This window comes from Hyposmocoma kahamanoa, unplaced genomic scaffold, assembly GCF_003589595.1.
Source record: "Hyposmocoma kahamanoa isolate Upper Pololo Valley unplaced genomic scaffold, ASM358959v1 80, whole genome shotgun sequence".
Lineage (NCBI taxonomy): Eukaryota > Metazoa > Arthropoda > Insecta > Lepidoptera > Cosmopterigidae > Hyposmocoma > Hyposmocoma kahamanoa.
This window is the reverse complement of record NW_020654051.1, coordinates 10,547,675-10,619,763: the sequence shown is the minus strand read 5'-3', so window position 1 is coordinate 10,619,763 and position 72,089 is coordinate 10,547,675. Positions and strand designations below refer to the sequence as shown.

Genomic DNA, 72,089 nt, shown 5'->3' with positions numbered 1-72,089 from the left:
CTAGTGTACCTTTCGTATAAGGTTCGTCCTCCTAAGCCAAAGCCCAAAATTCTAATGCAAAGAAATTTTGCCAATATTGACATTACCAGACTGCGTGGGGATGCCAGTGCCATGGACTGGTCAGTTATTGAACAGGCCGATTCAGTTGATGAACAGTTGCAACTTTTTAATTCCTCGCTCATTCAACTGTATGATATCCATGCTCCTGTTCGTCCTGTGCGCGTCAAGCACCTTCCTGCTCCTTGGCTCGATGATGTTATCCGCAAGCATATGGGCATCAAAAACCGGGCTAAAATAGTGTTTAGAGCCGACCCGTCTGATGCCAATCGGGAAAAATATCATCAAGTTCGAAACCGCTGTAACACTATTATTAGAGATGCACAACGTCGTCATGTACATAAATCCGTTGAAAACGGGGGCCCAGCGAAGGTCTGGAGGTTTTTGAAATCTTTGGGTATTGGAAAAGTTCCTAATAGCAAAACTTCTATTGACGTTGACCTTAATCTCCTTAATACTCACTTCTCCTCTTCTTCTTCTATTGATAACAAGGTTAAGTCAGATACTCTGCAATTTCTTTCTGAATTGCCATTACCTAATATTCCTTCTTTTGAACTCAGCCAGTTCACTGTTGATGATGTCAAGAGGAACATTCTCTCCATCTCATCGAATGCCGTTGGTTGTGATAGCATTAGTCGTAATATGATCATTCCGCTCATTGATATCCTCACTCCTGTCATAACCAAAATCCTTAATACATCCATTTCCACTGGTGCCTTTCCATCTGCTTGGAAAGATGCCCACATCATTCCTCTTCCAAAGAAAACGAATCCCACTTCCCTTTCTGAATATCGCCCTATTTCCATTCTCCCTTTCCTCTCCAAGGTCCTTGAAAAGCTTGTCCATCATCAACTCACCCTTTTCCTTACTCGTCACAATCTTTTTAATCCTTTACAATCCGGTTTCCGCTCTGGACATAGTACGACTACTGCTCTTGTCAAAATCTCTGATGACATTCGACTGGGAATGGAGAATCATCAACTCACCGTCCTTACTCTGTTGGACTTCAGCAGTGCCTTCAACACCGTTGATTTCGACTTGTTGCTTGCGCTGTTTGATTCTCTTGGCATTTCTCCGGCAGTGACTGGCTGGTTCCGCAGTTACCTGTATGGGCGGCGGCAGCGCATTCGTTGCGAGGATTCATTCTCTTCGTGGTGTAATGTTGTTGCTGGTGTACCGCAGGGCGGCGTATTATCCCCTCTTCTATTTTCTATTTTTATTAACTCCATCACTTCTTCACTTTCTTCTTCTTACCATCTCTATGCAGATGATCTCCAAATATATACACAGGCCCCTCTAACCAACTTACGTGACGCAATTTGTGCCACGAATATAGATCTTGAGAGGATTCTCACCTGGAGTCAATCATTTGGTCTCAGTGTCAACCCTTCCAAAACACAATGTATAATCATTGGCAGCCCCTGGTTCCTAACGCGTATTAATCCTTCCTTACTGCCACCTATCACGTTTGATAGCGTTCAAATCCCACTCAGTGCCACCGTTAGGAACCTTGGGGTTATTTTCGATAAGTGCTTATCGTGGAGGCCTCATGTCACGGAGTTAAGTAGGAGGGTGTTTGCTGCGCATGGGTCTCTTCGGTGTTTAGGTAATTATCTTCCCATTCCGACGAAAATCAGTTTAGCGCAATCACTCCTTTTGCCTATTCTGGACTATGCAGATGCGTGCTATCCTGATTTGTCTGAATGTCTCCTCGGCAAACTAGAACGGCTGCAGAATCTTTGCATTAGGTTCATTTTTGGGTTACGTAAATTTGACCACGTCTCCGATTTTCGCTCGAAACTTAGATGGTTACCCATTCGTCGTCGTAGAGATCTCCGCGTTTTATCCCTACTGTACATTGTCCTTTTTAATCCAACTTCTCCTGCTTATCTTAAGAATTGTTTTGAATATCATAGCAGTACTCTCCCTCGCACCTTGCGCTCTTCTTCTACTCTTTCTCTGAACTGTCCTATCCATTCCTCAAAATACTTTTCCAACTCCTTCACTATTAGGAGCATCAAGCTGTGGAATGACCTGCCTGAGTCGATCAGACGAGCAAAGACTATTGAGTCATTTAAAATCCTAGTTAAGGCTCATTACCTTAAATTATAAATTCTACTCTGCTGTCTTATTTATTGGTTTTTTTTACTTTTATTTTTATTTTTTTTTATTTTCCTCTTCTGTGGTGATTATATATTTATTCGTATGTATTATATTAGTATTTAAGTATTTATGTAATCTATATGTTAGTAGATATTTATTATTTATTTCATTCATATATTATGATGTTTAATAATAATATCATATTTATTGCGCCCTCTATTATTATTATTACTACTTTTAGTTTATCCTTTCACCCCAAGGTTGCCTGGCAGAGATTGCTATTTAGCAATAAGGCCGCCTGTTGTACACTGTATTTTTGATTGTTCTGTATTTTTGCTTGTTTATTGTGCAATAAAGAATATATTGATTAATTCAAGGTACCTTCAGGTATACTGATTATTGGACAGTTGTAGATAGGTACTTGATCAATGCAAGGGTCAGTGGAAAAGAGATCCAGTCTTGTCGAGAGTCTATGATTAGTCGTTTGGATTTGACACTTCGGCTGTCTCTGATTGGGGTGGTGCCAAAATTATAAAATGGAACGCTCTAAAACGCAGGCGTTTCTGTTCTCCACAAAACGGAGTCCCTTTGACCTGACTTTGGAGTCAGGAGTAACAGTTGGCTGTTTGTGATATATCCATACCGATAGCCGACCATCGCCAGCAACTTGGAATGAACCTGTAGTCCAGTCTGAACTTCGGCAGATGCACAGAATCCATGGCCAAAAATGCAACCAGGAACCTTGACATCCTTTCCAAGACGAGGTGTTACTTCACACCGCGACAGTTGCTTCAAAAAAGCTGTACCAAACAAACATCTGGTCGTGTATAGAGCACTGTTGCCACCTGTGTGATAGTTCTGTTGAATACCAACTAGCCACCTTGGATTCTGTTGAAAAGCCTGCTAAGAGAATAGGTGGCTCGGATTTGTTGCTATGCCGCTCGCGCACCTCCCTCGCATACCTCGCTCATCCCTCGCTATCCCAAAAGTTACCCGTCTCCGTCTCGAGGACGTTATCGCTGTCCTATAGTTAAGTATCCAAGTTCCTAGCATTTAATTAACGTTTATTTATCATTATTAATTAGGATACAATTATTTTATGAGTAACAAACTTACTTTTTAATAGTTTATAGACAAAACCGAGAATTCCGAAAAACCCGGTTTTTACTTAGCTGATAACCGGGTTCTAAAATGGACTGTTATTCGGTTTTTTCGGTTAACCGGGTAACCGGTTTCCATGCCCTAGTCGTGTCCGTCATCTTGGACTCAGAAATAAATGCTATAATCATAATGAACACCCCCAAATACTTTGAAAACGATACCCAACTTGCCATTATTTGAAAAGTCGTGTCCGCCATCTTGGATTTAGAAATAAGTACCTTATTCGTAAAGAGCACCCCCGAATACCCCAAAAATGATACCCATATTGCATTTATTTGAAAAGTCATGTCCGTCTTCTTGGACTCAGACATAATTGCTATACTCGTAATGAACACTCCCAAATACCTCGAACGCGATATCCAACTTGCCATTATTTGAAAAGTCGTGCCCGCCATCTTGGATTTAGGAATAAATGCCATTTTCATAATGATTTCCACTGAAAATAAATTTTTGGAAATTCTTGTCCACCATCTTGGATTTAGAAATTAATTAATAATTCGTAATAAGCGCTCCCAAAACACTTCGAAAACGATACCTGTAATTATTGATTTCATTTGACAATCAGAAGACGGAAGTAATACCATATTCGAATAGATAATGAGTAAAAGCAAGCAGTTGTTATTTTAGTCGCGACGCGTCATAAAGGTCCGCCATTTTGCTTTTAAAAAATATTAGCAAAACATGATTTCATTACCTAAAATTCCAAACAATATAAAATTATTTGATTCGCCTTTCTTCTGTATGCGGAAAGTGATGAAATTTAAGATTTTTATTTATGCGGGATGATGTCTCTAACAGCACATGTAGTACCATTTCCCACTCAACAAATCACTAAGTATTTAAGGGAAATGCCGCAACCATGAATGGCGAGTCTCGAGCGAGTTTATGGCAGCTCGGGCATGCACCTGCCCTTCCCTCGCCACGCACACCCCGTACAACTGCTCTGTCTAGACGTATCCGTTGGCCGACTTTAGGAATTGGTTCGACTGTGGTCAACCCAACAAACGAATTAAAAAAAACACGTAGTGAAATCCTGCGGTATGACATAATGTGTAGACGAAAGCGGTATTTCGCGAGAGTTCAAAGGCGATGTCCCACTGTATCTTCTATGGTTTTGGTTTCTCCACACTGTCGCAGTTACAGTTAGAACAAACAATTTACATCACGAAACGAATTTGGTCTCTTTCTTTAACCGGGTACTACTTACTCATCCTAACCATTGTCTTCTAATACGTCATTCAACTGCCTCCGTGGCCGAACGGTTACCATGCCGGACTGCCACGCAGAGGTCCCAGGTTCGATTCCCGGGCCGGGAGAAATATTTGTATGGCCTACATTTATTTCTCTCGTGAGTTTGGGTGTAATTTGTGGTTGTCTATGTGTGTGTCCATGGCACCCGCGACACAGGGTTTCCCTAGTGCGGGGCCATGTTGAGTGTGTCCGTTATTATTATTATTAAAGAGAGGCACTGCTAAACGCTAATGTAAATACTTAAGGTATAATTTCAAACAAACAATAATAATGTAGTCTAAAACAAAGAATAGAACGAATAGAACGAAAAGAACGAAAGTACGAAATATCAAACGAAGGTGTTTGACACTATTTGTTAGATAGGTTTACAGATTGTTGTTGAAACCGGGCCTAAATTTAATTTTCCTCTAGCAAATCACAACTGTCATCAGTCCAGCTGTCTAGTCTAGTACATCATGTCCCATTACATCTTCCTCATTTAAATCTTCACAATCGCTGACGATTACTTTTTTTTGTTATCTATGCAGGTATAATGGAGGCAACTGCCTCCGTGGCCGAAAGGGTGCCATGCCGGACTACCACCCAGAGGTCCCAGGTTCGATTCCCGGGCCGGGAGAAATATTTGTATGGTCTACATTTATTTCTTTCGTGAGTTTGGGTGTAATTTGTGGTTGTCTATATGTGTGTAAATGGCACCCGCGACACAGGGTTTCCCTAGTGCGGGGCTATGTTGAGTGTGTGCGTTATTATTATTATTATAATAAATACTTACAAGTCCTTCAACTAACATCCGATGTCTTGTGAGTTACTATTAATTAACTAACAATACGTATATTTATTCCAAGGAATTGCTTAATAGCAAAACGAAAGTTTAGAATTATGTCAGGTGACAACCCTAACACACAAACTTTGGAAACCCATAACTTCTGGATCCTGTAAGATTTGTGCTTCAGATTTTCAGGAAGTGTTCTTAAATAGCATATTCATAATTTAGTGTTAAAATTGAATCCCAATACATTGAAATAAATCCATGAAATTAAAGTAATGATAGTATATTCAATTGCTTGTAACTTTGTGTTAAATACCTATAAACTGTTCATGTTTTGATTACAATGTGCCTCATTTAAGGTATTATACAAATACAATGAGAAATGGAATAAAAAGCGAGTATATTTAAAGATATAACGATTTCTATGATTTTTATGGAAATCATAGAAAATAATTTAGATTCTTCGTTAATATAAAAAGTTGACACACTGGAGTTCGACTCTCGGTTTCAGGATGACTTTCTGTATCGAATAGGCGAATAAACTTGTCCGTTTTTCGGGTCAAAATGCACAATGTGGAGCGCTATTACATTTATTAGTGTTTAGTTTATATATTCCAATTCCAATTGTTTGCTTTGTTATATAAATGTAGTCCCAGAAAGGCGTATTATTGTTATTACAATAAATTGCCATCGTGGTGAAAGGATATTGCCAATCGGCGTAACGTTCTCTCCAATTGTTGCCCAGGGTGCGTCAGACGTACAAGTATTGTGTCAAATCATACAATGTGTATGTATCGTGCTGTAAAATATTAACAGAATAACAATTTTGTCTTTCTTCTTCTTTCTATCTTATTTTAGAGAGTTAAAAACTATGTATTCCTAAACGCTTTACATAGCAGAGGCTTCTAAAATGAAGTCCCTTTAGGTATATCATAGGTATTCATTATCATTTTTATGTTTACTCTGACTTTCATCATTGTTAAATACTGATTATACTAGTATAGTATCATATTATCTGTGCTGATTATTATTCCAGCAAAGCAACGATGGAGAATCCTCATTCCAATTTCTACAATAATTTTCGTATGGAACTGGGCTCTCTAAATGTAGTATTTTTCACGATGATTCTACATACTTAGGAAGGGAAGATCGTGGTGGCTGCTTTCGGGTGCTTCATGGTGGCTGGTTACTTCATTTTCATCTCATTGTCATTGAAATCGGTTCACAAATGTCGGAGTAATCGCGTAATATAAGTACATACAAAAAATACAGTCGAATTGAGAACCCCCTCCTTTTTTAAAGTCGATTAAAAACATTATTATTTCACTACAATATTGATTACATGATTGTTTTTATCACAAACGTTCTTTTTAACTACATTTTAGACTTTTTCTTATTATTGTCCAATAAATTGTCTCTTTATTATAACTGAGTTTAGGTACTAAATACGGAACTCCTTTCTAGAATTGGAAAAGAGCACAGAAGCTGGTACATTTAAAATTAAAAATGTTATCTTTGTTCTATTTTGTCTATTTTTGTCCAAATTTTAACCTTGACTTTTGATAGAAAGTTTTTTTTGGAATACGATAAAACATTAACAAATGTATAATAAATATTTGTTATAATAGAGGTGCGTTATTATAACAAGTTCATTTACAAATTGGTTGTAAATAAACAGAGGTTACAAATTTCAGCATGGCCCAACCTCCAGCTGTAAGTAAATAGTGTTTTTGGATACTGACTTTTGACCCGCATATTTGGCCTTTGAAAATACCATGTAGTGTTTAAAAAAAATCTTAGTTTTTTAGATGCCTACCTATGGAGGAAACATTGGTAATTGTATATAAATTGAATTCAGTTTATTTCATTTCTGTGTTAAAAATTCATCATACCTAAACACTAGAGAATAACCTCAGTACAGAGTACTAAAAGAAACGACCTCAAAAGTTCGTGGAATTACGTCTATTTGCCAAGGTTTATTGAAATCGGTTACCGGAAGGTGCGCGAAACCGAATTCATGCCGTAGTTTGCCACCCTTAGAGGTGCAATATTTTCTTTAAATTTAAGTGGAACCAATACTAAGGTAGGGGAAATGTATGGAGGAAAAAAGATGATCCTTGGACGTAAGATGATCCTTTTCAATTGTAGCGAAACTAGTAAGGTCATCTAGATATTTTCTTCGGTAAGTAATGGCGATGTGAGTGACGAGTTCATTATTGTGGAAAAAAATAAAAATTGTGTGAGTTTGATCTAAGGTAAAGTTGATTAAAAGCTTAGGCAACTTCCATTCTAAGCAATCAAGTGCTAAGATTTTTGTGTTGGTGGCTTTGTATAATGCTCTATTTACTTTTTTAGTGGCGTGGTAACAGTAGACAGCATACAGGTTATTTTGCCGAACTAAAAATGAAAATAAGTAAATTGGGGCAAGATGATTATGGTTTTGGTGTACGAGATGACCCGTGGGGATCATCTTGTACTGTATATATTGTTAACGGACTATTTTTATTTGTATGTTTTTCTGAGTACTGAAACGCCTTAATTAAATAGCTTGCAATACGAATACAATAGAAGAAGACTGGATTTCGTTTACGTGATCGATCTCGATTAATAACAAATATAAATGCTTTTTCTTGCTTTTAGACCAGGCCGCGTAAATGTAAAAAAAAACCATTCATGGTGGGTGGTCGGAAAACTATGATCTATAGAACTAGAGGCGTAAAAAGCAGGACGTCACATAGATCGGCAAGTAAATAGTTCGCAGTAGGTACGCGTCATGTCATTAAAAAGGCGGGCTAAAGGTAAAAATAAAGGGTCTGTCAGTTCAATGAAATATTTAGGTAAAAAAAAAACTGTTTTCATCAGATGTGTTAAACAGGAAATCGAGCTCGTAAAGTACATTAAAGATACGGAGACGAGGATGGATATCAACTTGCCATAAAAAACAATATCGCATCGTGATACGATGATAAAAAAAAGTTTGATTGATAATTGAAATGAATAGACAAGCCATTTGGTACTTTTTTTAATCAACATGTTATTGAATATCGTCAGAAAAATCTTGTTGAAATTATTCCGTGTGCATCGCGACGTAACTGTTACGTAAACTGGTACTCCTCCCGCACCGCGCAGTTACTTCAGGAACCGATTCTGATGTAGGCCTTATTATAGATATATGCAAAGACTGTACAAACACAAAGAAAAATTCCTTCCATCGGACTGGACACGAACACATATCTGTTTTCCTAATCGGAGCTACCGATATTAATTACTAAACTGAGATTAGTTACCTAAAATCGCACCCTCAGCGTAATAAACCTCATCTGCAAAATCACAACTTTTCAGGAGAGACTAAAGCTTCAAAGAACGAAATAGTCGTTTTATTTTTTATGCTTAACACATTCGCGCGAGCTAAGTTACATGCCGCCCTAAACATTTGTTATGCTCTGGCCATACAGAGGCGGACGCGGGTGTCTTCCGGGCGCAGGAATTTTCGTAACGTACGAGATCATATGAACCCTGCTACACAGAAACCCGCGAAGGCCGCGCGCCGGTGCCGCGTTGTGCGGGTCGACGCTATGAACAAACAGGTGGACCGGATGCGGAGCGGACCCGGGGTAAACGCAGGGTGGGTCCGGGCGTGCGAGTTGTACTCCATTCAGTTCTATGCAACCGTCCACACAGAGCGGTAGCAGCGGGCACGGTCCGGGAGTGGAGCTCTAGCGGGTCTTTTCCGGGCTTTGTCGTTGTATTTTTTTACAACACTTAAGTGTGTTTATCGAGTTCTTAGGTTTTCGCGATTGTTACACATATGAAATGAAATTATTTCTCCGGTTTTAAATTGCGTGTATTTGTTTTTTCAAACAAACCGACGTTTCGGGCCCTTTACAGGTCCCTTTACAGTCAACCGTGACCATGGGATATGTAAAGGGCCCGAAACATCGGTCTGTTTGAAAAAACAAGTATACTAGTTCCAATATGAATTCGACCGATTTTTTGTGTTGCTTCCGTGACGCTAATAAAAGCAGAAAATGTTCTTGATCATTATCCGGTAGCGGTGTGTTTATTCTTTAAAATCTGTAGTGAAAATGAAACGTGGCCGCTTTTGGTACGTACTGGCCGCTTTCGAACTGCTATTCCGCCGCGAGCTTCGTTTGGGACTGCTGTGTGGCACGCCCCGATACGCATTCGCTTCCCGCAGGTCCGCCCCCGGACCGCTTTTCTCGCTGTACCGCCTCTGTGTGGCCTGAGCTTAAGGAATGTAAAGCAACGTACTACTACGTCGTATAATTTCTTTTATTTCGTCGAAGAACGTAAGTGAACGCTATTTGGCTATACAAAATCTTAATAATATAATAATATAATAAATCATTTATTTGGACATTTATGGCCCACTTGTTAGTAATACAAAAAGATACAGAACATTTAAACTTAAAGCTATTGTTAGTAGGTACAATTTACGGGACAATACATTGACAAACACAAGAACACGTACATGCAACTTACCGCTCGAGGCGCCGATAACCTCATGATCTCACCAGAACCTGGAAAAAATGTTGAAGCATCGGCGCATCAAGCTTAGCCGCAAACATTTTCAGAATGCTGTTAGGACTAGAACGCAGCCTCGAGAGTAGTGACGCCTTTTTGTTTCGCATCACAGCAAAAAAGTCGTCTACTCCCGCTAGAGCAAACATCGAGGATGCGCTACAATGCCGTGGTAGTCCCATCAGCATTCTGAAACCGTTATTATATTGAACACGCAGGGCGCTGAGTGCCTTCTGCGTATAGTTCACCCACAGACCACCCGTGTAGAAGGATTGACAGTAAACCTTGAATAATGTAATTTTGGCTTCCTCACTACAACTGGCAAATCTGTGTGCCAACATGTTACATCTGGCAGCCAACGCCCTACGTTCTCGATCAATATCAATTTGATCTTTGAGATCACCCGTCAGGTAATGTCCTAGATATTTAAATTTATCTACCCTTTTCAGGGGCAACCCGTTCAGACTTATCTTTGGTTCGTAGGACATTCCCTTACCAGGGACCCCAAAGATCAAGAACTTTACGTACTTTAGTTTCACCACTGGCCACAGCTGACGCTTGGGACAAAATTGTCACTATGCTTTTATAAAGCTCATCCAGCACCTGCTTATGCGCCTGTTCACAGCACCTACCTGCATCACAGGTAGTGAAAGAATCTGGATATTGGACCTCTTTCAAATTCTTATTACATAATTCATGATATCTATTGATCTGATCATTTGATCTATGACCCCAAAGCACCATGTTACGCGTTACATTTGTCAATTCCAGCTTTTGTGGTATTATGTTTAAATTACATTCCACTATTAGAGGCCTATGATCAGACCAATAGACACCATAAGCCACGCTTACATTGGTAATAGTACTCCACGTCGTTTGCGTTACCAAGCAGTGATCCAACCAACTCAAACTACCATTCTGTTTACTTTCAAAAGTGTGAGTGTCAGAATTTATTTTTAATATTGTAGTGTCTGCGCAAACCCACGATAACTCCACACAAAAATTACTGAGTTCGTTCCAAAACAAGGTGCCTGGATGCGCGTTATAATCGCCCAGCATATAAAAAGCCTCTACGTCATTGTTTTCAGCTAATGCACCTAGTTCGCTCAAACAATTCGTGAACTCGGAAAGGTTTCTACTCTTATCAGTAGGCATATACACACTACATATAATAATACATGTATCATTTGACAAAGTTGCTCTTAAAGCCGTCAAGCGATCACTGGTACAACTTAATACGGAAATAGACTTGAAAGTGCCTTTTTTCCAGAGGATAGCCACACCTCCGTAAGACCGTCCTACTAGCGGGCCCTCAGACAGATCGACCGCTGACTTACCCGTGTACTCAAAATCGTTACTAATAGTACTGAGTAAAGGTATATCATACGGAAGTAGCCAGGTTTCCTGAAGCGCGACCACATCCGCGTTTTTGCATATTTCCCTAATATCCCCCAGGGACCTCTTGACGCCTTGACAATTAAACGACACAAACCGAGCCTTGTATTGTGAGCTTATACTACTACTAATTGTATCACTATCCATTAATATTGGCTTTTTTACTCGTTAACGTGGACAAATTATCCTGTCTTTTAAAAATTACAAACTTCCTAAAACATATCGCACCCTTAGTAATATAAGGGCACAATCCAAAAAAAGTAGATTTTTGGGAAATCGCGTATAGATTCTGGATTCCTACATTACACCTATTTTTTCAAATAACATGCTTATTATTTAAGTTATAAATATGGAATTTGGCAGATTTGTTCTTTGATAAATGTATTATAAATAGCAATAAAAAAAAATAATATAAATAAATTCCATAAGTTTCAAGCAAGTTAAAAAAACACTTTCAAGTTAGACCCATATAGTACAAAAAATATAACAGAAATATGGAGCTATATAAGTTTGATCCCATTTATTATTTAAGTCCCTATCAATTCCCAAATTTCCCAAAAATCTACTTTTTTTGGATTGTGCCCTTATATTACTAAGGGTGCGATATTCCCTCGGGCCATATATTGTCACTTAAAAACATACGCAACTTACATATGTTTGGGCACCAACAATTTAAAACAATTATAGTCCCGTTTACGTTTAAATGTAAGTTTTTGTAGCACAACTATTTCACTCGTTTTAAGCCGTATATATTCCACTATATCAGCCTCACTTGTGTCTTTAGATACATTCGAAATAAACAGCGGCATTTCCGCGCGAGGAGCCGCTTTAAACTTACAGCTGGGCTCATTATTGGCTTTTCCCATTGAACTCATAAATCTGGATCCAAACGATTTCTTTTTACGCACGACAGTAGTCCATTCATTATCTTTATCCCCTACCTCATGTTCTCGATCCGCAGTGTTGAATGTTTTATCCGACCGCTTGCAGTCATTTTGTGATTCATCAGTGAGTATAGAACTCGTAGTAGCGGTCCGTACTACACAGCCGTTCTCGACCGGTTTCTTGCCGCTCGCTCTCTCGACGGGCCTTCTCTCACTTGACTCGCTACTTAGTTGCACTGCACAGGCGGTTTTTGCACCAATCCACTTTCTGCCATCCCAATAGTGGCGGTGGTGGAGAGGGGTCTGTGTTCGCGCTCGCTATTTACTTGTTTTTGTAAACTATTATCTACAGCGCGGCATGTCTCTAAAGGCGAGTTTCGCTCCGAAGAATGCGTCAGCTGATGTGGGTATGTTGCGCTTGTGTTTACAACGGTCTCCGGTTTATTTAACTGAAATTGTTCATTTAAATCAGAGAAATGCTCAAGCCCCATAGGCCCACTATCACAATTAAAATCGAAATCACGACCAATGGGTGTACAGGCATCCCGTTTTCTAGTATTTACATATGTCCTAGATTCAAGCGAAGGACGGCGTAATTCCAACCTCGATGATTCTACCAATTCATTCAAATGTTCTCGAGTAACAAATTTACTGTACATACCTTGAATTTCCTTTTGTAGTAGCTGAATATCTCGTAACAGTCTTGTAACATCCAAGTGATCAAAGGTCACCGGGGGCAATCGATGTGAATCTTTAGCTACGAAGATCGGAATTTTTTCAGGATCTGTCGCATCAGCCTTTTTATACAGGGCAAAAATATCACGTAAATCGTTATTAGACTTGTCAGTTCTCCTTTTCTTCATTTGCGTCGATTGTAACGATTCAAAAAGCAGTTTCTTAGCAATAAATATTTCTTCTTCCGAAAACGAAGTCTCACATAATCTGGCTAAAGTGTCCTCGTCCATAATTGAAATTTTATTTTGCACAAACGCAAGCACTTCATTTATCACTATATTACATAAATTACACTTCACAATATTTGAACTATTTGAAGTCACAATTCTCGTTTATGTTCGTGTATTATACGCATTACCCATCAGCAGAAAAGAATAAAAGCTAATTGTATAATTTGACACTTTTAAACGGTATTTTAGTAGCAGTAGAGTTCCTTGCGAAAGAGTTCATCCAGTGTTAATAGTGACGTCATTGCTCTACAACATTTATCAAAATATTGAGTCTCTAGGTAGTATCGAGTGTAATGTAGTTCGTAGGGGAAGTCAGCTCAAAGCGGCCAAAGCAAGCAAAGCAGCTGTGCTCGATTGCTCAGTCATTTCAAATGTTATAGATTCCTTTATACAAGGCTGCATAGCCTACTACCCCGCCCTCCCCAGGGCAGTCGCTTGGCACCTGTAGGAACTCGCGCGCACACACTTGTGCCGAAAATCTTAATTAGTCCGTTTTGAAAAATAATGGGACGTAAGTTCATTTAGTTAGTTAGTAAACCTCACTTTCTTTGTATATTATTGCTACGAATATATTGTTTTACATCTATCTGGTAGTGTTTTTGTAATATTTGTTAGAAGGTATAGATACATTAATAGGTTTCAATTTTGTTTTAAAATAAAATCGTGAAGAAGGCAAAGTGACTCGTATAGAGCGGTTACCTAGCCGCTATATGAGTATGAAATGTATAAATAGCAAAGTTGTTTCTTGTAAATAGCGAAGAATTGTAAACGAAAGACAACACAGGCATCGTGAAACGAGGTGTCAATGGCGTGTGCTATAAAAGAATTCAAAGAAAATAAGGCTTCTAAAAATCCACAAAAGCAGCAAACCTTGTTTTATATATTCTGTTGATGTTTTTGTACGAGTACATTTTTTGTTGATAAATAGATATCCAAATTATTTATTACGAACGGTATTTTACCGTCTCTCCGCGATATGCCTACATACCACTTTCACGTTACAAAATTACATTAAATACTTCGTCAATTAGTGTCAAGGTCGTAACTAATATCTATTATCTTACTAGTTTGAATTTAGCTTAAAGTTAAGGTAACCGGTTTGAACTGACTTCCCCAATTACTTTTGTGAATTTCATTTTTGACGTATGATCACAACATGTGAATTTATTATACCAATGTACGAGATGCTGGCTTACATTTATTTCTCAAATTATAGGGATACCTGTCTAACCAACCATATCCAGTGAACGAAGTGAACTCGGCTGGACCATATCCAAATTACCCACAGTATCCAGCATACTCTGTCGCACCTCCTGGGTACCCAGTGTACGGGCCGCAAACCCGCATTAGGCGAGATAACAACACACAGACCAATTTATTCCGAGATCCATATACACGCAGAGCGTTCATTATGAAAGTAATTAAACTAAATCTGTTATAGTTTTAATTATTAATACAAAGATCGAACACTCAGAAAAAATTTCTACTATCCGCCCGGATTCGAACCGACGTCTTCTATCATACCGTGCAGTGCAGTGCTGTTATAGTTTCTTCACTCATCTTCACTCGCTGTGACAACAACCACAAATAAAACAACTGCTAGTAGTATTATGTTTAATTTTTTAAAGTCAAAATATGTCTCAAAACTTATGAACACACGAGAATTGTAGGGATTAGAGAGTTTACGATGAGTACATCAGCACTGACAAAAACCCTGTTTTTTTTTTCAATGCCTAAAAAAACAAAAGCGGTGACTTTTCCTTCCTTCCCGCCTCATTTTGTGTCATACACAACACTCTTAAACATATATTGTTACCGTCAATTAAGCACATTATGATACCATTACTCTCATCTTGTATACCTACTTGTGTTCTTATAAAGGACACTTGTGTAATGTATTTACAAATAACACTGTTTTATACAAAACTATCTTGCTGTACGTTTCATTCAGTGACTTATCTATCAATTTGTGCAAAAATATCACACCTACGTACTACCTCTACAAGACTGTTGTATCACTCTACAATCATTACTACGACTAAAACTGGTCCAGTTAATGTTCGATTGGAAATTGAAACTTCTCAAGATATTCCAAGTAATTAATACGAGTACTTACTGTATAATTAATTATTAATGATCGCCTTGTGGAATATAAAGTAATACTTTGAGTGCTGTGCGCAAGTTGTCGTGATATTTTTAGTTTGAATAATAACTTAATATGAATACTATTGTGGATGTTCAGGGTTTTAAAATTACAAATAACAAGTTTATTGTGAAAGAAATTGCTGTTACACGCGGTAATCAGGTGCATTTCTTTTTAATTAAAGCTCCATTTATTTTTTCCAACCTGATACTTCAGAATAGCGAGAAGTGGCAACGTACAGACGACTTAACTACTTCACGAGGCTTCGAAGACTCAGCTACAAATTCAATTTACAATAATATCAGCGATATGGTGGAGTGCACGATCTGCAACATCTTAGTGAAAAATTTCATTTTAATGTAACACACATAAATATAATCCATTTCGAATACATCACACTTTGCCAAACGTTACTTTGATTGAAACTGCATTTGGATAAAGAATTTACACATATAGAATCACGGCTTTAGCTGATCAAAATAAACTTGAGACGGTAGAAACATTTTGTCGACCCCCTAAAAGATGATATAACATCTTTAATTCGTGACAGTGTCATGCATATCAAAACCTTTAAAATCAATTTTATTTTAAAAGCGAACTTTGTTCAAGCTTCAAAAGAATTGTTAAATGTTTTCGATTTTCAAACACAAAATTATATAATGAATGAATCTGATAACATTAGTCTGTTTCTCGAAAATTTAAAGGAAACTTTAATTCTGAGAGTAAGTGAATTTGAGAGAAAAGATAGTGGGTGGAGTATTAAGGACATTATTAGTTTAGATATAAATATTAACAAATTTAATCCGCTTCACGGATCATCTTTTATAGAATTAGGACATGATATAAGGTCAAACAAAGCTGTAATCAATGTAAAAAATGCAGATAACCAATGTTTAAAATGGGCTTTACCTCGGCGTATATGTAACTGCCTAAATTCAACATGAATATAAAATAAAATGTAATGGAGTATCATTTCCAGCAAAGTTGACAGATATCATGGAGTATCATTTCCAGCAAAGTTGAAAGATATCAAGAAAGTAGAGTAAATAAATAATTTAAGTATAAACGTTTTTGGTTTAGAATACAATTCTGAGACTAAGGGCACGTTCAAATTAGCCGCTGTTAGCCACGCTGCAGCAGCACCGCGCTATTGTCACTTTTCATACAATTTCTAGTGCTGCAACCGCGCGACAGTCTCGCTGCAATCACGCTGCAGTCACGCTGCGGTCACGCTCGGTTGCAGTCACGGTTAGTGCGGTGTACATGTTCATTTTTCAAATTAACTACGGTGGACCAAAATCGAGTTGAAGAATTTATAGAGAACGCAAAACAACGCCCTGCAATACGGGCTATGAGTTCCGCCAGTTATTCTAATCGACTCGAAAAAAAAGACATATGAAAATTTATGTCTATGTATGTATATCATTATCGACAATTTTGAAACTAAAACTGAAAAAAAATCTGAAAAAAAACAAGCAGGTGAGTCGTTTTTAACACCTATATGAGAAGTGTGTGCCCCAAAAACTGGGTAAAAGTTACATTTCTTCGTCAGAATTCGTGTAACTGAGTCGAAAGATAAAACATCACTAAAAATTTGGTCGCACTTCAGCAGCGCGACGATTGCACGGCCGCCGCGCGGTTGCAGCGCGACTGTTGCGCGGCTGCAGCACTGCTACAGCACGTCTAACAGCGGCTAATTTGAATGCGCCCAAAGCTCATGTTGTGATTAGACCATTATATTTTACAAAGGGCCCTAAATCCATTCAGATCAATTTATTTATATTACTAATGGGGGTAATGTACACATTTGCCAAATAAAAAATTTGTATCGATTGGAAACCAGACAGGTCACATCACGAAGTGGTGCAATCCATATTTGTGATGGTTGTTTGTTATATTTTCCAATAAATGCAGCACTTTGTGGACATAAAACAAATGATTATACCCATATTCGTACTACAGCGGCGAAAATTGTGCTAATACTTTTATGAATAGACTATATGAAAGTCTTAAAGTTATTTGTAGAACAGTTTTCAAACGTGTCCTCTCCACTTACAGACACAGACAAAAAATCTATACAAGAAGCTACTGTATGTCATAAATGTGAGAAAGATATGTCTTACTATTCTGATCTTTATCTCAAAACAGATGTGTTGCTTTTAAGTGACATAATTGTAAATTTTCCGAAATGTCTGTTTAACAACGTATCATTTGGATCCTGCGCATTATTATACTGCTCGAGGATTGAGCAGAGATACTATGCTTAAGTTTACTCAAATAGAATTGGAGTTATTAAACGACTTTGATATGATAGCTTTTATAAAATCTGGTATAAGAGGTGGTGTGGCACAGTGTAGTAATCGCTATGCAAAAGCCATAATCCTTAAATGGAGGATTTCAAAACTGAGGAACCTATTTCGTATTTAGCCTATTTTGATGCTAATAATTTATATGGGTGGGCGATGTCTTAATATTTACCTCTATGTGATGATTTTCAATGGGAAAACTGATGTGAATTTTAATGTACCAACTACTTCAGATGTTGGATATAGATTAGAAGTACACCTTGATTATCCCGATAATCTACACGACTCTCATTCTGACTTTGCATTACATTCTGAAAATATTCCAGTTGGTGAAACTAAACAATGTAAGTTAGTTCCTAACTTGAATGATAAAAAGAAGTATATACTACGTCATATAATACATTACAGAAATCTTTTATAATGAGTACTTAAAGATGGAATTGAAACTTAGCAAAGTACACAGAATTTTGAAATTCAAATAATGTCCCCGGTTAAAGAAGTATATTGAATTAAATACTTCTATGCGGACATTAGCTACCTTCGATTTTGCAAAAGGTTTCTACAAATTAATGAATAATTCTATTTTCGGTAAAACTATGGAGAATATTGATTATTAAGGGTTAATGTTAAACTTTAGCAGTTTCACTGGAATGATCGAGGTAAAATCAAAGGTGTTTATTTGAACAAAACTAAACTGTTCTACAATAAACCTATTTATTTGGGTTTTAGTATATTAGATATATCTAAAACTTATGATTATGAAACTACTTATTATTATTAAACGTATGATTTCCATTGACATTATATTATTGAATTTACGCTATATTGTTTTACAAACATATTTTATTGTAACAACATGAATTTTTATGTTAAATAAGTTAAATTTGTCATTAACTAATAATGGAAATTAGAATAAATTAAAACATATTATTTAGTACTGCAGTCTTTTGTCGGTTTTGGATTTTTTCATCAGAGGGAATACTGGATCCCAAACTGGTGGTACGGAGAAACCGTCCTCCCTGTTGAAATTAAGATATTTTTTAATTTCAATTACCTCACTCAGCATCCTGGGTAGGTAACAGACTTCTTTTGCAAGGACCTGGGGTTTGTAAAACTTCAATGAGTGTTTAGGTTTATCCATGTCAAGCTCGCAGACTGCAGACTTGTTTACGCGAAGGTGTTTGATATCAGCTATATGTTCTTTGACGCGGGTACAAATACTTCGCTTCGTTCGTCCAATATAAGAGAGACCGCACTCACAGTCAAGCTTGTAAAGTCCTGCATCCTGTATGGGGATGTTACATTTCACGGGTCTCAGGAACAGAGAAATTTTCCTCAGGGGTTTAAAATAGGTCTTGATCGATGCACGCCTGAGGACTCTTCCGATCTTGCCTGTAACACCTCTTCACGTAAGGTAAAATGGAAGGTCTTCCCTCGACTTTTGGTGATTTCACACGGTGCCTGCGGCAGTGGTGTGGAATGTTCAACTTATTCGCATGTAGGACTTGATTTATAAGCTGAAGTTCCCCTGCCAGATGATTACTGTCGCAGACACCATGTGCTCTCTGAAACAAAGATTTGCCTACGGTAGCTACCTGGCTAGGATGGTTATGGGAATTACCATTGAGGTTCGTATCCGTTACTTTAGTTTTCTTAGATGTTTTAATTAAAAGAAATCCTAATAACATCTTAGGCCATACTGTATTTCGAAAGAAAACCCATACGTTGTATGGTTTTGTAGTGTAAGTAGATATGATTATTATTGTATACAGATATTTATGTGAATGAGGGTGGTGGCAGTTTTTGTACAGGCTGTCACTTACAGGCCGTTGAACTGCTACTGCGTGTCTCATTGTTCCCTGTCCTAAGAAATACCTCAGTAGCGACAGGCTAATAAAAATCGTATTTACGCGTGTTAATGAAGTGAAAAATAAAAAGAAATAAAAATAAAAATGTCAATCGGCAAGTTAAGTGTGTAGGGTGAGCCTACACTAAATGATAATTGATGAATGATATATATGGACAAATGATACACTGATTTACACTGATATAGATAATGATATAGTGATCGACTCGAGTGTCCGATGCGCACTGATTGAAATTACGCGGCACATGCCACGCGTAAGCCAATATTGCAGCATACACATTTTTATAATGTAGTAATTTAACCGTACATCTTGCACCTCTCAAGAAAAGAATAAAGAAAATCTTAAATAATATTATTTGTTAGACTAAATGATAATAATTATTAAAATAGAGACTAATAAATTTCATAGACAATTTCAACAAACACAAAATGATAACATACTCAAAATAAGAAACATATTATTCAAAAAGGACTTAAATATTTCACTTTTCATTTTTCATATTAATAGTTAAAAATCTATTGTAATACTAATTTATAATTGTCACTCAGATTTGTCATTGTTAGGGCACTCTATTATTTTTCACGAATTTTGGCACTTCGAATTGCACTGAGCGAGACACTATTGGCGAAGTGCCCTAATTAATACTGCAAACATTGTCACACCTCGCGACACGTAATGATAGCGGCATTACGGTAGGCTGGGCGATCTGTCTCGTGGCCTCCGCATCTTCTTCCTGTACCCTCGCCAGTCATCTCCACCGGAACAAGAGCGAGAACAGAACCGTTGTCACGACGATAAAGAGGAACGCCAGGAAGATAGACACTTGCATAATGATGAACATCATGTACATTAATTTCCATTGTTTCCTGCCTTTGCAGTGTTGTTATCTGGTCATGCAACCCCTTCCAAACCAGTTCATGGTCTTCCCTGTTGTATAAGCTGATATTCATTGGAAGACTTGTGTTCAAGGTTGAACATAATATAAACAACGAAGAAACAGCAAAATAGCGACCTCGAATAAAATGCTACAAAACTAGCCTCGTCAACAGATCATTCTTTTGCAACAAGTGCAGCATAGGCACGTACTATGCCAATTAACAAAAATCAACCTAGTCATCAATAACACCCAATGCACACTAAGAAAACTTATTATAATGTAGTATAAACAAATATTGTATAAATAGTCAGTAAATATTGTAAATAAAGTTAGTTAACCAATACCATCTGATTTTAACTCATCTCCTTGCTTAGTGACGTGCTACCTGCTACTCCTCTCACTGTGGCCAAGACACCCTTAGCCATCAGTAGATCGGTCTTGTGAGTCTGCTTGACCGGCAGTGAGTAAACCATTCCTGTACAAATCGCACGACGTGTACATCCTAATTTCCTTCCTAACTTCCGTTTGTCACCTTAGGTCTCCTGGTGACAGACTTCCTTACTTATACTATATATATATATATCTCTTCATTTATATATTTATGGTTAGGTTAGGCTACACACCGTTAGGTTGTATGGCTACACTTGATAGATCGTAAGACGACCCTTGACGTCTCTCCGTTAGATTCTGATAGAGTAGTTATTATCTTACCATAAATTCATGTACAGTAGGCGGTTGGTATTTTGCTGCATACAACTACACACTACATTGACAGACAAACACTAACACCACATTAAATACCTAACCGCACGCTGTTCAACTTGTATTGATAATATTGTTGAATGCAGATTGAGTGATTTCAAACTTGTTATATTGATTCACAACATTATTAAAATAATGATTATGTGAATAGATAGTAAAATTACCTCCTGTAAATATACATACTTGATTCAGGCGCAAGATTCCATTTTCTGTTAATTCCACCACTTCTATTGTAGATTCGCATACAATTCGAATAGGGCATTTTTCACCACAGGAATAAATCCAGATGTTGTCTCCGTGTAGTTTAGTCATAATACTTCCAGTGCATTTTATTGGTGTAGTATCACATGTACTTCCTTCATTTTGCAATTTTAGATCGCAAATATTTTTTGTCTCCTTTAGATCATATATCAAATTGTCTAACGCACAAAGCACCTTGTTAAATGACGCATCCATGCATTTTCGCACATCATCATCTGATAACAATATTACTACATATCTCTTTAGATTGAAGGCAATATAAGGAAACGCCGTAGTGATATGATAGACTTCTTCACCTTTTCTTACAGGAATTGATATAATTTTGTCTAATTCGTAAATTTCGTTGCTCATAAGTGGTATTTTTATCTCAATAATAAGATAATTTTGATAAATCTTTGATGATATTCTTAACAGTTTGTATAATTCATTAATGTTATTAATGTCCACTGGTAACTTAATGTCTTGTTTCAACCTTCCAACAATGATATTTGCTTGCTTTTCCAACTGTTCAGGAGGTAGCAAGTGAGCGTTCAAGCGCCCATGGCTAACATCCATAATGGTGTCCAATAAAATCTGTTGCGTGCGGGCCAGGCTGGATAAGACTGCACTGGCCGCTAGTGACGTAGAAGTGACGAACATTCCATTGCTATTATCGAAGCTTATTCTCTCTAAACCAGTAGTCAAGTTGTACAAGTGTTGTTTGATTAAAGTAAACTTTTTATTCACTACCAACTAACTATTTATTCATGATATCTTCATTTCGTTTCACCACGTTGAATTCTGCGTCAATAATACTCGTCTGATTTTTTAATAATGTTTGTAAATGATTTTCGTTAATAGCAATCTTTTGTATATCACGTTTATATTGCTCTGCAAACCTCTCATCCAAAACACCAAAAAGTGAATTAGCAATGTAGCCAACTCCATTGATAAGTCCTCGTTTTTGCCTTTTATTATGACTCATAAGTAGTCTGTTGTAGTGATCAATTTCGTTTAGTTCATGTTGTAACTGTAATATGATACTGCTGTATTGTAAGCCCATATTCTTGCTCAATTGTTTTATATGTACAAGGTGTCTCAAAAGAAATTTTATATTTGTTTAGCTTACTGCGTGAACGCAGCGTATCTGAGGGGTGCGGGGGTTATGTCAATCGGTAGCTTGGCTCTTGGGAATTCAGTCGCTATGGAGCGTTTCTCGGGAGCAGACCGCGCGTTGTGCGTGCGAGAGTTTTACAAGAACGGTGATTCGGCAACTGTCGCGCGTAGAAAATTCTGCAGTATTCGAGGTTTTCGCCACTTAAATGATGCGCCAAGCCTTCCTCTCATTCGACATTGGGTTAAAAACTTTGAAGAGACTGGAACAACCCTGGATAAATCAAAATCCGGGCGACCTAGGTCATCAAGAACGGTAGAAAACGTGGAGAGTATTAATCAGTCTGTTCGTGACGACCCGAACCTTTCAATTCGGAAGCGCGCGAGTGCTTTAAATGTGCATAGATCATCATTACATCGCATTATGCACAAAGATCTAAAACTGCACCCCTACAAAATTCAATTGGTGCAAGAATTAAAGCCCCACGATGCCTGTCAGAGGCTTAATTTCGTAAATCAGGTGATTGAGCGATTTTCAACGTTTACCAACATTTTGTTTTCGGATGAAGATCATTTTCATCTTAATGGCCACGTAAATAAGCAAAACTGCCGCTACTGGAGTTCAACGAATCCGAAACGCAAACATCAGAAACCCCTACACTCGCCTAAAGTGACGGTATGGGGTGCCATGTCGGCGCGAGGAATTATCGGCCCTTACTTTTTTGAAGACGAAATGGGGCGTGCAGTTACAGTGAATTCAGAGCGTTATGTGGAGATGTTAGACAACTTCTTGGTACCTGAACTGCAAAACTTTCCTGGCTATAACCAAAGAACATGGTTTCAACAGGACGGAGCAACTTCACACACGTCCAATATGTCTCTGCCACGTGTTCGTGAAATTTTCTCAGGAAAATTGATCTCCCGGAGAGGTGACATAAATTGGCCTCCACGTAGCCCAGATTTAACCCCTATGGACTTTTTCCTATGGGGTTATCTTAAATCTAAAGTTTACGCCAATAAACCGACTTCACTGGCGCATTTGAAAGAAAATATCCGTCACGAAATGGCAGCCATCCCTGACTCCACCTATCGAGCAGTCATAAGTAATTTTACTGTTCGATTAAATGAGTGCCAACAACGCGAGGGTTTACATTTAGACGATATTATTTTTAAGAAATAAATTCCCAAAAAGTGTATTTTAACAATAAATAAACATTTTTTCTATATACCGCTTCCTTTTTTTTAATCAATCCACTAAATATAAAATTTCTTTTGAGACACCCTGTATAACGTATTGTCTGATATCTGATACTCCTTCCCAATACGACGACAAATTCTAATAAATAATCAATTTCCACTCATCTCTGATATATTGTAAATCAGCGATTTTGTCGAAATACATTGATTGGTGACTCAATGATGTGATGTTGTAACTATGTACTGATTGTTGCATGCTCGGTGATAACATCGTAAACAACATGAAAATAGTGGTAAAAATGTTCTTAAGTATCGGTTTACGGTGACGCTTACTAGTTTAATTCATTTAATTCTCTTCCTTTTTAGTATCAGATTGTTGCTGCTCTTGTATGCTCTCGGTTGGTAATAATATAAGTTTATTTACAGGCCTTTTCATGTATCTATTCTGAGTTTTAAGTGTCACTCTTACTAACCCGTCTTGGCCAGGATGAACTTCCTGCACCCTCCCTAGAGCCCATTTTCCCGGTGGCATATTGTCTTCTTTGATAACTACAACATCGTTAGTATTAAGGTTTTTTGTTCCAGTTTCCACTTCGATCGTGTTTGTAACTGTTGCAGGTACTCACTGGACCACTTTTTCCAAAACTGTTTATTCATTTCTTGAACTAAACGCCAACGTGAGGTGTGGCTCAGCGTGTCGGGTTCCGTCAGAGGCCGTGATATAATCGCATCTCCCACGAGGAAGTGGCCAGGTGTGAGGCATAAATCGTCAATGTTTTCAGTGAGAGACGTCTGGAGTTCAGGATAGCCTCTATCTGATGTAACAAAGTGATAAACTCCTCGTATGTAAGCTTCTGTTCTCCCAATACACGCTTCAAATGATAGTTTAGGCTTTTTACAGCCGCTTCCATTAGTTCTGAGGCGTTAGGCCACCCAGGTGCATTAAAATGCCAGTTGACCTCTATTTCCAAACTGTTTTTGATAAGAAGTGAGTCAATTGATGCTATGATACCTTTGTATTCTTTTTTCAGTATACGGGATGCTCCAACAAAGTTCAATCCGTTGTCGCTGAACATATTTTTTGGGCATCCTCTACTGGAGCACAGACGGCGGAATGCTGCTAGAAAGGCTGTGGAGCTTAAATCTGATACTAACTCCAAATGCACAGCCTTTGTCGCCAAACAAACAAACACAGCGACGTATCCTTTCGTAGTGCGAATTCCCCTCCCCTTGTTCAATTTTATGTCCACAAAACCCGTAAAATCAACTCCAGGGTTGGTGAACGGACGTGCCGGCGTTACACGGGGTAGCGGGAGGTTCGCCATGATCTGCTGACAACTTTGTTGTTTATGTCGTTAGCATTTAACCATTGTCTGATTTGTTTCTTCCACGGTGCGAACGCCACCTTTGATCCAAAATTTGTGTCTGATAGTTGATAGTGTTACTTTTGGACCTCCATGTAACGTTTTCATATGCGCTTCATAAATGATAAGTTTCGTCAGGCGGCTATGTGTAGGAAGAACTACAGGATGTTTCGCTCCGTACGTTAAATTCGCATTTTCCAGTCGACCACCAACTCTCAGTATTTCAACGTCGTCCACAAAGGTATGTACACTTGATAATTTGCTGCTGCTGCGTACATGTCCATGTTTCTTTAGATGTTTGATATCGTCTTCAAAGTGAATTGACTGTACCAATTTAATGATATAATTATAAGCACCCTGTATTTCATTGCTGCTTTCTAGAATGCTACAAGACCATTGTAGAACGTAGACAGTTTTTATTTAGTCTTGTAGACAGTATTAATTACATTTTTATTGAATTGATATTCAATTATTTTTTGTGAAATTACTCCACTAGTTTGTTATAATTATTAATACAAAGATCGAACACTCAGAAAAAACACTCAGAAAAAATTCCTTCGATCCGGTCGGATTCGAACCGACGTCTTCTTGCATACCGTGCCAGACGCTATACCAACTAAGCCACGGAACGAACCAACGGACCTCACGAAATTTTCTATGTGCTTGCGTCGTGTCTTTGTACTTGGTCTTTGATGATTTATAGCCTATGATAGTTTTCTTAGTAATGCTACTTTAAAACCAAAATACTAAAACGTTACAAACACAAGAAGCAATTCTCTTAATACTAATAGATTTCAAATTTAATGGCTTACTAAATTTGAACTATCAAAATTGCAACATGGCGAAATTAGATATAATATTTCTGCCTTTTTCGCGCAATGTTTAATCGGTTAGAAAGCGCAAATTGACGTGCGACTTTAAATACATTGCCTGAATAAAAATAAAACCTGCCATAAAAGTAATACGCTCGCTAAATTTTAAATATTTATGTATAAAATATAAATTTAATAAAAATACAGTTATCGATTTTCAGTTTTAAATATTTATAGAAAGCTTAAATATATAAAATGACTCACAAAACAAACCATTTCCAAGCAGTTCTAGGCTTCTTCAAGCTAATTTCAACTTAAATTAATTTTTTAAAAGGAATATTAAAATAAATTTTTCTCGGCTGATTCATAGTCATTCTTAAAAAATAAAAATGGCGATAAGAATTTAAAGCTTTTTTCAAAACACAGTTGGGAGCATTTTGTCTATAGCTTTATCTATAGAAAAACTTGAGAATACGAAAAGATTATTTTTACTTGCTTTAGTGTAGTTGATCTTGTAGAAGAACATTCACTACTATGAAGTTTTTATGATTGTCTACAAAACGCGATGTTTCTAAGCGATTTTTCCTTTTGACAGTATTACAAAACCTTTATAAAGTTATAGGAATAGTGAGCGAAATTACTTCACAATGTTTATTTATTTGTCAACAAACAAATAAACATTGCCATGACCGGTCCGAACGCGAAATACGACTATTGTATCCAGGGTTGCCGATTTGTGGGGAATTCCCCAAATTGTGGGGAGTTTCAACTAGATTGGGGATTTTGTGGGGATTAGCGCTATGTGAGGAAAATGTGGGGATTCTAACATTTTATCATTTTGTTTAATCTATCAATTGCTGATGCATCGCTAATTATATAGCTATATCGACGTGTTTTTCAACATCGCACACCCCTCGTATTATTAATAAGCAGCTTAAATATAATTATTATTAGAGCACTTGGTTCTGAATTGTAAAATTACTAGTCGGTGCGTGTTGAGTTCGCGATTCTTTCTCCCGCTTAGGCCGGTCCCCGGTATGAAGCAAAACGAAATCAGCTATTGATAAACTAAGCCGAGCAGTTGGTATTTCCACGCCACAACTTACATATTAAATTATTTATATTTATATTATTACTCGTCAACTTTAAATATTAAATATAGGTCGAAACTCATTGATTATTTCTAACGTTAACATAGTGTCACCAAATGCACAACAAATAATCAATTTACTTAATTTTGTAAGGCAAAGAAAAATCATTTTTTGTTCAGACTGATTACAGATTAATGTTGAATCTAATTAATATAACTGCCTCCGTGGCCGAACGGTTACCATGCCGGATTGCCATGCAGAGGTCCCAGGTTCGATTCCCGGGTCAGGAGAAATATTTGTATGGCCTACATTAATTTCTCTCGTGAGTTTGGGTGTAATTTGTGGTTGTCTACGTGTGTGTCCATGGCACCCGCGACACAGGGTTTCCCTAGTGCGGGGTTATGTTGAGTGTGTACGTTATTATTATTAAAATAAATAAACGATTTAAGGTCATCTAATTGTTTTACTTTTTACATTCGGTTTACATTCACAGCAAACGTTATAGATTATTACATTTTGAGTTTCTTAATTCTTTATTATATTTTTAAGCGATGTAATTCTAATAAATAATGAAAATTCGAGATGTGGAGAATTTGTGGGGATTATGAACTTTGCTCTCCCCAATTTGGGGATTTTAACCGTGATTTTTGGGGATTTTGAACAATTGCCATTGGCAACGCTGATTGTATCGAATGATGTGACTTAATTTCCAAGGTTCACCACCTTCACCAGATCTTTTAATAATCTTTACTTTATCTATTTTGCATGAACTCTTACAACGTCCAATAGAGTAAAACAACTAATTGTAGTATTTTTTTAAATCAAATTTACTGAAGACGCGCTGTAACGTGTTTGTCAATAAGTACAAACAGTACAGAATGTCTATAAATTAAATATATCTAGAATAAACTTAAGAACACTAGTTTTTAGAGTATTAATAGACTTTACTGGATGTGTATACAACAATTTTACTAAAAATAATCAGTTGTTCTATAGATGAACTTAAACTAAGGACTATAAGAGTAAATCTTAAGAGAGATTACACTTAATTAAGTTGTTTGGTATTAAGGTGTTAAAATTTTGACTTGAGTGAAGTAAGTCTATAAGAACAATTTCTTTTTCTAAAACCATTTATAGAGAACTATTATCTAAATCATTATCATATTAAGACTGTTTATAGATATAACAGTTTTAAGGCGTATAAAGTGTGCTCCTTGGGACATATATTTTCCCTGGCCAGCAGATTAAGCTCCGCTGCATACGCAGTCCGCAGAATACGTGAGTTTACCCATGTTAGTACTGCTAGACTAGTTTACTTTAGTTACTTCCATAGTATAGTGTCCTACAAGATTCTCGTGTGGGGTAAAGCGGCAGATATTCAAACCATATTTGTATTGCAAAAACAAGCGATTCGTTCTGTGTACCGTCTAAGTCCAAACTCATGGTACCACGATTTCGTTTAACCAAGGTAAACGACTCCTTTATGGGGAACTGTATATGTTTTTACAATAAGATTTAGGAGCATATATTAGGATTATCATTTCCCAAGTTTAAAAACTACTTTAAAAATAATTAAATTTTTATTGAATAAATATTCAATTATTTTTTGTGAAATTACTCCACTAGTTTGTTATAATTATTAATACAAAGATCGAACACTCAGAAAAAATTCCTTCGATCCGATTTTGATAGAAAAGTCATATTACAAAATTGAAGACTACGTGTTAGATAAAGATGTATGGAAAGACGACATGGCTCCAGAATCGACTACACATGACATGGCTACGAATTCATTCATAAAAAATAGAAAAAATAGGAAAATGTAATAATAATAATAGAAAAAAAAAATTAAAACAAATAAGAAAACAAATTAAAAAAGCATGTCAAAAAGGTCCATGACTCAGCATTTGAGGACTATGTTAATTACATAACCCTCGCTGATATTCTGCCATGGCCTGTCATATAAATAGAACACCTCAATTAAAAAAAAATTAAAATTAAATTCAAATACTAAACACAATCAGACAGTAAATAAATTAAATTAAATTTCACACATACAACATTTACTCATGAAAATAATGATTAAATTCGACACATACAACATTTACACAAGAAAATAATAATCAATTTGAATAATAAGAACAATACTAGTAAATTTAAATTGCACAATACTAAACATACACAAACAACTATTGCGCAAAGCCCATGTCCCGAGATTGCCTCTCAAACAGTCACAGAAAACATTTTCGTTTGAACGTTGGTAAGTGATTGATACACAGCCGTCCGTACAGGCGGAGGTAGATCATTCCAAATTTTATATGCGGAATGTTAAACCCCGAGTAACAGACAAAGATATTTTCGGCATTCTGAACAGGAGACCTCTATTGCGCAATTTGTCGTCATGACCTTTTACGCTAAGTTTTTTATATAAATATTTTGGTTTTTGCTTTTTAAATAACATATGCAAAAACAATAATACCTAAGACACCGTGAGTTACGCATATCTAGTTTTTTTATTAAATATGGTTTGATATGGTCTCTTCTAGGCACAGAGTAACAATATCTTATGCAACCTTTGTATATGTCCATTGTAACGTGTGTTTCATGTTTCTTTTCTTTATACAATAAAGAATATAAATAAAAAAAATAAAAAAAAGCATTCTGAACCCTCTATACGGTCTTATTTGTTTTTTTTAATAAGCATGGTCCGTACACTATGTCGTAATAGCATAGGTAGATGAGATAAAAGTAATGCATTGCACACTAAAGACCTCGTAGCAATGTCGATGTAAGGCCGAATTGTATATAGGGATTTAAGAGCCACAAAACATTTACCTAACTTACTATCCACGTGCTCCTCAAATCGTAAATTACTATCCATCACCACACTTAGATTTCTAACACAGTTCCGAACAAGAGTGTCACCAATGAATATGGCAGGATTAAATGATTTTATGAAATTGATTGATGAGTTTTGTCGACCAATCAGCAACTACTCTCAAATCGTTGTTAAGTGCGGCAGTTGCAGCGGCCACTTCCTCCGATGTAGCCAGTGTGTGCGCGTACAGTTGCGTGTCATCTGCATATAAATGATAGTTACAACTAGCTACAGCGGAAACGATGTCCGCAGTGTACACTGCAAACAGAGTTGGACAAAGAACAGAGCCTTAAATCACACCTCTGGTAACAGGCAACGACCTAGACATGGACAATTTACCCCAAGAATCAGTATACTACACGACTTGACAGCAGTCAGAAAAATATGACCTGAACCAATTGCATGCACGAACCGACAATCCGCAACGCTGTAATTCATTGTGTCATGTCATGTCATTAACATGTCTATAACGACACAATCGAGAGCCCGTATGAATCGACTTCACACGGGCTGTGCAAGGATGGTACCCTTTTCTGAATCAGTAGCCGTCAGGATATCATCAGCAATGGCCGTCTTAGAATTAGGGCCGTCACAGTGCTATGATTTCGCCTAAAACCGGCTTGCTTGACTAGTAAAATTGAATGTGTCTCTAAGTAACCTGTAATATGCTGGTTAACAGTTTTTTGTACAATTTTCGTAAATGCAGGAAGCAGACTAATCGGTCTGAGATCTGCAAACCCCTCTACCCTCGATTTCTTCGGAATCGGCGAAACAACAGCGCACTTCCACGATTTGGGAAATATTACACAGAGAAGGGATTTATTTACTATAGCTTTAATTGCCGGCACAGAATATGGCATAGATATTGAAATTTTGTCATACCCACATTAGTTAGAATCTACAAAACCATCTACTAGCTTACTAATATCCCCCTCTGATAGTTCGTTGATGTGAAACATGTTTTGAAATGTTTCATGTTCCGAAAAAAATTGTCGGACTGCAACGCCCCCGGCGGGTGACACGCTATGCAAAAAATATTTATTCAGAGCGTCAGGATGTGCAAGATTCGCTGGGATAACCTGCTGTGAACTTAGCCCAATTGTGTTAATAATGTGACGCCACATATTTTATTTATTTTTATTATAAAAAAATCACTTTCTTTTCGGTGACAACTGCGGAATTATATACATTTCTCATATCACGATAATGTCGCCAAGCTGAATCAGTGTTGATTCATTTTCCACGCTCATAGGCCTTATCGCGTAATTTTCTGATACACCGTAACGTATTAGTCATTCACGGCGAAGAGGTATTTCCAAATGTACATGTGCGTGGGGGTGCATAGGAATCGAACAAGTTAATTAGAATAACATTAAACATTTCCACCATATCATTTGGGTGAATATCAACAAATGCATTTTATTGTAAATTTTGGTAACGCAATTTTTTTTTAGATTTTCCAGTATCCGAGACTCGTTTGCAATAAAATGAAATATTTCATTTATATATACGTGACCGGGACATAACCATTTCCATTAATTTCAGAGATATAAGCAATTAAAAGTTTTTCTCGCCACCAATACTTAGAAACGCCACCAAAACGCTTATCGGTTGCACCAGAACTGAATATTGCCACCAAAGTTGGAATATATATAAAAACAAAGACAATTAAGTAACTTTAATTGTTTCTTTAAATTTAATTGTGATAAAAATTTGTTTGCCCCTTTAAAACGACGCACAGTTGGAATTTTCTTCAGCTTTTTCTTTTTAATATCATGTGACGAGATGAACGAGTCATGCGCCTGATGGTAAGCTACACGCCTGTCCATAACAGTGGCAGTGCCACTCAGAGCTTTAAATAAGCAAAGATCTGAGGAGCACTGCCACTGCGCCCGTCACCCTGAGACGTAAGTTGGCAAGGCCCATGTGCCTGTAACTTCACCAGCACCCTTACCCAAACCTAACTATGCTAACATTACTGCTTGGCGGCAGAAATAGGTAAGATGGCAGTACTTCCCTGGATTTTAGGGAATGAGTTCATTGTTGTTATAATTGGAAGTTGAAGAACTATGATAGATAACGCCATCTCTACGAATGTTTCCTAAAGATAAGTTGTAGAAACCCAAATGTTTACCATGAGGACATAAGGTAGGTTTGTCCGGACATTGAGGCTTGATAAGGCATCATCAACATTCACACCATGATTTCACCCACTGCTGGGTATAGGCCTCCCGAAGTTTGTACCATCCATCACGGTCCCGTGCTAGCCGCATCCATTGACGCCCCGCGACGCGTACTATGTCGTCGACCAACCTTGCAACAGGGCGCCTGACGCATCTTTTGCCCATCCTCGGGCAATCAGTCGATGTCTTGCTCCACCTGTCATCACCTTGCCTAGCTAGTTGTCCCGCCCATCCCTATTTGAGTTCCATGATCCGAGTTCCAGCGTCCTGGACTTTCGTCCATCGTCGGATCTCAACGTTCGAAACTCGGTCTACAAGGCTGATGTCGAGTATAGTGCGCTCCATGGCGCTCTGTGCAACTCTCAACCTGTATACAGTCTCCTGCGTGAGTGTCCACGTCTCGTCACCATACGTCATGGTGGGCAGAACACATTGATTAAACAAGCGGGTGTTCAGACACTGTGGAACCTTACCTGATTTAAAGATGTCACCTAACTTGCTATACGCAGCCCATCCCAGCTGGAGTCTTTTTTGAGATCTCTTGAGGCCGATGCATTTTGCCAAAGTACAGAACATGTCCGAGAGAGACGTACTGATCGACACTGCTCTCATTTCCCACCGTGACTGTGGTATTTGACGGACTGGAGAGAATCACCATAATCTTCGTCTTGGACATATTCATCCTTAGGCCAACTCTCAAAGAAGCATCATATAGTTGTTCCAGCATCCTTGGGTGATCGTCGAAACTTGCAAATAGCACGAGATCGTCCGCTAATCTTAGGTGAGACAAATGGTGTTACACCATTGATATTAATGCCGCGGTTATCCCAAGGATTTTTACGACATCCTCAAGTCCTCGCCGGATTGGAACGGGATTGGTTAAATCGTGAACTCATACCTGCAGAGTGGCTGAACGGTAGAGCTCCCGGGGCACATCCACGTAGCGGGAATCGATGTGGCAGCGATGAAGAGCGTGGAACACGGCCCAATGTTTGATACTGTCAAAAGCCTTCTCATAATCGACGAAGGCCATGACAAGGAGCTGGTTAAATTCGGGACATTTCACCATCAGTCGATTAACCGTGTGGATATGGTCGATGGCTGAGAAGCCGCTCCGAAAGCCAGCCTACTCAATAGGCTGCGCTTCGTCAAGTTCACTGGTAAGCCAGATGGTCAAAACTTTTTTGGCAGGAAATGGAACACAGTGCCCATGTTTTTTGCTGTCAGGTCTTAATACACGACTGAGGCTTGCGCGGGGCAAGAACGTAATGGTTTTTAGTTAAACTACTTACCAGTTGCAACCAGTTGTATATTTGGCACCATAACTACAATTTTCGCGTGGACAAAGTTTGATCAAGTACCCAGCCTCCCATATATTGGTAATTGCAATACTTTCAATGATTTTAGTTAGTGCTTCTAATAGTGAATAACATACATGGAATTGTTTTTCTTAAAAGCGTACACATTTTACCAAAACGACTATTTTATACAATGAAACAGAAAGTGGACACACTAGCAAAATTGAAAATCGGGACATTAATATTTTTCAATAATTATTATTGTACAATGAATTTTCTGAAATTCTTGCCCTAAACTCATTTTACGTCTAATTAAACTATAAAAAATAAATCATTAATATTTCTTGACTTTACACCTGGTTTCTCAGCCTGGACTCGTAAAATTTACGCATGAGATATTCTCCCATTTATATCATCACACATTAAAACTGTAGGAGTTGGTGTAAATAATTGTTATAATATGAATGTGGGTATCAATAAAAAATACAAAAGCAGTCTTGACCCAACGCTGGAGTTTCATTGACGGTCCCACGTATCTATACTAAACATGGCGCAGCCGGTACTACCTTGAATGTATTTAGAGACCAAAAAATTAGGAAATTTGGCAGTGAATTAATTAAAACATAGTGACGTGAAGTGTAAACATATCCGTAAGAATTGAAAGTGAAAAGAAAAAGTGAAATACTAAAAATGGAGTCAATTTTGCAGGCACGGCGACCGTTTATTTTTGAAAATAATTTGGTTAACGTAATATCTGGTAATTTGTGTACTGAGTGGGAAAGATGGAAGAAAGCGTTTAATATTTACTATGAAGCCTGCGAGTTATCACAAAAAGCTTTAGGATTAAAGTACAAATAAATGTATTGCACGTTATTGGTAATAAATGTCGCGAGGTATACGAGCAATTCATCGGCGAAGTAAAAAATATCAAAGAATTCTTTTTAAAATTTGATAAATTTTTCATACCGAAAAAGAATTTAGCTGTAGAGAGACAAAAATTCTTCAAAAGAGACCAAAAAGAAGTGGAATTAATAGAGCAATACGCTTTTGAACTTAATAAAATTGCGACAAAATGTGAATTTCAAACCCTACGCGACGACCTTGTCTGCAGTAGGTTAATATGCGGAATTCAAGATATTGCACTATCTAAACCATTACTGAGAGAACCAGAAATAACGCTTACAAAAGCATTAAAATAAAATAAAAAGTCTGAAAATAACAATGTAAAATTAAATATTTCATGAAAATAAATGTCAATAAATAAAATAAAAATATGAACTATCGTCCGGTTATAACATAGCCGAGCAAAGGATAAAGTCAAGTAAAAATAAAATGTCAGAAAACAAGTAAAATAAAAATTCAAATTCAAATTAAATTATTTCAAATTTAATACAAAAAGTCCAGTAAAGCAAATGTCGCGTAGTAAAACGCACACAGGTATTGCTCTACGAAGTATATATATACACAGTAAAGTGTGATAATATGAAATAAAATAAAGACTTCGACGCGATTGTATAATAATATTCGTAGGTTAAAAAACAGTTAAACGAGTCATATAACCTGTTTCTTTTCACAAAGAAAAGGGATGGACTGAGTAGATAAATGTCAATGTATATATGTAATATTCCTGCTCTCAGGTAGCCACCAGAGACAGTATCAATGCGCACGCACAGTTTACGTGAGGGGCTCATTAAAGTAGGTCGGTCAATTGCTAACTGAGAAATATTTGTGTAATATTGGTAATAGGACCACGAGGGGAACGTAACTTCTCGAAGATATCCACACCAACAAGTACTAGAGGTCCAGATTGCTGCAGTTAAGTAATTTATAATGTGCCAACATGTGATTATATAATACAATACAATGTGAATTCAAATGTTACTATTAAGTGAAATTGTGTATACAAGTGTGTCCAAAACAGTAAGTTCAAACGGGCATGCAAGGAAGTACGATATAAATAGGTAAGTGAAAATTATTTCAACAAATAGTTTACATTTTGGTATGACTGGTAGAGGTTTATCTTCTTTGGTTTCATGTACATAAATTCGGCTATTATAAGTCCAAACTAATTCAAATTTATGCGGTTTAAGTTTTCTGGCATCTTGATATAGGTCATGGTAGTAGGCTTTTAAGTGAGAACTTAAAAGTAACTAACATAAACAGTGCGGCGGTCATCTGCGTAGACGAGTTCCTGTATTTTAATGCCTTTCCGCTTCCTAGAAGCACGCAGTATGGCATTTTTATTTTCCAAATTATGAAATTTGGCCAGAATTGTACGTGGTTTAGATTTATCCCGATAGACCAACACGGCCGACCCATGCAATGTCATGAGCCTGAACTAATACCCTCGTGACCGCACCAACCTGTACTATAAGAGCATTAAGGTTTTCATTTGGATGCTCGATTACACCATGCAGCTCCAGGTTACACATGCGCTCTTTCTGTTCAGCTTGGTGATTGCGCTCTTCAAGAGCATTGATCCGTAGCTGTGTACCAGTGATGAGATCCTTGACACTTTCAAGATCCTTTAATTTAATCTCCACGGCCTCAACCCGTGCTTCCAGATCGCTATGATACAGTGGGTCAGACAAATCTTCTTTTGGGCGCATATCTTTTCTAATAGAATTAACCTCGGCACGTAGCTCGTCAATGTTACTAATTAAGGAGGCACCGTCAATGGTAGATTTACTTGGTGACTTGTCCTTTCGACATTGGCAACGACGCCAGTTGCCACGAGGCTTACTGCGGAGACACGAATGGTGACAGAATAAGTCACAAGCACTGCACTTCACCGCAGTGCTTACATCAGCACCACTTACTTCACTGAAACACTTCACACATATTGCCATTCTTCTAAGATCTTGATATTTCTCGAATTTAATTAAAATAATAAACGACTTTAACATTAAAAACAATAATGTAATAAATAGAATAAAATAATAAAGTTTAAATAATTATAAATCAAAAAATTTTTGCAGTTACAAATTTGCTTGCAGCCCGTTAAAAGTTGCGGGTAGTAATGTGATAACACGATTCAATTCTAATGAATTATTGTTGATTAAAAATGTTTTATTCTTGGTATGATTTTGAGTTTTGTATGTGTTAATAAATATGTTTAAAATAATCTCATTTTACCCATGTATCTTATTTCTTAAAGTGAACTGAATAAAATAAATGAAATTGTACAAGATGGATTTATTTCTTCTTAAATGAGTATTTTTTGCACTTGGGACAATTCGAAATATCTTTGGTAATGTTATACACCTAGCCCCGAAACTTTTTTGTGGAACTTATCATTAATGGTTTTGTAAAATATTTAACTCTAACGTCAGCGTATTTCCAATGTTCAGACTGATTTGGTATAGTTGCCAACTTTTTCGTATCAAATATTTATATTTTAATGAGATGCGTTGCGGCGTCGCCATCATCTTCATTGATAGATATGTATGATGTATGGTCCTTGTTGGGACGTCTAACGGTAGATGATCGTTTTAGTTTTTTCTCTTCCGGTTCATCAAAGAAATCATCAATTGTTTCATGCTCCTTTTAAGTTGGTACGCAGAAGGAGGACTGTCATCATCGGAGTCAGGAAAGTAATATTGTTTGAAAGCATTTTCTTCCAAATCCTCTGCGCCACCGTTCATCATACAGTACGTCATCTGTTATCAATAACAAAAACAGAAATAATCATTATAAATATTCCATAATAATTTATGGAATTCATGTCAAAGCAAAAGCAATGAAGTTTGTCACTTACGTCCATGGTCCTAGTAATGATTGTAGAGTGTTACTACAGTCTTGCAGAGGTATGTATGGTACAGCAAGATGGTTTTATACTTCGATATTATTTGTTATTTGTAAATACGTTACACAAATTGTCATTAATAAGATCACAAGTACACTACATGAGAGTAATGGTATCTTAATGTGCTTAATTGACAGTAATTATATTTGTTTTAGAGAGTGTAATGCGTGACACAAGACGAGGCGGAAAGAAAGGAAACAAGCAACCGCTTTTGTCTTTTTAGGCATCTAAAAAAAAGGAAAACAGGGTTTTTGTCAGTACGTCACTTGTCTAAAACTCGCGAATCCCTACTACTCACGGGGTAAAGATTGCCTAAAGAAGCCCGGTATTGTATAGAACCCGGTATTGTATAGAATGACTAGGTTTTCTATACAATCCCTGAATTATATACATGACCGTTCAAGGTTATTTGTAAAATACTAACAATCTCATAGGATTATAATATATTGATAATATCATAAAGAACAACATGTCTTCCATGTCTTTTAATAATTCATCCAGATTATACGTTCGTACGATTTAAATAGATCATTCTAAACGGTGAGAACCTTTGGCGATAACAAGAGGAAGTGGGGGTCGTCGCGGAGAACACTTGCACGTTTGAACTTATTTGTTCTAAAAAGTGTTAGATAGTACGACAAAAGCTTAAAAGTTTCTTTTTGTAAATTCATAACGTTTTGTAAAAAGTCGTGGAACAAAAGTTGTTTGTTGTTTGTGGTGTGTGTAATATAGTCCTGCGAGGTTTTTAATAAAATTTTAATTTTAATTTAATTAATATACCTACCTAAATAAAAATTTATTATAATTTATTTTTAGGTGTATTTACTTCTGGTGGTACAATTACTGGCGGAGGCAGGAATTATCTGGACGATAATTAACGTTGATGAAGTAGTCGATTTTTTATCAGACAAAAAGAATGAATGGCTTTTGTAAGTTGTACACACAAATAAGTTTTTAGACGCCTCTTTCAAACCAGGCTACAGTGCCCAGGACACTTATTTATAACGTTTGTATGTACTGTTTTCACAGCTACGTAGCCGTTGCAACCCCATTCGGTACTTACATTGCGCTGACCTACTGCTGTGTGTCGTTGCGACGCAAAGTGCCATACAACTACATATTTCTCTTTATTTGGACGCTGCCCTTTGGTTTCACGTATGGATACTTCTCAGCCTACAAAGAAATCGACCCCACAGTAAGTACCTATGCCTCTGGCTCTTTATCCCTAGAGTACAATTCCCAGTTCGGAATTTATTCAGTTCCAAATTATATTAAGCAAAACTGACACCTCACTTTTTAGCCCTACAGACTCCTTCATATCTGACGCTTATAGAAGCGCTGCAGTGGCGCCACTGCTAATTTCCTTACAATATTCAGAAGCATATTTACAGCGCCACTATCGTGACACGCGCGCGCCACTTTTGCAGTTACTATTAAGCTCAGGCTACACAGAGGCGGTACAGCGGGAAAAACGTTCCGGGGCGAGCCTGCGGGAAGCAATACGTACCGGGGCGTGTCACACTAGTCCCAAACGTAGTTCCCGGCGGAATAACGGTGCGAAGGCGGCCAGTGTGACACCAAAAGCAGCTATGTTTCATAGTCTACACACATTTTAAAGACTTTTAAAATTCTGCTTTTATTAGCGCTAGGAAAGCAACGCAAAAGAAATTTCGATCAAATTCCTAATATTGAAACTAACTCCCGGACTGCGCCCCATTGCTACCGCTCTGTGTGGACTGTTGCATAGAACTCAATGGAATCTAACTCCCGCGCCCGCAACCGCCCCACATTCGCCACGCGCCCGGCTCGCACCCGGTCCGCCTGTTTGTCATAGCGTTCGGCCCCGGGCCGCGACGGACCCACTGCCGCCGCTTTCAATGTGGCAGGGTTCATTAGAACTCGAACATTACATTGATTCCCGCGCCCAGAACGCTCCCGCTCCCGCGTCTGTATGATCAGGGCATTAATGAACTAAAAATTATCAGTAATTTTTAGTTTACTGCACACTCCCAGCTGCCACGCCACGATACCAAGTGACGGTGACGGGACGAACAAGTCGTGCTGGTGGTAAGCGACACGCCTGTCCATAGCAGTTGCAGTGCCACCCAGAGCTGTACATCGCAAAGATTTGAGGGGCACTGTCACTGCGCGTGCCACCCTGAGACACAAATTTGTAATGTAACATATTCCCAGGGTGCGGCTGGGACAAGTACACTATTGTTTACCTATAGGAATTATCCAAGATTCTATTACTAACAAAAGAAACACCAAGTTTTAACATTGATCGGTTTACAATAAGTAATAAATGCACCTCTTAACTATACTGGAATTTCATGAACCGCCCGGGGTTACAAACTTAACTAATCTAGTGACGGCGGCGGACTAAATGGTACGTTTACGGGGTTGAAGGGTGAACAATTCGCACGGCCGAACACACCATGGTCACGCGACACTCCAACACAGGAGACGGATAGGGGTAGGTGGGTATGCGGGGGCGAAGAGTGAGCGTTTCGCACGATCTAGACACACCTTGGTCACGCTCAGCAATTACTCCCTAATACTGGAGACGGACGGGATAATCTTTACGGGGCGGAAGTTGAGCAATTAACACGGCCTGGGCACACTTTGATCACGCGCTGCAGCAACAGCCCCTCACCCAGTGGAGGTTCTTACCATAATAAGCTCCTCCAACGAGTGCGTCTCACGCCCCAGCTGGCGGTCTTTTAAGCCTGTACCGCTTGTGTCGGCATCGGTCCGCGGAACTTTCCATGACACACGATCGGCCAGCGCTATGTGACAGGCCGCGGCAGGCGCGGCGCATCACAAATTGATAAGTCCTATGTGCCTGTATTTTCACCAGCACATTACTGCATGGCGGCAGAAATAGTGGAGCTGGTGGTACTTCCCTGGACGAAGTCTTTCACAAGCAGCTCTACTGCTGCTATAGTGGTTATAGACACTAGTAGACAGAAAGCAATATAGTGAGGTGAACAATGTTTTCTTAAGAGTCGATACAACCTCAAATGGCTTTGGTTGGTTCCACATAACAGTGAAAATATTGAATCAATCACTTTGGTAAAAATATATAGTAAAATTTCAAATATTTACTGATTAGTAATATACGGTGTGAAAACTCGATTCTTAAAAAATTGCACGATGGAAAAAAACACAAACTTACCTCGAAATTTTACAAAAATACCTCTGTATTCTATAGGTAGGTACTTTATATAGGAGTAACAATGATTTTTTGAAATATATAAACTGAACAAAATGGAATACGTTATAGTATACGATATACATTTTTCAAATGGCGTTAATTTCCTTTGTAAAATAATAAATTCAGAAATAAAGGCAGTGTCACTGCTGCTCGACCCGCGCTATTGAACGGATTCAGTAAGGAAAAAATTTAAATTCGAGCCGAGGTAGTATAGTATACACTTAATATCCACTTAAAAACAGTATTTATTTATTTATTAATCTTTTTGCACAATACATTAATGTACAAATGGTGGACTTAATGCCATAAGGCATTCTCTACCAGTAAACCATTGGGCCAAACAGAAAAAAAAAAAGGTTGGTGCTACACTTAAAACAGAAAAAGAAAAAAATATCATAAGCCTAAATTTTATGGTTAATTTATACAGTATAAAATAAACATAATACAGCATAAACATACTCAACATACGTGGGGTGTGCTATAGGTTTCCGGAATGAATTAGAAAAAAATACTATAAATGGTCAGAAATGAATTTATTGTTTCTCAAAATATTCTCCGTTAGCGTTAATGCACTTTTTCATACGAAGGAACCAATTTTCAAAACATTTATGCCACTTACAGGCACTTGCACATGCGCCACTTTGGTTGGTTTCGGCTCATCTCGAAAGACCCATACGCTCGATTGCTGTTTAGTTTTGGGATCGTAACTATAAATCCATGTTTCGTCACCTGGTACTATATCCCACACCAAATTTGACGCCCCTTCGTTGAATCTGGTAAGCGTGGCATTGCACCAAGTGACGCGATCCGTTTTTTGAGCCTCAGTCAAATTGTGTGGGATCCACCGAGGGCACAGCTTTTTCACACCCAAATGTTTGTGTATTATTGATTGTGTTTGACTCATGCCTATACCTAAAGATACCCGAATCTCATAGTATGTCGCATGCATGTTTGTTTTGATCATACGGCTCACAGCATCGATGTTTTTGTTGTTCACAGCAGTGGACTCGTCACTGCGATTCACACGACCGCCTTTGAATTCTGCAAATCAGCTATAAATAGTCATCTTGCATGGTGCTTCATCGCCAAAAGCAGTTTGAAGCCGAGCGAAGCTCCGCTGAGTTGTTACATTACACTTAAAGTCGTAGAAAATCATACTACGAAAATTTTCACGAGTTAAATCCGTGGTGATGTAGACAACCAATTTTTAAAATGACGCCACAATGTAAAAATAAGTGACAGTCAGATGAAACAAACTGTATTCTATTCTACAGCCAAAGAGTTCCATTTTCAAATGTTGTAATTACTTTTTAAATATTGTTCATGTTCCCAGTTCTTATGGTGCATAAAACTAAACAACACGTGCAGGAGTAAACGTCAATGTCTATATCAAGTCTCGCGAAGCACGTAATAAAACTATGACAAGCTGTGCCTTATGTGGTTTAATTTTGCATTTCACGTAAATGAGAACATGTCGTGAAAAACCTGGGGTCGAAAATTGCCCAGACCCACCTACGTGATCGATAGAGGAGGTTAGTATAAGATCTAGCCAGGTGTCCGTCGTGTCTACATTGTGATGAGTAAGGCTTAAGAGGTAGAACGGTTATAGTTGCAGACTCAATCACTGTTTTCAATTAACGAGCCTTCGTGCCATCTTCCAAAAGGTCTATATTAAAGTGACCAATGATTATTTGATGTGTGTATTCAGCGCTAAGGGGTGAAAGTAAAGATTCAAAGGAGGAAAAGAAATCTATAAAAGGAAGACAATAAATAACTTCTAGAACAACTTCTATACTTTTAATCTTGATCTCAACGAGTAAGTGTTCCAAAGAACTGGAGTATATATAGGGAGAAGAAGAAAGTATTTTGAAAGGGATGTCATGAAGACTAAAACAAGTAGAAACAAGGTTTGGTTTAAGCCAGGATTCTGAAATGAGAATACCGTGAATATTAAAAGAAGAGAAAGTATGCTAGGGATGCTTTGAGCAATTATTATGGCAAATATATTATGGCAAACGTTCAGATGGTTCGTGAAATTTTGGAATTCGGTACGGCGACAGCGACGCGGTGGCGACGCGAAAAATTAGGTGGCCGCATTGCAAAAGCGAGAAGCCAGCGAAACGCCGCTACGTCGCTTAATGGGGGACCGCACCGGGCTGGTTAGGCGATCAGTGGCGGCTGCACTGACGCCGCAGTCGTATAGTTGACCGACAAAATCAAACTTTTTTGTTTACGTCGTGTGTTGTCTCCTTCGCAACTCTTCGCTAGAATACGTCGCGCTCTCTCGCACGAACGGCGCGAGGCAGTGCGGCCGCTCAGGTACATCACCGCATATTTTGTCGTAAATCGTGACAAATCGCCGTGTCGCACCGCTGCTTGTCGTACGAAATTCAAGTGACGTCGCGGGTCACTGAATAATTTTATTTAAGGCAGACTCCCTCATTACTTGTAGAATATTTGAAATTTCTTTACGATATGAACAAATAAATTTCACTTGTCGTTTATGCAGTGCGGCCACCGACATATGTTTATATGAGTTTGTTTTCACGAAATCGCCGTCGCGTCGCAGTCGCTTACATAAACAATATTTTAAAAGTAATTACAACATTTGAAAATGGAACTCTTTGGCTGTAGAATACAGTTTGTTCCATCTGACTGTCACTTGTTTTTACATTGTGGCGTCATTTTAGAAATTGGTTGTCTACATCACCACGGATTTAACTCGTGAAAATTTTCGTAGAATGATTTTCTACGACTTAAAGTGTAATTTAACTCAGCGGAGCTTCGCTCGGCTTCAAACTGCTTTTGGCGATGAAGCACCAAGCAAGACGACTATTTATAGCTGGTTTGCAGAATTCAAACGCGATCGTGTGAATCTCAGTGACGAATTTCGTGATGGTCGCCCGTCCACTGCTGTGAACAACAAAAACATTGATGCTGTGCGCCGTATGATCAAAACAGACATGCATGCGACATACTGTGAGATTCGGGTATCTTTAACCGATTAAACATTGCGCGAGAAAGTCAAAAATATTATATCTAATTTCGCCATGTTGCAATTTTGATAGTTTATATTTTGTAAGCCATTAAACTTGAAATCTATTAGTATTAAGAGAATTGCGTCTTATGTTTGTAACGCTTTAGTATTTTGGTTTTATAATAGCATTACTAAGAAAACTATCATAGACTATAAATTATAAAAACTGTCTACAAGACTAAATAAAAACTGTCAACATTCTACAAATGGTCTTGTAGCATTTTAGAAGGGTTACTTGAGAAAAAAGATAAGAATCACTCTTAACACTACCTACAGATAGTTTCTCAAAGCACTCTTGTGATCTACAATAAAGTTGTGCCCACTTTTACTTTAAATTATCTAGAAACCTTCTTCGAGATATCTTGAGGGAATTTGAATCCTAAAAATATTCAATCGAATTAAATTCTAAATTCTATTAGATATCTTATAGTATATATTTAAATATGGCTATGCTGCTTGGGTATTCAGAGCAATTGCTCACCAACTAAACGAATTATTCTATACTACCCTTGACCACCACGCAATAAGAAGAGACCTAGCCCGTTATGTAGATGAGAACCAGGAAGACCCAGTCTTAAAATAAGCAATTCTAAGTAACTTTAACTACAGTGAAGATGACGAAAAAGTCCTACGCCAGATATACGTTATGCAACAATACCAAGATGAAGAGTGGGGAGGAACGGATATTTTAATAGCGGCCGCTGAATTCTATCACACAGATGTGAATGTATGTATATCAACGGAACAACACTTCAGCACCTTCAGTAACTTTCACTCCAAAAAGCAATGATGCAGTGGGTAGCATCAACCTTATCTACAATGGAAACCGCTACGATGGTCTTGTAATAAGTCGGATCTTGAGTACTCTACAACAAAATACATGACTGATAATACCCCAGAAGAACAGTCGGATGACACAGGATACAGACTTATCCAAACTACAGCCCCTCTGAAACAAACTGTCTCGCTAGAAAATATAAAAATAGCTACATGGAACGTACGAGGTGCAGCCACGCCAACAAAAAAAGCAAACATAGATGTCCAATTAGAAAACAAAGGAATTCACTTAGCTTGCTTACAAGAAACGAACATGAACACGGGAACATATATATCAAAACATAACTGGTACCTGAGCAAACAGAACAAAAGCCGTGGCTTAGCGATATTGGTACGAAAATATACTGATCTTCAAATGAAATCTATCACAGAAGACTACCAGATAATGGCAACTACAATCACTGGAAAACATACTAAAAAATGGTACATAATCACTGCCCACATACCAAACGATACATCCAAATCACCGAAAGCATTTTCAACACTCCAAAAACTCATAAAAAACCAACCTGAACCAATCGATAATGATTATAGCTGGGGATTTCAACTCACATATAGGCAAAGACTGCTTGAAGGACGCAGAAAACGCTAAACTTATTTCCAAAAACCTATTTCATGAAACAACCAACGACAACGGCGAAATACTCCTGAACTTAATCAAAACAGAAAAACTCAGACTGGATACGTCATTTGGCCGAAAATCTTGCAAATTTAGTTCGCAATCCGGAACCAAACATTCACAGCTAGACCATATTATCACATCTATAAAAGTACCCCACATATTCAACTTCATTGCAGGTGCACAAACTGAGAACATTACTGACCACAAAATAATCTTTGGCGAGGTAAACTACCAACGACTTAAATCGAAAAAACGTAGCAAACATGAAACGATACAGTCCCATACCGACAACAAAGAATTTAACCACAAAAACTTCGACTATCAACTGCTACAAGGAGAGAATACGGCAACCAAATATCTATATACGAAGTACGGGAAATACTTTTAAAAACCAAATTGGACAACAATGGTTTGATTTCCTGGGGCTCGATACTAGAATTCATGAAGAATGCTGCCAAAAGCACTTTATTATGTCCGCCTTAACATAAGCAAAGAGCATAGAGTTGCCATTGCACGATTACAAAAAGCGAAATTTCTAAGAAACAGGTACCCTTCAGACCCTACTTTCTTAAAACAACTGAAGGAATGTAGGGCAAAACTGCAAAAAATTGATAGTGAGGCGGATGAAAATGAATGTCAATGTTTTTTCAAGGGCCTAGGGAAAATGCACCCAGCTAAAAGAATGAAATTTACCTATCACTATTATAGGAGATTCAAACTTAACGAGAGACGAAAACAAAAACAAATTTCATTCCAATATCCAATTGGAAAAATGAACTAGCCTCATCGGAGGGCCCTCACGTAATAATGATTCCAATTGAAGACCAATCAGACCTCGGTGAAGGCATGAACGAATATATAGAATATAATATAATATTTTTTAATAAAAAAAAAAAAAAAAAAAATGAACGAGGAAGCATTTCAGGAAATAATTATAAAAATGTAAAACGGCACCGCGCCAGGAGTGGATCAAATAATAACCAAATTATTTAAAGCAAACCCGCCGGAGCTAAACAGACATATCTCACACATATGAACTTGGCCTGGAAACAAAACATTGTGCCACCAAGTTGGATCCGAACAGTGCAGGTCCCTATTCCCAAAATTCGCACCCCAAAAACAATCAACGATTATAGAATAATATCTATTTGCAACACGGGCTATAGGATATATGCAAACTTCCTACTGCAAAGTCTAGATGCGACTATAGCGGATCTAGGAAATTACCATACAGCATTCCTCAAAAATAGTTCAACAGACGACGACATTTTTGTGCTCAGGCGAATACTTGATGAGTCTTGGAAGCAGGGCAAACGTATATACATACTTGCTTTGGATATTGAGAAAGCTTTTGACTCTGTAAACCTAAACGCATTCCGGGATATACTTCTTACTAGAACGAACAAAGCCCTAACAAACAGGATCATTAAGGCCTGTATGAACGAAATAACGAGCATTAAATGGTTTGAATAACAAACAAATTGGATAACAAAAGGACAAGGAGTAAAACAGGAGTGCCCACTCTCGCCACGACTATTCACTCTGATAATGGACGACCTAATGAGAACCCTCGAGGAAGAAATAGAGTTCCTAAAATTTGAACAAGATAAGAAATCTCCTTACCGGTGATACTATCATTCGCAGACGACGTGCTCATGATATCTAACTCACTAAGCAAACTAGATATCATGTTTGACACAACCCGCCACCTTCTCTGCACAATAGGCCTCAAAATAAACACCAAAAAAACAAAAGTTCTCCTACGCGACCCAACTCAAGTCGGAACACAAAGGACGTCCGTAATCTTAGGCGGAACCAACATACCAGTAGCAAAAGAAATTAACTACTTAGGTACGTACTTAAACTCTACTCACAGTTGCAAAACTACAGTACACACAAGATGTAAACAAGCTATCAAGAACGCAAAAATAATAAACCATTTCGTAATGTTATCAAAAATGGAATGGCAAACAACCCGCTTAATATACAAGATGGTCATTGAACCTACAATGACCTACGGCCTTAAAGCAGCCGCACTAACAAAAGCCAATAGAGCGAAGCTGAGAAGGTACGAGAGGTTAATACTTAGAAGTATGATTAACTGCAAAGGAACTAAACCAAATGAAAAAAAAAATACACGATGTGTTAGAGGGAAAGACGATCACCAAACGAATAAAATATCTGAGGCTTTGCTACTTCGGCCACATCCACAGAAGAAAACACCCACACATTTTACACGCAGCACAAAGACTAAGAGCACCACAACTAACAAAATAGGAAGACCCATATTTACATGGAATGACTCCCTAAAACATGACATGGAATGGAATACTACCAAAGTAACGAAGACGACTGGATAGAACTAACTAAAGATAAGGATAAATTTAGACAAGCAGTTGAAGAAATATATAAAATTCCGGAAACCGACACCGAATCAGAAGGGAAAGAACTAATACAACTTGAGCTCCATGCAGCAGGATTCACTACGGCAACATGAAGCTCAAAACCACCAACGCTCATTTCTAACAACACTACCTAACTACCTACCCAAATATCTAACTACCCCTACTACCTACTTTCTGTCACGCGCTGCATAGCCGGCAGGAATCTGGCCACCGGTTGCGGCTGGTTGTTCTTCCCCTCCACAATCCTTGAAACTGTGCCTCTAGTATATCCGGCTTTTCTGGGTCAGATTTACTCTAGCTGGTGTTGCCAATGGGCAATGAGCAATACATACGTATCACATACTCGTTGCCTAAAACAAGGAAACATAGTTGGTTAATGAAAACATGTTCTCAAATAGAAAAACCGCGCTTTAATTTAATCGGATTACAAACTAACAGAAAACAAAATGCTCGTAGTTCTATGTCTGAATTCGATCATTGTAATTTAACAGATGTTAAGGTATTTCTAAATCAAACGTATTGCCTATACGAAAATTTGAATGTTGGTTACGCTTGGTAGGTGTACGCTAGATTTCAGCAGTCGTACTATGGGCAACGCGCTGAACCTTTGTTAAGTCTAAAAGAGTTTAAAGATATTGCACCATTGTTTGTTATTGACTGTTGCCGTCAGCATGAAACATTAAAGGGTTCAATCGATGTTAGAGTTGAATTAGAAGCCGAACAAGATATACCCGATCAGACTGCAGCTTATTGCCTCATATTGAATGACAGCTTTTTGAATGCAAACCCTTAAGTAGCATCGTAAAAAAATATCATAATGAAATCTTCAAAAACTACATTTGTGGACCTACAAGGATTCAAAAATTCTAAGAACGAATTCATTGTAAAAGAAATGGCCATAGTAACCAATGAATGGACTCAGATATTTTTAATGAAACTACCTTATCCTTATGCAACCCTATCATCAGAAGAAAAGAAGCAAACGAAATGGATAGAAAGAAATAGAGGAATTTATTGGAGTAAAGGTTTTATTGACTATCGTGAATTTAAACGCATAATTAATTTATATTTAGAAAACAGAAATATAGTACTGAAAGGTGTTGAAAAAGTGAAATGGATCAGAGAACTTTGTGAAAATTGTAATATTGTAGAATTAGGTGATAAAGGTTGTCCAAATTTGATAATATTGCATAACAATTACGAAGACTGTGATTTAAATTGTGTGTAGATTTTAAGACTTCCTTGGTTATTCACTAAATGATTATCACTAATATCAGGTTTCTTACCACGGTATGACTTATATGAAATATCGGGAAAATAAAAAGAAGTCATACCGTGGTAAGAAACCTGATATTAGTGATAATCATTTAAATTGTGTGTTCCACAAGAAGCTATGTGCTCTCAAAAATGCTATTCGTTATTGAAATGGTGTTTTGATAATCGAACCAGTTAAAATTTTTTTCATCATAAATACTATATTAATTTCAATAAATATATTCACTTTTATTATGATCTCCACCACAAAGTCTGAGCCATATTTAAAGTGAAGTTTGCTGTACTTTATTAGGATAGAAATATTGTATTTGAGTAAATAAAAAGTACACATATTTAATACAAAATGTATATATTTTTTATTTTACAAAATAAATTTATAATAACGAAATCTTAAAATTAAACGATTGTATTTTATTGGGTCCGGACAGGGTTGCTTGCTCGTTGCGCTGAGTTGCTTCGGGGCGGTCAAGGTCAAAGGTTCTTTTCTGTCACACTTGTCTATAACAAATATATACTTAAATTTTAAGGGTGAATCAGTGGAATAAAAAAATTAAAAAGAAATAAAGATGAAGCATTACCTAAGTACGTATGGCTACTGGCTAAATCTTACCTAGTTATATCTATGTTGCTCGCTTCTTCGTTCCTGCAACCTATGTTAGCGCCAATTAGCCGTAGTAACTGTATCGTTTTGTTTATTATGGGATCACTTTCACTATATGTATATTAGACATTGCGCTTTACTAAATGATGCTACATGCACTTCAGATGCAGTTTCTTCACATTTTAAGAGATCTAAACGTAATATGTAGTTAGGAATTTTATCTTCCATCGCGAGAATGTAGCTAGCTTGCATAGTTGTTTTTGATCCTGACATTTTAACGATAGTGAACCGAACGCGATGAGCACAAGTCAAGGAATAAATAAATCCAGTGCACCATACGTAAGAATAAATTATAAGACACCACTCCCGCGCATTCGACACGTGCGCTTTGGTAGAACATGTCTTAACTTGCGCGATTATGTATCATGATTTATGAAGTTATACAGAGCGTTTATACATGCATATAACATAATAACTGTATTCCTCAAAGGTAAGACGAATATTTATAGTACTTGCATACAGCCAAGCGAAATAAGAGATCTAATAAAACAAAGTAATTGAGTCTTAATTATATTTTTTATTTATTTATTTTACAAACCTGTTTTAAAAATAATGTACGGTAAAAAGTAACCAAAACCAATGCTTATCATTTCATGTTCAAGAATCGAATTTATACATCACAATTATTAATTAACATTTTATAGATCTCATTTGAAGAAAACGAAACATTTATCTTAATTAGATTCTTAAAGTACTCTATACAAATTTTCACATCATTTTCTAAACTAGATAGATAATTCAAATATAAATGTACACAAGTAGAATAACGAGCTAATATGTCCATTAGCTGTGGAATCATTTCTGTACTGCAATATTTAGAACAGTAAAGAAAGTCGAACCGATCTTGTAACTGAGACTGAGAGATATAATAATGAAAATCATTTACATAAAAAAAGACATATTCTTGTTCACCGTCTAATACAAAAATCTTTGTTTTAAAATCTGCGTCAGCCCAAAGTCCTATTATTACACAATCATTTTTATGTTAGAATATAAGAGGTATGGTTTTGAAATTATGGTAAAATCCTCTTTGTATTATCAATGCATTGTGCAAGTTGGATTATTTGATAAAAAGTTATTTTCATGCTCAGCATAATATTGCGTAGGATTGTTGCGTCACAATTTATTGTAAGTAAACGAGAGATATAATGTTGAATAAACTTGTTGAGGACAATATTTAAATATTAAGGTAGGACGATTAGTAAGATGTACTTACCACGGGCCCTCAGGAAGTCACTTCCCATGGTGCTTCCAACTGATCGTGTTAGCTGTTAGGGGACGATTAATGAGGTGTACTTACCACGGGCCCTCAGGAAGTCACTTCCCATTGTACTTCCAACTGATCGTGTCAGCTGTTAGCGGACGATTAGTGAGGAGTACTTACCACGGGCCCTCAGGAAGTATCTTCCCATGGTGCTTCCAACTGTTCGTGTTAGCTGTTAGGGGACGATTAGTGTGGTGTACTTACCACGGGCCCTCAACATCCTGAAGTTCTGGGGTGAACCTAATTATATGTAGGTAGGTAAATACATTTTATTATTATCATTATTATTATTATTAATTAACATAGTTGTAAGTACCAAATGTTACGAACAACTCTATGGATGCAATTATCTGAAATAAATGAGTATTATATATTATTATAATGAATCACAAGTATTGATACGTCTCTTTAATACACGTCGTCAAAAACACTGTGTCACAAAATACACGGGATGTCGCCATCCTTCTTTGATAATATTGTATCTGATTTTCTAGTTGTGGAAGAGCGGAACCCTCTCTTACACAGGTATATATTACTAGAAAGAGGTCTAGTAGTTCTGTAGTAAGAGGACTCCAACCTCATTATTGTACTATGATTATTGAAATGAAAATAAAGCTATAAACGTCTTAAATAAATTTAAAGAAAATAACAACATTACTCTGTAAATTTATTTTTGTTCATTAACTATACCAAAAACCTAGAAAGAATTTTCTCTTTGCCAGATGTTCACGGCAATGATGATAACAGCTGATGCATGCCTAGGAGTAACGCTGGTTATCTTCGTGCCCAAGTGCCAATTCAAGGCGCTAACCGGTTTATTTAGTGTTTTCGGCACCTTTTGCACGGTATATGGTAAGGACACCCTTCAAAATATTTATTACGATCACAGTTACACAATATCTTAATAACATTTATTTTGTACACGTTTTTTTATAATACTACCGTTTCGCGTCTATCCATCAAGCATTCGTTTCTAATTTTGATAAGTAGCGCAATCTCACCATCAAATAGTCATTTGGTAAAATTTTCGCTACGCGGTAGCGGACCATGATCCTTTGGTAGCAACTTCTTTGATTTACCGTCGTTGGAACAAATTTCTCTTTCTATACACACTAAGTCACCTTCTTTATAAAAGTTTCCTGTCATCCTTTTATTATTATATCGTGCTCTGTCCTCCTCTTGTTGCAGCCTAATACTTTCGACTACTACTTTCTTAAAACTTACATGTCCCTCGACACCATAATTGAAGCATTTAATAGGAGGTTTGTTACCAGACTATAATGTCGACTTGTTCGTATTCGTCTGTTGATTCATAAGTCTTTTGTCGGTCCTATTCCTATTTGAGGATGCTACCCCGTCTTTAACGTGCCCCACCTTAACTGATTTCAGATACCTTTAAACTTCTTCAGGCGATTGAAATTGAGCAGCTTGTGCTCCTACTTTTATGGCACGGTCATCGATAGCGTATAAGACGCAGTCCACCGCTATTTTACCAGTGATCTGACATCGTTAAGGAGATTCAATTTGGAGTAATAGTACTGTTCCAAAGGCTTACCATATTTGACTCTTAAAGCTAACATTTCTGTTAATAATTCCGCGTAGTTGTCTGTAGACGGAAAGGACTCGATGAGTTTAGTTTTCTATTCTGTCCGAGTAAATTTGACGCTGGGTAGACTTTGATACCAAGATTTTGCTAACCCTTCCAATTTAGGTATCGCGTAATGAAAGGTCCATCGTCCATTCGTATATCTCTGACATTCTTCTACTTTAGTGATCCAGTTCGTTATTGACTGATTCTTAAGCATGGGGTTAAATTTAGGGATGACGTTATTAACCGACGTCAGTTTCTGTCCACCTTTACTGATCACCTTCAGGGCCTCTAGGAATTGGTTGAACATAGCGGCCGAATTGGAACTCGCTTCACTACCGGAATTGGCATCGGCAGCATTATTTCTAGATGGTCCAGTAACCGAAAGTTCGGTTGGTTGATTACGAGATCTACGCTCCGTTGGTTGGGAGTCCGGAGTGTTATACCTAACAACTAATTTGCGGCGAATGCTTCCATGCCTAGATCTCGAACGACTTTGATCACGATTCATGCTTGCCGAACGTTGCTCATGCTCACCGTTCGGCTGATCATGTAAATACGTCGACGGATAATCGCACGTCGCTCAAGCTCACCGTCACGATTACCGCCCCCAAGGCTCCTAAGTAACTTATCCCTGAGCCGTTGCTCGTACTCCTCGTCACAGGGAAAAGGTGTATTTAGTTATCTATGATCATTAAAGTTAACATGATAATTTAGGTGTTGATCTGACTCACGACATCGACCGTTGTTACTTGGTGATTGTGTAACACGACGTTGCCTCTACGATCTGCCCGTCAGGACAAAGCTGCGGCTCATCGATCGCCTTTGTCGTGTTCGTGTTTCATTATTCTCTCTCAGCCTTGGTCGCGAAGATCGCTGTGACCTATCATCACGTCTCTCAGGCGACGCAGAGTTTAGTCGCAAGTCCTTTTCATCCATCTGAAACTCACCATAGGTATGAGGGAATTGTCATAAAATATTTATATTTTTATTATGCGTATGTACTTAGTTAAATTCGTATTTTTTTTATTATATTTTTTTAACAGCATTACTGTATCAAAAGCGTACTATATAAAAAAATATGGTATTTAATTACGGATATTGTATAATATAGTAAGTAGTACATAATACATACATATATAATGTATATAACAGTGTATTATATTTTCCTAAATATACACATGTGTTGCATACGTACATACATACATACACAGTCCTGCATACAAAACAACGTAACATTACACAACTACAATGTCACACAAGTGCGTATGTGGAATATAAGCCGAGTCGCACTTAAAATACTTATACCAACGAGAAATGCTTCATTAAAAAAATTTAAGAACTGTTACTACGATAAGATATTACACCCTGCAAGATTATTTCAACGATTTATTCACCAAAAGCTAATAGAAGTACGGTTTACACAAATGTATAAATAGAATGATATTAATATAAACTATAAATAAATGAAAACAAATATATTAAATAAATTGCATTTAATTCACAATAAGAATACTTGGTATTTGTTGCAACGGGCTGGTATCCGCAACTCGACGACAAAGCGCCTATTTTGCGTGTGGAATATTAAGAATATATATATATATTATATAAAAATATTAGCCTTTTTATTTTCTAAGTTCATGATATTAAATAAATAAGACAATAAATAGTTATCCTATTTTCTTGTTTGATTAAACTTAATCAAAAGAATATGCTTTCCTTAATTTGGAACTGTACGAATATGAAATCATTTAAACATGACAATCAGCATTTCTAATTTCCAAAATATTGTAAATAGTATAACCTTCTCTCTAAATATAATTTACAGTGTCCTACAGAGTGAGCTTAAAGCCTTTTCCATCCTATGTAAATTATGGTAAATACAATAAAGAATAAAATTGAATACTAATAGCACGTGGGGGTTTTTTTTACCCATGGCATTGATTATCGTATACTATTATCAAATAAAAGCTAAATAAACTTTCTGATAAAATAAAGCCAGTACGTATATAATTTTTTATCAAGTTATGTGACCGTCTTTCAAGATCATAAACTCGTTTCTCTAATTAGATTATTATGTATTTACACAAAAACATAATGCAAGGTGATTAACGTTTAACGTATGCTATCGTTTGTCAAACGAAAGTAGGTTTTTTTACATGTAAATTTCTTATTTATGGCAAATAATCTCATTACTTATTTATTGCTCGCAATTATAAAACATTGCTCTTATTATAAAAATTACAGCTTGTACTTCAAATTGAGTGCCCTTTTATCCGAGAATCGAACTCGGAATATATTTAAAATTAAAAACTTACTTAAAAGAGAATAAATACAGACTAATCGATTATAATTATTGATTACTAATGAGAAAAACAGAACCAAATAAAATCGTGTATTTACATTTTTTGGTATAGTCGAATGTGGCGTAGATTCTCACTTCTGAATTATTGAGTTAAACACGCTTTCAAGTGAAAATCCTTTTATTCCAATATATCAAGACAACAGTTGATATTACATAAATTATCACTTAACACTGAAAAATACTTTCGAACTGGTCGCCTTCAGCCGACCGACTGCGTGTCTGACTCGAATGATCGAGCCCTTGACTACCTCTCTGCTCCGACCCGTCGTCTTGCTAATCGAGTAGATACTCGATTAGTCAAGTCGGTCACTTTAAAATAAATCGATTTGTGTTTTAAATGGATATTAAAATGAAATATTATGCTAAATATGCTAATCCTAACAATAAAATATAAACCGTAACCTAACACATATCTCTCTTTTTTCCATTGCTGATATAATGACATCGGGGTATTTTTTTTAAACGTTATCACTGCTGATGTGCCGCAAGTCACTTTTTTCTAGCATTTACTCCTTAATTTTTTTTGTTTTCTCATTGTGTTGAAAAAGTATTGTTAATTGGTTTGATTTTAATGTTTAATTATCTAGTCATCTGGTTTGTATTATAATATGTTTGGATATACTGACACAAAATACTAGTATATAATGTTTAAAACTCCTCCGGAATTAAATACTACGGTAATTTATACTACGGTACTTAGAACACGGACCATTTTCTTAAAAATTTCAAAAACTGGAAGTGATGCAAAATACTCGAATATAGTAAAATCGGTTAGCACCGATTCTAAACATAAATAATTAGATATTGTACATATTTAAGTATCAATATTTTTTTAGCGGTACGATAAAACTTTAAATCGATGAGTAGGTTGCACGTAGAAACAATAATATTTTATTAAAATAATGAGTTTGGACAAGTAATAGTAAATAATAGGTTTGGGCTTGGACAAGATTTTTCACGTTGTAAATAAATAAACTATAAATATACATAGATTGATTAATAAGTAATTATACTACTGTGTACAAAACGAAATAAGACAAAAATAAATTCAAAGTATTACGTGCATTGTTGTCGTTTGGATTAAATTTGTATTTTGTTATTTTATAATTTTTATTTTATTTTATAAATGAATAGCTTCAATTTAATTCTTGATTAATTCATTCTTTAATAATAATTTTCTGTCAATAATGTGAAATAGAAATGTTATGTAATGTAGGTAAAGTTAAATTATACTAAATAAAAAACCTTTAATTATTAATACAAAGATCGAACACTCAGAAAAAGCAATCAGAAAAAATTCCTTCGATCCGGTTGGATTCGAACCGAGACGTCTTCTTGCATGTTATATAATGTAGGTAAAGTTAAATTACACTAAATAAAAAACCTTTAATTATTAATACAAAGATCGAACACTCAGAAAAAACACTCAGAAAAAATTCCTTCGATCCGGTCGGATTCGAACCTCAATATATAATAATTGAATATCAATTCAATAAAAATTTCATTAATACAGTGAATAGCGACATCTCTCGCCAGGACTGGTAGCTGTAAATGTTATAACAAACAAGTGGAGTAATTTCACAAAAAATAATTGAATATCAATTCAATAAAAATTTTATTAAAAACCTTTATTTTATTTTATAATATTTTGAAATTCTTTTGTTACAGCTTTGGTTTATTCCCATTTTCCATTTGACCACGAAATCTTTCCCTGGGTCGTAGCTTTCTATTTGCCGCCATGCTTAGTCCTGGACACAATACTCCTGATGGATGGTCGTAAACAATACAAATACATTATATCACCCGAGGAATACGTCTTCGCCGCATCATGCTTGTTTGTGGACATAATAGGCTGTTACATTCTTACGTGGGGTCTGATCCAGCTAGGGCGAGGACGACGGCGACGCCGAGGGATAATAATAAATGTACAAGGTGTGGTGAATCGCGCATAAAGGAAAAACTGCAACTTTACAGGCGCAAATAAAAAATTTCAAAGTTAATAATCACTCTTTGGTGATTGAATATACTTAATTAGAATGTGTGACCAAATTAAAGATAAAAAAGCATTATATCTTATTGTTCGGAGTAGTGGTGATTGTTGTTATTGATAGTGGAAACACGGTTTAAGTTTATAAAGTTTATTGTTCAAAATAGCTAAAATTCCTTATGTTAAATGTTATGAATGCACCCGATCTATACGACTTTTTGTAATGCACTAAAGGATAGGCGATCGGCGGCGCGTGCCGCCAAATGCTTACGTTAAAGGTGTTCGATTACATCGAACATAGTCCCGGAGGCAAAATGCGCCCTAAGGGCGTGAATGTATGGAGTGCATTCATCCATGTTTATAAAAATGTTAGTAATTAAGTAATTATACAAATGATAAAACTATTTAAATGTTAGTAAACTTATCTATACAGAATCATCATTAAACACTAATTTACGAAATACTGGTTTAATATTGTCCGTTTTAAATTATTTTATTTCATATTCACTATCTTTTACTTTTTCACTACAAACACGACCGCGATTTTTACTCGAACTTGGTCTCGGTGCAGCTCTTGGCCTTGGCGGCGGCGCAGATGCAGTCGTCTCGGGAGGTGTGTCCCAGCTCCGGCGAATCTTGCGATAGGTCCATGTGACAACTACAACAATCATTACTGCTAAAATGCTGTATATTAAAGTGTAGTAGTGTATGTCGTGGTCAGAAAGCTTTTCTTCACTTTCATAGTTTTCCTCCATTTTCACAAGTTTCAATTTTGTTTTAATCTCCTTTAACAGCTGCGTTCGCTCTGCATCAGTTTCATCTTTGTTTTCATTTCCTTCGCCTATTGTCAGGTTGATAACGTGATTGGTGGGTGCCACCACTGCTGTTTCGATCTCATACTTGACGTTGATTTGGCTCTGATAAACTTTATGCCCATGAATAGCAAAATCATTTGTTGTTATGACACACTCATTATCAAGGGTAATGACGTTGGCGCGCAAAAGTGAGCGCGAAGTAATCTGATCGCCACATATGAATCGGAGTTGACATTGTTTACAACAAAAGTATAAATATGTATTTCAATTGCCTCCGTGGCCGAACGGTTACCATGCCGGAGGGCCAAGGTTCGATTCCCGGGCCGGGAGAAATATTTGCATGGCCTACATTTATTTCTCTCGTGAGTTTGGGTGTAATTTGTGGTTGTCTATGTGTGTGTCCATGGCACCCGTGACACAGGGTTTCCCTAGTGCGGGGCTATGTTGAGTGTGTGCGTTATTATTATTATTATTTGTTCTTGATAGACTAATCCACTTGCTTTTGCACGTGACGATGTTTGTTATGCATGTATTGTTGTTGTCTAAAATGCAAAGATCTTTATCAGATTTCATTTTATATATCGGCGTGTTTGGGTTGCACATGTATGTTGATCTGCCTCTTAATATACATTTTTGTAGATTGTCGTTTGTAATAGGAGAATAGCTATCTTTCTGTATATTAATCGCTATGTAGTCTGACACCGGAGTGATTGTAATCATCATGTTTTCTCTGTATTGTTTCGGTATTGAAATAACGTGATAAATATCGTAAGCTTCTCTGCTGATGAGCGGGAATTTGATTTCATATATAAAATACTTTTCGTTCATTCTTGCTCTGATTTTCATGAATTCATAGATTTTCCTTAACTCTGCATGAATGTTCTGAATTGGTTGGAAATGACACATCGTTTGTCAATAGTCCTGAAATAATATTTAGTTGATCTTGCAATTGACTGAGCGTTAATAAGTGCAAACTAACTTGTCCCTGGTACACGTCTGAAATAGTTTCAGCATCATATTTTGAATGATTTTAAAGTTTTGAAGCATGCCATTTGCTGTTATCGTTGTTAATGTAAAATCTTGCTCCTTATCGACTTCGTTTACAGCTTGTTGTAGCGTGTTTATTGCTCTATCCAGACTGTTTAGGTGTTTGTTTATCATCTTGTGTTGTTTCGTCATAATTTCTTGTGTTCTTTTAATTACATTGTATTCCGATTCCACAATGGATGTTTGCTTCACCCACACGTTCTTCAAATGTCTTTGGATTAGTTTTATAAGCTCTATATCACGCGTGTACTGTTCCGCGAAACGATCATCTAATACGCCGAACAGGCTGTTAGGTATGTTGCCTACTCCATTGATAAGCCTTCGTCGCTGTCTCGAGTGACCACTAAAGTACTGCGTAAGGAACAGCTGATTGTAGTATTGTAGTTCAGTGTACTCGTGACGTAGCTGTGGTGTGATCATATTACATTTGTTGTGTTCTTCCATATTACTGCATGACATTTTGGGATAATTTAGTACTTTCTCAAACGCTGTTGTTCCTTCCCAGTACGGTGACATGTCGTAGTACGCTACCAAGATCCATTGGTCTTTTATAAGCTGCATTTTCGCCATCGGATCGAAGTAAAGCGCTTGACTGCAGTTAAGTTGAGTTATGTTACTCATGCCGTAAGTGTTGGATATGAATGTCATAAAAATTTTTAGCGCCATTACAACGGAGGAAAGTTGTAAACGATCTCTGTTACCCGGTTTTCAATTATTTGTGTCATTCTTCATTGTGTTTGATTTCTTTTTACAGTCTCGTGTTTCATTGGGCTCGGGGTCAGATGGTTTAATAGGCAATACACACAATTTTACTATTGGTCGTTTTATGCAACCTTTTTCTGTTTTTAAGGATATAATGCGCACGTATCTGTCTCCGCCGGGTTGTAGGACAGTTACTCTTGCCATTGGCCACTTCCCGGGCGGGAGGTTGTCATCCTGCACGATAACTAAATCTCCAATCTCTATGTTCTTTTGCGACTGTGCCCATTTGTTTCTTGTATTTTACACTGTTTCCATATTTGTTGAAAAATTTAATTTGTACTATCTTGTTCTTGCGTCTTCCGCCGTTTCTATAACTGTTACTTCTGCTCGTCCTATTAAGAAGTGCGCTGGTGTTAAAGAATTTAGATCTTCAATATCTTCGGTTAACGCACAGAGTGGTCTTGAGTTCAGACACGCCTCTAACTGTGCCATGATTGTTGAAAATTCTTCAAATGTTAAACGTTGTTCACCTACTACTCTTCTTAAATGAAACTTCAGGCTCCGAACAGCTCTCTCCCAGAGGCCCCCTGCGCTTGGCCAGGAAGGAGCGTTAAAATGCCATTCTATGTTAATTCCAGCCAACACTCCTAAAAACTTTTCATCAAGTGTTTCATGCAATTTCTCGTATTCTTCTTGTAGAACTCGATGTGCTACTACGAAATTAGTTCCGCAGTCACTGTATAGGTGACGCGGAGCTCCACGTCTGGCTGACATTCTTTTCAGGGCAGCAAGAAACGCTGAAGATGTTAAGTCTGTCACCAATTCCAAATGTATGGCCTTGGTCACCACACAAATAAAAAGAGCGACGTAGCCCTTTATTGTTCTTGAGTTTCTCATCTTGTTAGCTTTAATATCCACGAATCCAGTATAGTCAACCCCAGTGTGGTAAAAAGGGGGAGCAGGTTCAACGCGAGCTGGTGGTAGACTTACCAAAAAAGCAATATCAACTAATGGGAGACTTCCCATTAGTTGATATTACTTTTTTGGATTGTTCTTCCGACAAGTTACACAGTTGCGTATTTGTTTTTTCACTTGATTGTTTCCTCCTGGAATCCAGTACTGTTGCCTCAGGTTCGCGATCGTCAGGCGGGCACCTCCATGAATTGTAAGTTCGTGTGCTTCTTTTATTAAAAGTACAGCAAGGCGACTGCCTCGCGGGATAATTTTCGGGTGTTTCATCTCCATGCTAAAGATTCGCGCTCTCTAGCCGACCGCCAACACGTAGCACTCCACAAGTATCTATGCTCGAATTTATATTAAATAACTTGCTTTTTACTCCAACTTTATTTGCATTACGCAATTGTTCCATTTCCGTTCCAAATTCGCTTTGTTGTATGCTTCGTATTATTTGTAATTTTGCTGCACACAATTCTTGTAATGTGAGATATATGATATATAATGAGGCATTTGCTTGCGCGTCGGTGCAAATGCCCTCAATAGCCACGCCACTACTCGTGTAACTTTGTTGAATTAATTGTATTTGTAGATTAAATTATCAATTAGCTTATTTTCTTGTTTTTGACCCACGTTGCACTGTTTCTTTGTTTCTAGTTTCGTTGTATATGATTCTGGTTGTTTATGTTTCATTACAGCTGTTAAAAGCCATGTTGGGCCCTGCCACCACAATGATTTTTTTCTTTTAATTGTAGAACATATAAGCCTCTGCTAGCGGCGTCGGCGGGATTCTCATTGGACTTGGCGTAACGCCAACACGTGCTGGTCATGACGTCAATTGTTTTCTGGACTCTGTCAGCTACAAATGGTTTCCATCGACTGGGTTCTCCTTGCAGCCAGCCTAGAACCACCATCGAATCTGTCCAGCCGTAGATTTCAATGTCATGTTGAGAAAAAGCTTCAATTAGTTTCTTCATTAACTTCGATAATAGATGTGCACTACATAGCTCCAGTTTTGGTAATGTTATCGCTTTTTTGTTTGGTACAAATTTAGTTTTAGCGGCCTGAAGTGTTGTTTTCGATTGGTTCTTTACTTTGACGTACACAACGCAGGCATATGCTTCGATAGATGCGTCACAGAAGCCATGTAATTCTATGACGTCATTTTTTCTACACATTAACCATCTTGGTATTTCGTACTGCTTAATAACATCTAATTCGGTCTTTATTTTCATCCGCTCTTTGCTTATATCGCTCGGTACTTGATCGTCCCATTTAAGGTCATTTTTCCACAGTTTTTGAAATAAAAATTTTAGCTTGGAGGATAGTGGTGCTAACTAGCCAAGAGGGTCGAACAGTCTTGATATTTCAGAAAGGAGGTTACGTTTTGTTATTGGTGACGTTTGTCTTGGAATGTTACATTGGAATGTGAATTTGTCTTCAGTGGAGTTCCAACAGAGACCTAATGTTTTTGTTGTGTTTTCTGTTTTGAAATTATATACATTTTCTTTACATTTGTTGCGCGCTGTTTTAACGTCTTCTTTGATTGACCTTTGATTGTTCGATGCCCATTTCCGTAAATTAAATCCACCTGAATTCATAAGGGAATTTAAGTCTTTTATTAATTTCTTTCCTTCTTCAATATCATTAGCTCCATACAAAGGATCATCCATGTAAAATGCTGTTTCGGTGACCCGAGATGCTTCTGGATATTTTTCACGCTCAACTGCTGCTAGTTGTCTTAAAGTCATCATGGCCAAAAATGGGGCGGCTCGGGTTCCGTATGTAACTGTTGCGAGTTTAAATATTTGTATTGGTTCGTTGCAGTTTTCCCTCCAAAATATTTTCTGATACTTCTGCTCGGCTTCTGATCGGCTGCGTTTACTAAAATCATTCTAAACATTTTTTCAATATCCGCTGTGCATACTGAAATAATCTCCACTTGAGTAATAACATCTGAAGATCAATTTGTAGATAGGGACCAGTGTACATAAGGTCGTTGAGACTGCAGTGTGTATTTGTTTTTTGCGACCCATTAAATACCACCCTGTATTGCGTTGTTAATGAATCTAAACGTTCGACACCGTGATGTGGTAAAAAGTATTCAGGTGTCTTGTTACTACACATTGGTGGCATATGACTTATTTGTTGGTACTCGCTCGTAAAAGTTTTATAATTTTGTTCAATTTAGGCTGTTTTTCAAGTTTTCTCTCCAGATTTCTAAACTGTGCTAACGCTGCTTGTTTTGATGACCCCAATTGGTTTCCAATATCCTCCTTCAATGGCAATGTAACTTCATAACGTCCGTCTTCTCTTCTGTTTGTTGTTGTTGTAGGGTACATTTTTATACATTCTTTATCTTCCAAAGACATGTTTGTTTGTTCGCTGATCTCTTTTACTTCCCAAAATCTTTTGATTTCGTCTGTTCTTTAAAAGTACATTACACTGGTATGTTTTCGCACTTCCGCATAATAGCCAGCCCAGCTTTGTTTGCTGAGCAACAGGTTGTGTTGCATCTTCTCATTTGATAATGCCTCCGAGTATGATATGAGAGTAAAATTCGGGGTCTGGTAACAATATATATTCTATAAAACTCCATTTTGGCTTATCAAATGTTTTGTTAGGTAAATAACCAATCAACGTGTTCATTATTATGACGTTAGATTGAAACTGGAAATCGCTATGATTTGAGTGACATTCTATGTTGATCGCTCCCTTGCCTTTGTTCTCTCTCACTCGTACTCCAAAAATAGTCCCTTTGCAGGGTTGTGTCTTAATTTTTAATAGTTGCGTATTAGGGAAACCTGAGAACCCTAATCAATTAGTGCTCTCATGTTGTAATAAGTACCATCGACACCCTTAACTTTTATTATTGCAATTGACAATAAAATCTCAGCCGAATCGTCTTCTTCTCGTCGTGACACGTGCGAATGGATGTTCACGTTTTCATTTTTCAGCATTTTTTTTTTCATAGTTTTATTTAAGGCTTCGTGTAATATGGTGTTATATTTCTTTGTACATTTCCGGCACGTTTTTGTCGATGCATTTATTTCCGTTGTGGGTAAATAAACAATTAATGCAAACCCTCAATTTTTTTGTTTCTTTTAATTTTTGTTCATTTGGTAATTCAAGAAATTTTTTGCAATTGTAGAGACCGTGATCACTGTTACAAAGTGGACATTTTATTGCCGTCACGTGGAATGTTGATTTCGTAATGGACTTATAAGTTCCTTTGTTCCAATTACTGTTGACTTGATATTGCGAAACTTTTCTATTTGACGTTGATGGCTGTGTGATGCATATTGGTGATATGAATGCGTACTGTTTATGTTGAGGGTTAATATCACGCCTTCTGCGAGATGATTCCATTGCAGTAAACTTTCCCTCCAAAAAATCTAAGAAATCTTTTAGAATAGGTAGTTCTCGGCGGTCTTTCAATGACTCGATGTACTCGGCGTGGCTGTCCGTATCCAATTTCTTCTCTAAAATTTGTACAAGCAGTGGGTCCCAAGTGCTTATGTCCACTCCTAGATTCTTGATCGCGTTGAGGCTTTCTTGAGTAACATCATGCATTTGTTTTATTTGTACGAGTGGTTGATGTTTCATAATAGGTAATTCAAGAAGAATGTTCATGTGCGTAGAAAAAATTAACTTTTTGTTGTTATAACGGTGGTTGAGTATATCCCAACACACCATGTAGTTATCGGAACTAATCTGCAAGTGTTGTATAAGGCGCTCAGCTTCTCCACGGACCTTACTTTTCAGAAACTGCATTTTTTGTGCCTGCAATAATGACGGGTTGTTGTGTATTGCCTCGGAAAACAAATCTTTGAATGAAATCCATTGATTATAATTGCCGCTAAAGGTGGGCACGTCCATTAAGGGAGTTGTTTTTTCTCCATGTTTTGCAGACCACATTTTCGTGTTTAGTGTTTTCTTCAGGCTGTTATATTGGTTTTCATATACGTTTCAATTCGGTTTCTATCTCCCAATGTAGAGAATCGACGGTTATCCACCGCGATCCAATGTTTTCAATGTGTCTTCGAACTCCCATTTCTTTGTTATAGTATCAACGTTTATTGTAGAAATTGTTTGTTGGGACGTTTTGTAGTTCGCTGTTTGTTTACGTAACTTCTCGTGTAATCCCTTGGCTATTTTTGCTCTATAGTGTCCTCCAGAAGTTCCTGTTTCTTCCTCAGTGTTCAGCTGCTCCTCTCTTCCCTGTTCCACATAAATTTTAAAAAGCTTATTAATATAGGCCATCGCTTCTGAATAATACTTCTTTGTTTCTTCATAATGTTCACCCGTAAAATAATCGTGCATTTTGTCTTCATATTGTTCAAAATCAAGTTATTGGCATGAAAATCTGCATAAAGCGCCGTCAAATCACCTTTCCTTTTTTCCGCTGAACAACACCTTCGTTCGTAACTTTCCTTCTTGAAATTGATAATTATTTTTTCGATGCTTCCTGCGATTTCCGCTTGTTTCTTCAGAAGATGCTCCATTCTCGCTGTTAATGTTGCAATTCATCACACCCCTATGCTTGCTAGTTAGTTTATGCTTTTTGGTTCGTTCTATAGTACGCTGTGAGCACCATCTCAATCCGCTGGTGAGACCCGCTTCTGGGAGATCAGCGGACCGATTGCCAACACACTTAAAAACTCACCAAAAACCCCAAAAGCTCGAAGGACCAATGTTCGGAGTAGTTGTGATTGTTGTTGTTGATCGTGGAAACACGGTTTAAGTTTATAAAGTTTATTGTTCAAAATAGCTAAAATTACTTATGTTAAATGTTAAGAATGTTATGAATGCACCCGATCTATACGACTTTTTGTAATGCACTAAAGTATAGGCGATCGGCGGCGCGTGCCGCCAAACGCGTGCGTTAAAGGTGTTCGATTACATCGAACACTTATATTAAATATCAAAGACGAAAATATTGTTAGTGTAACAGAAATTAATAAAAAATCCTTTAAAATTTTTATTCTAGTAAAAATTACTCTGGCGGCTGTTCGCTTGTGGTGTTTACAGTATTATTCGTGGGAATAGTTTGTAACACATTTTTTTGGTAGATCTCCTAAATACAAAACATAAACAAAATTTATCTTCTCTCCTTGGTATTTTTCACCATTCTTGTACACAATGTCACTTTGACGTTATAGTTTAAAAATAAATAGATAAATTAGTTGAAACTCTTATGTGTTGGTGTAATCTATTATTTAAACCATTCACATGTACATTACTTGTTGGTGAACGATTTTTCTATAAAATCAATATCGTGAATGGGTACCCTTTAGTTTGACGTATTTTTGAAAACACCAACCCTGGCTAATTTTCTTTTATGGTAACGCAGAATATTAGTGCTGCGTACCAATAAACTCGATTTTACTTCTGCAGTCGAGCTTCATGTAAATTATAGCTTTTCTTTAATATTTCCATGTCGAACGCCGCCAATTAGTTTGCCAAGTACTTGCTATAAAGTAATATACGTAAACCTGGAATCGCCCTGTATTCTAGCGGGTTTAGGTGATAAGACTTGGGACTGTAGATGAATCGATAGATTGTCTGTGGCGTTGTTCGCGGGTAACATCTCTTAGGAGGGATTCGGCGGAAGCTTGTCTTTTCTGTTCGACACGTCGGCTCGCAAGGTCCACGTGTCACTCATGTACTTTCAAAAACTCTTAGTGCAGTGTATTAGCTCTAAGTATACTTAAAATTAACCTTTTATATGTAACTGATAAGAGCAGTAAGCATATCTGTACACTCTTAATGTAAACTCGGGGAAGTAAAATACTAGTTCTCCATACTGTACCCTTACATTTAAATGTAACATAGGTTACATGTAATAACAGTAAATTTAAAATAAAGCATCTGGTTATTTCTACTTGAAACTTGTTTTCGTTGTGTGTAAGGCCCCCTCCTCGCTTATAAATTTTACACGCAGCACCGGGTCAATCAGAACTCACGCACAAATGAGACTGCTCATGCTCACTGCAAACCGACTGGAGCTGACCATTACAAGTTATATATTTACTTAAAATGTAACATAATATTACTCTTTTTACTATGGATATTTAAGATTTGTCGGTGCGAATATTTTTAGTTACATGGCGTACGAGAAATTCTCTCTATGTCATGGAATTAATCGTAGGGGAAACCAGGGCGGAATGAGTCCCCAAATGTTTACTATCAAATTAAGGGCTCTGTAAAAGAAAACAACAGAAATCAAGTCATAGAATCATATATTGATTGTTTTGGGAATATAATAATTGCACAATCATTAAGAATAAACAATAATAACACAGTGAAAAATTTTGTTTAAAAAAATGTGGAAATTTCTCGTTCTGCCCCGTACCCTTGGGGCGGAATGAGCCACCAAATAAAAAAGTAGAAATGTGTTTTACTTGTGATAAATTTCGCCTGCCATTTGAGTTTCTGCATTAAAGGGATGTTTGCTGTAACTTTTTACAGCGAGTTGCAATACAGACGAGCATAATTCTTTCATTGTAACTCCAAATAGACTTCTTTGCATTTCTATCAATAAACGTATTATAAAACAATTTCTGAGTCTTGGTCTGCTCTAAAAACCAGGTGAATTTTTCCTACAGATTAATCCTCAACTGCAGACTGATTCTGAAGTTTGATTCCTTTTTTTACTATATCTTTGCAAAGTAATTGTAGGTATAGGAATAGGAGTAGCTGGCTGTTTTGTACCCCATTTTGTTTTCTATGACAGCATCCACAGCAAGCTCTATCTGTTTGGTCGACCAGCATTGCTAAGTATTTGATTTTCTTACGTAATTACGTACCATCTAAAACAATCGTAGGGAATAAGTGGCGTAAGATCAGCTTTTATAAAATAATTAAGAATACGGATTGGGGCGGAATGGCCCCTAGCCCATTCTACCCCGATAGGGGCTCAATTTGCCCCGTTCATTCTGCCCCAGGACCAGTGTCAAATAAATGTAAATGACTTATTGATTTTTAATTAAAACAGTAAACACATACTAATCATATGATTATGAATAGTGCATCTCGCGATTAATATTACGAGCCGTAAAAAACTATGATAACAAGAAAACTTACCTTCAATCAAAGATCAGTCAAAATTGTAACAGTCATTGAATTTGGAATACACCCGCGATATATTATTATGGCATGGCAGAACAAATGTGACATTCGATTTGGTTAGTTCACTGTATGTAATATATCGTAATGCATCCAGAAGCGTTCACGCAACGAATGTGCTCTCCCCGCGCAACTGTGCACTTTTTCCATTCTACCCCGGGGATCCGTTCTGCCCTGGTTTCCCGTAATTGGGTAAGTTTGTTTGAGAAAACGATGTGAACCAAATTAGCTATGCTACACGCACGCACTTTAATCTTCGAAGCTGAGTCTTTTGAATCCTGAGGCTGCAGAACTCACCACAAATTGATTCTTGTCTTCAAACATGAGTTTCGCCGATCGGCGTTGATATTATCAGTTACGATGTGTATGAAAATTAGGTTTTAATAAAATTCGATGCGATTCTTTCAAATGTGTAATTTTTTATAGAAGCTTTTTCTAGAAGCTAACTCCGCTTCTAGCTCGGCTCTAGCGCGCGCGGCCACGCTAGACGCCGAGACACGCGAACGAGTGGAAGTACTCCCTACCCTAAACGCGGCGGAACGCGATTCCGTTACGCGGGCTAAAGTCATTATTATATATTATATATTAGTCGTCGGGCGTGAACATTACTCTTCGGCGGTGCGGGTTTCGAGGATTCGACATTGCCTACTTGACTAGTCTGGAGACTACTACCGTCCCCCGGAGGATCGTTCGGGACAACGCTCGCGGCGAGTTCGGACGGCGACTGCGCCGGTTCCTCGAAAACGCGCGACGGTATCGTGCCTAATTGCTGCTTCCTCTGTTCCATGGCGGCTGGTTCGTCCTCCCCGATACCTTGACTCCTAGTCCTAGGCATAGAGCCTCTTATCGTCCTATTACCCTAATACCCTAAGTCTTGAAGATCAGCTCCTGTGCCTTGAAAAAGTAATGCCTGCGTTTGTCACCGTTAGGTGCAGGCAACGGGAAATGAAACTTAGGACCTTGAAACTTAGTATCTTGAAACTTAGAACCTTTGGCGCTTATATCTACCACTTTAACGCGGTGCTGCGTGATGTGACGGCTTCGGCTCTTCGCGCACGTTGTCCTAGCATGGAAGACACGTTGGCTTCGGCTCTTTGCGCACGTTGTCCTAGCACGGAGGACACGTTGGCTTCGGCTCTTCGCGCACTTCTACCCACGTCGACACAATCTTGGATCTTCGTATTCTTCAGCGCCGTGTGGGGTTCGTTCGTACCCACTACGGCGCACGACGATCTTCACTCTTCACTCTTGTTGACTTCGATCTTGAACAGGATCAGACTTGTTCAATCTTGTTTCGTATCCCGGTCGAAGGAAACCAATTATTCCTCTTCGCCAGTCGATCCGGTCGAATGGACCAAACTGTTGAAGATACTTCTTAATCTTGTGCAGTGGACTGTATATTCATAGAAACTTATGTCGATCTCACTTACAATCATGAACACGTCTTACTACTAAGAGCATAAGAAAACGACTAATCCAAGAATTCAATCAAACTAATAATCGCTTATATTTATACCGGTGTCTCCTACACCGTACCGGTTCTATCAATGGGTCGCTACGCCGCTCGGCCAATCAGAGTTCCTGAATTATTCATTTTCCTCTGAATTCTAGCTCTGACCGGCCAGGTGCGTACGGCTGTCCGTAACAAATTTATTAAAACTACATAAATTATTGTTTTGAACATACTCCACACGCTTAGCACTTGACAACAGATAAAACTTTGGACATTTGAATAATTTATGGCTCTGGGAACATAGTTTACAAGCATGTTTTTTACTTATAGTGGACACTGATAAACTTACACTTCTTGTTTGCAGGTTTTTTCTACTGGACTTGCCTCGAGAACAGAAGCACGCTTATTTAAATATTCCGTTAAGTCGCTAACTGTACTTATTGCATTACTGTCCCTATCAGCATGGTACAACTTGGCAATATACTTTATTAACATTTACTTAACATTTCTAATTAAAATACATATTTATTAAATGTTTCTTTTTACAATAGCAAATTCTTGCATTCCGAGTGGTTTCAAGTTGAGATCGAGAGATTGTTGAGAAGTATCTTCATCATATTTATTCTCCTCCTCATCAAAAACACTGAAACACAAAAAGAGCTTGTGAAGATTCCATTAAGAATATCATTTCCATGTAATTTTAAGAAGTAAACTATGGTGTTTACTGACCTAAAATTTGCCCAGTAGTTAGATAAAATTATTTTGTTCTATGTTTTCTCAGCACAAAATAGAGGTCTCATCATCCGGTGTACCCGTTCATAACCAGAATTGCCTGAAATAATCACGCAAACAATTTATAAATATAAATTACTAATACATAGTTGAACTTTTATTAATATAGTTTTTTTTTGTTTCAGATCAGTTGTAATAATTTGTCATGAATTTGAGTTAAGTCAATAAGTATATTTGGAACGCGACCAGCCCAGCGAAGTGATGTGATATGTGTTTTATCAACAAGTAGGTTCACCCATACCAGTTTAGGAACCTGTGATCTATGTACTTAATGAAATTGACTGTAAAATAATATAGTGTATTTAAAATAATATACGATATGTACGCTTGTGAGTCATGTAATGAAACAATTTTAAATAATTAGAAATAAATTCAGATGCATATAAGAGACTGAGTACAAGTTATTTCTGATCTGTGTTGTGATTAATTTAATGTGATTGATTTGTGATAATATGATAAATATAAAATTTAGGTACATACCTATGTATTATTATTCCTAAACTCAAGTATTATAAATATTTCAAATATTTGTTTTTGTATTCTTGTATTTGTTTTGTTTCATACATACCTAGAAGATAAAATGCCCCAGAATTATTATGCAGGCAGCTTAGTTCTTTCCTTACAAATATGGGGAATATTTGTTATTTTATTCCCCGATACTTGTCAGACTAACCTCCTCCATTTCTCACCATCCATAGATGACCACAGTGTAGCCCTCTGCTCTCTAACATTTCTTTATTTACTCGCACATCATGATGATGGTGTACGCTATAACGAACTTCTTTTCTTTCCTTCAATTAAAACCTTTACAATTTTGTCGTGCAACAATGTACCAAGCAGCCACATACACTGGTTTAGATTTTCCAGGTGAAATTTAATTGGATGTAAATTCCATGTGTGGCTCCACCATAGCTTGCATCTATACAGTGATATTCATTTCAGCATCACATGTCTGAAAATAATTACTTATGAAATACCTAACAAATCCATAATAATCTTACTAACTGGACATATAAAGAGTGATACTGCTTGCAACTGTAATATCTTTCTTCATTGTCAGTCGGCCCAGCAATTCCCATGTGGGTGCCATCAATGCAACCCAATATGCTAGGGATCGTTAATTTCTGATATAACCTAAAAAAAATATAATTACATAATATGGGTAATATTTTAGATAACACTATACGAGGTCATAAGTATTTAAAAGCAGATTAAATGTAAAAAATACTTACCTAAATCTTATCTTATTTCTTTCCTCAAGATTGTTTGGAAAACGTATATTTTCTTATTTGTTTATGATTGAGACATGCCGTGATTTCACTTATTCCTGCAGACACTGTTTGTTGTGCCATTGAGTAGCCACTGATGTCTCCTGTGGGTCGTTAAAGCCCATACTTTTAATAAAGCCTGAATCTTGCAATTCAAAATGGATTGAACCCTTACATAGCGCCTTTTTTGGCAATAATCTTTGTTTCGAGTTTGTCTGACTCCAGGAATTGTAATAATTCGTCGTCGCACATCTAAAAGTACAATAATTTGCTAGATTATTTTATTTTATTTGATTATACGTATATTTATACTTGTTATTATTATGGTTACTTACACAGTATATTATTTATCAACCGCATACAACAAAAAAGTTTTAACTGATACACAATTGATAAATCCTAAAAATAAATGAAAAAATATTTAATAGAATGGCAAACGTCTCAATATAAGCTAGCAAAGAGTAACTTTTTTTGAGCCGAATTTTAAGGCATTACAGCGAACCAACATCGTATCAACTAATGTCAAATAGCACGTCATGGTACGAAAAATGAATGAATGTTAAAGATTTCAAAGGAGTTGCGCATCAATTTAGGATTTGTTTGGCCTTGGCGTAAATGCTTTGGACATGATCGTTTTTAGGACGTCATGGTACGAATAAGCGAAACGGACTTGTTTAGGTTCATTGTTGAATCGCAATAAGAGGTCATGGTAACCCCCCTGGGCCCTCTAAATTTAGTATTTTTCACGATGATTCTACATACTTAGGAAGGGAAGATCATGGTGGCTGTTTACTTCATTTTCATCTCATTGTCATTGAAATCGGTTCATAAATGTCGGAGTAATCGCGTAATATATATATACATACAAAAAATACAGTCGAATTGAAAACCCCTTCTTTTTTAAAGTTGATTAAAAACATTATTATTTCACTACAATATTAATTAAATGATCATTTTTATCACATACATTCTTTCTAACTACATTTTAGACTTTTTCTTATTATTGTCCAATAAATTGTCTCGTTATTATAACTGAGTTTAGGTACTAAATACGGAACTCCTTTCTAGAATTAGAAACGAGCACAGAAGCTGGTACATTAAAAATTAAAAATGTTATCTTTGTTTTATTTTGTCTATTTTTGACTAAAATTTTAACCTGGACTTTGATAGAAAGTTTTTTTTGGAATACGATAAAATATTAACAAATGTATAAATAACTTCTTATTATAATAAAGGTGCGTTATTATAACAGTTCCATTTACAAATTGGTTGTAAATAAACAGAGGTTACAAATTTCAGCATGGCCCAACCTCCAGCTGTAAGTAAATAGTGTTTTTAGATACTGACTTTTGACCCGCATATTTGGCCTTTGAAAATACCGTGTAGTGTTTAAAAAAAATCTTAGTTTTTTAGATGCCTACCTATGGAGGAAACATTGGTAATAGTACTATTGAATTCAGTTTATTTCATTTCTGTGTTAAAAATTCATCATACCTAAATACTAGAGAGTAATCTCAGTACAGATTACTAAAAGAACCGACCTCACAAGTTCGTGGAATTACGTCTATTTGCCAAGGTTTATTGAAATCCGTTGCGCGAAATCGGATT

The 72,089-nt window shown here is 37.1% G+C and overlaps 1 protein-coding gene across 2 annotated transcripts; it reads left to right on the top strand.

The window, feature by feature from the left end:
- The first annotated feature begins 14,365 nt into the window (after nt 1-14,365).
- On the top strand, nt 14,366-69,592 carry LOC113233733 (protein LIFEGUARD 4-like). 2 transcript variants are annotated; one of them, XM_026468916.1, is made up of 6 exons: nt 14,366-14,544; nt 37,881-37,993; nt 38,094-38,259; nt 51,105-51,234; nt 56,004-56,267; nt 68,786-68,849. In XM_026468916.1, the coding sequence occupies exons 1-6, from the start codon at nt 14,539-14,541 to the stop codon at nt 68,830-68,832; spliced, it is 726 nt and encodes a 241-aa protein (XP_026324701.1). In that variant the 5' UTR covers nt 14,366-14,538; the 3' UTR covers nt 68,833-68,849. The 2 variants fall into 2 exon arrangements, with proteins under 2 accessions (XP_026324701.1, XP_026324702.1); XM_026468917.1 differs by lacking the exons at nt 56,004-56,267; nt 68,786-68,849 and adding an exon at nt 69,339-69,592.
- The last annotated feature ends 2,497 nt before the right edge of the window (nt 69,593-72,089 follow it).

Bases quoted from the DNA above. Each gene is read 5' to 3' on its own strand.
- LOC113233733 (XM_026468916.1), top strand. The intron at 38,260-51,104 runs GTAAGTACCTAT...TCTCTTTGCCAG, and splicing joins ACAAAGAAATCGACCCCACA to ATGTTCACGGCAATGATGAT. The intron at 51,235-56,003 runs GTAAGGACACCC...CTTTTGTTACAG, and splicing joins CACCTTTTGCACGGTATATG to CTTTGGTTTATTCCCATTTT.